Source organism: Adiantum capillus-veneris, chromosome 29, assembly GCF_014529385.1.
Source record: "Adiantum capillus-veneris isolate H3 chromosome 29, ASM1452938v2, whole genome shotgun sequence".
NCBI lineage: Eukaryota > Viridiplantae > Streptophyta > Polypodiopsida > Polypodiales > Pteridaceae > Adiantum > Adiantum capillus-veneris.
In genome coordinates, this window is record NC_140959.1 from 123187350 (window position 1) to 123259438 (window position 72089).

At 42.8% G+C, this 72089-nt stretch overlaps 2 protein-coding genes and 1 pseudogene across 2 annotated transcripts; 2 read left to right on the top strand and 1 right to left on the bottom strand.

Moving 5' to 3' along the window:
• Positions 1-14942: 14942 nt before the first annotated feature.
• LOC147419876 (mitochondrial carrier protein CoAc1-like) lies at positions 14943-18558 on the bottom strand. Its single transcript, XM_086506037.1, has 7 exons — positions 17905-18558; positions 17676-17761; positions 17376-17586; positions 16353-16455; positions 16091-16275; positions 15882-16001; positions 14943-15785 (listed from the first exon to the last, which is right to left on the bottom strand). Exons 1-7 carry the CDS (start codon positions 18100-18102, stop codon positions 15684-15686), a joined length of 1005 nt encoding a protein of 334 aa, XP_086362163.1. The 5' UTR covers positions 18103-18558; the 3' UTR covers positions 14943-15683.
• Positions 18559-23432: 4874 nt separating this feature from the next.
• On the top strand, positions 23433-26519 carry LOC147419877 (uncharacterized; annotated as a pseudogene).
• A 2442-nt stretch (positions 26520-28961) lies between these two features.
• Positions 28962-33278, top strand: LOC147419878 (uncharacterized). The gene has a single exon (XM_086505853.1). The coding sequence runs from the start codon at positions 28962-28964 to the stop codon at positions 33276-33278; it is 4317 nt and encodes a 1438-aa protein (XP_086361979.1).
• Positions 33279-72089: the final 38811 nt, after the last annotated feature.

A 72089-nucleotide genomic window follows, 5' to 3' on the forward strand; every position in this document is an offset into this window, starting at 1 on the left:
TGATGAATTTCCCATCTCCCAAATTCTTCGTGTAGACGCAGTGATCCGAGTTGCATCTTGTGAATCCATGATCCAACATCCATCGATCAAACTTCAAGTACCATTGTCTTGATGCTTGCTTTAAACCATACAAGCTCTTCTTTAATCTGCAAACCATTTTCTCCTTACCTTTTACTTCATACCCCTTTGGTTGAAGCATGTAGATTTCCTCCTCTAAGTCACCGTGAGGGAATGCCGTATTTACATCCATTTGCTCGAGATTTAGATCATGAGCAGCCACAAGGCTTAAGACAAGCCTAATTGAGTTCATTTTTACAACAGGAGAAAATATTTCATTGAAGTCAATACCTTTCTTTTGAGAAAAACCTTTTACCACAAGCCTAGACTTGTACCTTTTCTTCCCACCTTCTTCTTCCTTTATCTTGTACACCCATTTGTTTTGAAGTGCCCGCTTACCTTTAGGCAACTCAACCAACTCCCATGTTTGGTTGTGATGTAGTGAGTCCATCTCCACTTGCATGCTCTTCGTCCATTCTTCTTTGGATTCATGTTGCATAGCCTCTTCATATGATTCCGGCTCTCCAGAATCTGAGATCAAGAGATGGTTGAAGGAAGGAACAAACCTTTCTGGAGGTCTACTTGCTCTTGTAGATCTTCGGGGAATAGGGTGAGGCTCCTCATTTGGTTGACGTTGTTGCACATTGTCACCGTTTGCAGTCCTTGAGTCTTCACCGTCCTCAAGCTCCATGTACTCATCACCTGTTTCTTTTGTTTGTTTTCTTTCCAAGTAATCTTTGTACATATTTTGTTCGTTAAAAATTACATCCCTACTCCTTAAGATTTTACCATCTTCAGGATTCCATAGGCGATACCCAAAGTCTCCTTCTCCATAGCCAATGAAGAAACACTTTTTGGACTTTGCATCTAACTTTGATCTTAGGCTTCTATCTATGTGCATGAAAGCCTCACACCCAAACACTTTGAGAAATGCATAATTCACCGGTTTACCTGTCCATGCCTCTTCTGGAACTCCCCCATCCAATGCCGTTGAGGGTGACCGATTGATTAAGTACACAGACGTACTTACAGCTTCTGCCCAAAGCTCAAGCGGTAGGCCTGCATGTAGCCGCATGCTTCGTGCTCGTTCCATGATTGTTCTGTTCATCCTTTCTGAAATCCCATTTTGTTGAGGTGTCCTTGGGGTTGTCCTTTGCCTCCGAATGCCATTGCTAGCACAAAAGCTTTCAAAAGCTTGGCTGCAATATTCGCCTCCATTGTCGGATCTGAGGCATTTAACCTTGGTACCTGTTTCATTCTCCACAAAGGCTTTCCACCTTTGAAATATGGAAAATACATCGGATTTATTCTTCATGACATAAACCCATGTTTTTCTAGTCGCATCGACTATGAATGTTACATAGTACAATGAGCCACCAAGTGATGGTGTACTTGCAGGACCCCAAACATCCGGCGAAAAAAAAAGTCTCGGGGGCCTCCGCCCCCGAGGACTTTAAAGTTGCCCCTGATTCTTGTCCGTGAAAATTTTGGTTTCCAGTGAGTGATTTTCCTTCACGCACGATGGCTTCTCCTCATAATGGGGGCCTTACAAATGTGCGCTTTTACCACAGAAAATTACAAGGGTAAATCAGGCTCCATACTTAACATATTCTTCCCAGTCTGACTGTTTCTTGCTAACGTATGCTCTTAGCATATCCTCTAGCACTTGGTTAACTCGTTCAGTCTGACCATCTGTTTCTGGATGATCGGCTGTACTGAGGTTTAGTTGTGTACCCAATCGTTTGAACACAACCCTCCAAAAATGACTGTTAAACTTGGGATCACGATCACTGACAATGTTACTTGGCAAACCATACAACTTGTATAGATTGGCTAGTTCTGGAGTTTTAACCATTGATTTGGTTGGAATAAACTTACATAGTTTAGTAAACCGGTCTACTACCACCCATACCGAGTCATGACCTCATACAGTGGTTGGTAAACCCACAATAAAGTCCCTAGAGATACTTTCCCATTTTCCATTGGGAATCTTCAAAGGATGTAAGAGTCCTCTTGCTTTCAGGCGCTCTGCTTTATTAACTTGACATTTTTGGCAATGCAAGACATAAGTTTGAACAAAGACATGTAAACCTGGCCAGTAAAACTGTCGTCGTACGAGAGCATAAGTCTTTCTAATACCTGGGTGCCCTGGACTTGCACTATCATGACATTCATAAAGAATTTGGCGTCGAATGTATGTGTCCGTCGGTACACAAACTCTCCCCTTAAGGAGTAGGTACCCATTGTCGATGGTGAAATGCTTCCATCACTGTAGTTCATCACTCGATAGAGGAGATCTATGTGTGAAGGTTAACGTTACACTACCATCATTGGAGTGAGAAGGATCCCTCATTTGTACATGGCTCCACACTTTGGAATATGCTTCATCATGCTCATATTTGCCCTTTAGAGAATCCAAAAAGTCACTACGAAGTTCCGTGAACAAGAGAGAGTTGATCTCCGGTATACGACTTAGAGCATTAGTCACCACATTGTATCGTCCTTTACGATACCGGAGCTTGGCGTCATATTCTTGAAGAATCTCGGCCCACCTGTCTTTCCGACCCTTCAAATCAGTTTGTTGTGTAAACCATTTAATGCTTTCATGGTCAAACACAATCTCAAACTGAGCACCATACAAATAATGCCGCCATGTTTTTAAGGCAGACATTATTGCATAGAGTTCATGCTCATAAGCAGAGTAGTTCTGCTGAGCTGCATCAAGCTTCTTGCTTTCAAATGCAATTGGCCGTCCGTCTTGTAACAGGACTGCTCCAATAGCACGGTCATTGGCATCCGTTTCCAAAACGAATGGTTTCAAAGGATCTACAATAGCTAGTATGGAAGTTGTAGCTAATGCATCCTTGAGCGTATCGAAACTGTGTTGTTGAGCAGGTCCCACTGAAAAGCTTTGCCTTTGCCTTTCAGTTGATCCGTCTTGGGAACAACAATATTAGCATAGTTTTTAACGAACCTTCGATAAAAACCTGCGAACCCTTAAAAAATCTGTAACTCTTCCAGATTTTTAGGAGAAGGCCACTGCCGGATTGTATCCACTTCGGATTGATCCATATATAGCCCATTAGCTAAAATAACATGCCCAAGATAGTGAATTTCTTCTTTCAGAAAATCACATTTAGATTCCTTGGCATATAATTTATTTGTTCGTAACAATTCGAACACCTGCCTCAGATGTTGTAAGTGTTCTTCTTCAGAAACACTGTAGACTAGAATGTCATCGAGAAAAACGATGACAAATTTGCCCAGGTACGGCTTCAAGACACTATCCATAAATGTCATGAATGTTGCGGGCACATTGGTTAACCCAATGGGCATCACCAAAAACTCGTAGTGTCCAAACCTTGTTCGGAATGCAATTTTGGGTATATCAGCAAGTCGAATACGGACTTGGTGATAACCTGACCGCAAGTCTATTTTTGTAAGAATACGAGCATGAGGTGAGTTTGTTGAACAACTCATCCATGCGTGGTAATGGGTACTTGTTCTTAAGAGTAGCCGCATTTAAGCCACGGTAGTCTACGCACATGCGCATACTGCCGTCTTTTTTCTTCACTAATAGGATAGGAGAAGCCCATGGTGAAGAATTGGGTTGGATAAACCCTCTGCTAAGGTAGTCAGCAAACTGACGTTCCACCTCAGCAGCTTCAGAGTAACTCAAACGGTAGTGCGGTTTACTGACAGGTTTACTGCCTACAACCACATCAATGCTATGTTGCACCGATCGTGTCGGCGGTAATCTTGGTGGCAAATCATTAGGAAAAACATCTTGAAATTCATTTAATAATTTTTGTAACTCACTAGCAACTTTTGCTTGTTTGGAAGTAGCCATTGGTGGAAGAGATGAGAGAGAAGCATGTGGCGTTGAGGAATGTTCAACAGATTCAATGTTAGAGAGAAAATGAGACAATGAGTAACACAATAAAACTTGATCTATTTCATTATCAGAAACGAGCTGCATAAGCTCAGCTGTACATATCAATGGTGAAGAAGGTACATCCTTCTCTCCTAACAACAACACATGTGCGCCATGGGATTCGAACATCAAGCTGTTGTGCTCATAGCTACGCTTCAGTGATGGTCCTCAGCTATGCAACCATTCCCTACCAAGGACCAAGTCTGCCCTCTCCATGTTCATAACTTGAAAATCCAAGGATGTGGAGTAGCCTTGTACTTCCAACCGAACAGCTCGGACTTGAGTATCCCATATTTCGGTATCATGTCCATTCATCATTGCTACCTTGTAGCGGTGGGTACTCGGAGTTTGAGGCAATTTGAGTTTTTTCACCAATCCGTAACTGATAAAATTGTGAGTAGCACCGTCATCTACCAAGATGCACGCCTTGTGCCCTTGCAGAGATCCGTGCATACGTACTAACTCATGTGGTCCGAAGGTCTGTTGCCACATGGAAGCTGTGAGACAACATTCATGCACCACCTCGATGTGTGTTACTCAAGAGGTAGCAGTTGCACCGTGTGCACTGCTTTCTCCTTGCCATGAGCATCAGATTTCCCCTTTGGACAATCCTTTTTGCCATGACCGCTTCCTAAACATTGAAAACATAATTTCTCTTTCTTAGCTTTATCAAAGTCCTCAGAAGAAAGAGAACCTCTGGACCCCTTGGGGTTTTTAGATGCTTCTAAATTGGCTACTATGAAGTTCCTTTTATTGTGTTCATACTGTGTGCGTTTATTACCATGTGTATTAGCAGGCACATGATTATGATGTGATTTCTTTCATCTAGATCATCGTGAATATGTGCTTTCAGTATTTCTTTCTCAAGTGTTTTAGGTCTTGGGTCTTGACGTGCTTCTTAAGCTCTGGTGTTAGACCACGTATAAACCCCCATACTTGCTGAAAGTTATCGAAGCCTTCCAACTTGAGTATAACATCCCAATAGTGAGATATATATTCAAGTAATGATGGGTATTGGCGCATGGAACACGTGTCCCAAGCCGTCCAATTCGGATCTGCCTCATTTGTAGGCAAAAATTCTTTGCGAAACATAGCTTCAAAAGCTGCCCAACTCTGTGGTATGATATTCTTCTCCTTGAGAGACATCCACCATTCGTAGGCCTTGCCTTCTCAACTTGTTTGCAGTGCTCTAACTGCGTCTGGAGTATGCCGTAAGGCGTGAATTCCATCCCACTTGCTGAGAAAGATATTCACTGCATCCTTATTGCGGTCTCGGTCTTCTCCCTTAAAAGTCAGTGGTTTGGTGTTTTTCAACAACTCATCCACCTCTTTGGCAGTGAGAGTGTGCAAAGTATCAGCAGATGGACCTTGTCCCTGATTAGAAGGGCCTTGCCCCTGTGTAGCAATGTGCTTATGCATGTGCGTGTCAGCAGGACCCTTGGACTGCTGTTGCATTAATTGGATCACCAACATGGATAATTTAGTGATTTTTTTATTTAAAGATTTAAAATTTCCTTCCATGACTGATATGCGTGTCTGAAGTGCACAAAATTCTTGAATGTCGAGCAATTCATAAGTGTCGTCACCTGCCGTAGCGTCGCAGGCACTCTCCGTGAGCATCCGACCGCGAGCCATCATGGGCAGGATCAGGTGTATTTTTCTCGAAATCAAAAGTCATATTGATATCTGAATCCATGGAGACACAGTGCAGTGCAAGGAATAGCAAGAAAAATACCTGATGTACCGCAACCTGTAAATACCGATAAAAAATCCCGTTGATACCAGTAATTAGCCTTGCTAATTTCATTCGTGCTCCAATTGCCGCTGAGGATGTAATCTTGCTCCGGGTTCCAAGAAAACAATCCGAGAGTGTAGGTGTGTTTGCCTTGAGCACCCGTACTGTACTGGTCTTTGTATTTTGGATAACTTGAAGACGACTTGAATAAATTTTGAAAAAATTATATGCAATGTACGTAGCTAAACATGAACTTTCCCTTTGTATTTCCCGGCCTTGCCCTTGCTTGGCCTTGTCGGTATGCCTAGCTTCGCCCGAAGCTTCACAAGAGGGAGGGGGGTTACCCTACTATGGGTATCGTCCCTTGGTTGGAAAAAAAATATTGTAGCCACTAACCCCAAAGGATTGGGCGCCCACCGGGTGTGAAAAAAGAACTCAACACAGCGATGGCGAGCTCGCAGGTAGCGTGGGGTGAGAGCTTTTGCTCCCCCCTCCTTGTGTGGTGGTCGAGAGCGCCTGCCACAAGCACGTGAATTGCTCAGAGGGGTTGCGTGATGCCGTTAAGCCCGTGAGGAAGGGATTTGGTGCAAGTCCCGTTTCGGCCCGTCCTCCTCGCGAGCGGGGTTGCCCACCTAGTCCTCCTCCTCGTCCTCTTCACAGGGGGTGAGCTCCACGGTCTTCTTGACCCCGACATGCAAGAAACATGCAAAGCTTTGTGTGGCTCTCCAACACCACGCCTGTCCCTTCCCAAAAATAGGAACCTTGTTCTTGATACCAATGTTAGACAAGGGGAACTAGAACCTAGGAGTCCACCTCCCAACCACCCACTATATAGCATGGCTCCTAACCCTTTGCCCTAGTTGGACTCCCTTTCCACACTGCCTAGCCCGGCCTTGTCGTTGTCCTGACAGAGCATATGATTTTACCAAGCTCATCTCCGTTATGTTCTTTGGTGTTGTTAGTGCAAGAAAAGGATGGTTCATACCAAAGGTGTATGGAGGATCGTGCACTAAACAAAATCACAGTAAAGAATAGAATTTCGGTTCCAAGAATTAAGGATTTTTTTGATAAGCTAAAGGCTCATCCTACTATAGTAAGATTAACCCTTAGAGTGGTTATCACCAATTTTGAATAGTACCAGGAGATATTCATAGAATTGTATTCAGAACCACTTTTGGTCTATATGAATATATAGTGGTGCCTTTTGGACTCATTAATGCACCGGTTACATTTACCGGGATGACAAATATACTATTTCATAAGTAAAGGCCTTACACTAGGGCCTTATACTATATGAATATATAGTGGTGCCTTTTGGACTCATTAATGCACCGGTTACATTTAACGGGATGACAAATATACTATTTCATAAGCAAAGGCCTTACACTAGGGTCTTCTTCTTTGATGAAGTCATTACCTAATCTAAAACCTTTAATGAGCATAAGATTACTTAAGGACAAATTTTCAAGAATGGCATGATAAAAAATTCTACATCAACGGCAAGAAAAATGGATTCTTCTTGTAATGATACAGTGTTTGGGTCATATCATTTCTAAATATGGTATAAGGATGGATCCATAAAAGCTCAAAGTGACTAAGGAGTGACCTACCCCAAAAAATCTCCTTGAGTTGTGAAGTTCTATTAGTATGTTCTCATTATTGAAATTCACTAAAAGGTTTTTTGCAGTAGCTAGCCATTATATGATTTACCCAAGGAGAAGGTTAAAGACCAATGCACAGAGACAGAGAGATGCTTTTGACACTCTTTAAAAAAATCTTACCTCTCATCGCGTGCTAGTACTACCTGATCTCACTAAGCCTTCTGAGGTCCATTGTGATGCATGCATGGATTGTTTAGGACCAGTCATATTACATGAAGGCAATGATATAGCCTATGAGAGCCTCCATCTTCATCAACATAAGTGTATCCTTGGGATATAAAAGGAGAAATTTCTTGTGGCAATGCAAGCTATTTTGGGTACCACATTTATTGTTTGCAAAGTATCAAATACTTCATGGCTCAAACAAACCTATCTAGCAAACAAATGAGGTGGAAAAATTTTCTTTCATAATTTCATTTTCATATTGCTTACATTCCTAATGAAAAGCACAAAGTAGTAGACACACTTTCAATTTTCTTGTAGACCTAAACTTATGCTATATCTATAGCATATTACAATGATTCCACCATTATGGTAGATCAATATGCCACATATCTAGATCAAATTGATGCAATGCCATCATTGACCAATGAAAAGACACAAGATGGCAATTGACTATGTGTCAGATAAGCTCTATGTGAGAAAGTAATGCAAGAGCACATGCTCTTCCTTATGCCATGCATCATATCATTGCAACCACCACCTACGCTATAGACATATTTTATTGTCCATCAATGCAAAAGGACATTCATGAACAGAATGGTTGATATGCCAAAAAATAAATTCAAAATATGATAAGAGGTAAGCAACTAGATTTACTGTTACTGATACCAATACTTGAGGCACAATGGGAGAGTATATCTTTGTTCCATGTTACTGATACCAATACTTGAGGCACAATGGGAGAGTATATCTTTATTCCACTCAAGTCTCTCCATGGCAACAATGCTATTTGGACAATAGAAGACACATTTTAAAAACAAGCACATTTTTAGCCATAAAAAAGACTATCAAACCTCATCATATATGGCTAACAATAAGTGGATCCAATGCAATAAGTAACCTTTTTTACTTCATGCGTTCATATAGTCAAGGATGACTATGATATAAGGGCGAAATAATCTTACCAATTTAATTTTTGGTAGGTTTAAATTACTATGTAGTAAATTGACCACACAAGATTTTTAAAGTGATCAAATATAAATCTAGGCTAAATGAGTAACTTTCTCTCTACGCTATAAAAACATTGTCCATATTTGACTGAAATGGGCTAGAAAGTCAGCGAGAATGGAAAGACTAAATTTTAAGTATTAAGAAAGCCTTGAAATATTCACAAGCCGCTAAGATTTTGTCTGGGGGTTCCAATGGATTGTTGGGGGAACCATCTTTATCGTTCGACTTGTGATAAGTGCACATGACACACACACACACACACACACAAGAAGGGAAGTTTACCTTTTTTTGGAAGCATCTTCACTGTTCGACTTAGGATAAGTGCAAGTGGAGCGCACGCGCACACACACACACACACACACACACGAGAAGGAACAAGCCAAGGGTTCCATATCTATCTTCTTCCCAATGCTCGAAAAAACCTAGGTTTAGTGTAATCCCACCTACAAATTTTGAAATTTAACTCTAAATTTTATATTTGGAGGTGAGAAAACCTACAAAATTTTTAAAAAATTAGTCTAATTTGGTGTACCTTCAAATTTTGCCAATTTACCTTTGTTGTGTTACCATATAAATGTGGTAGTGATGTGTGTGAACACACTAGGACCGCCGGGGCATTTTTTCCCTCTTTAGGAGGTTTTTTCCCCCGTGCATTGTATATACGCCCATCACTCTAGGGCTATCTATCTTTCCATTGCACACTAAGTAACACACTCTCTATTGTGTGCCTTGAGCTTCCTTCGTCTTCTCCAAGTTGTGTGTGTTTCTCTGCAACCCTAATTCCAACAATTGGTATCAGAGCAGGTCACGTCTTCCCGGGCTTAGTTGCCAGCTGCTCCAGCACACGCCTGCTCACTTTCTCCGATTCCAGTGAGCTTTGGCAAGCGTTCGCAGGTCGACAAAAATTTTGGTTTTTGCTCAAAATTTTTGGTTTCTGCACACGCCTGCTCACTTCCTGCTCACTTTCTCCGATTTCGGCCTCCATTTCCACTACAGGCAGTACTGCACAGGCAATTTCGTCATTTTGTGCAAAATTTCTGTCAGTGCCGTTTTCTGCATAACAGGTGCCTTATAGTCTTCTACGGTTTGTGCTATATAGCACAGGTTGTTCCCGCTCCATTTCTCCTATTTTCGGGCAGTTTTCACATCAGGTGCAACATTTACCATGGCTGACAACAACAACACAGATGTGTTCAAGATGTTTGCTGCTGAGGACAGGTTGGATGGGGACAACTACCCTATGTGGGCTTATATGATGCACCATGTTCTTGTGTCAAAGGATGTCTGGAACATTGTGCAGGGCATTGATGTACGTCCTGGTTCTGAGGATGTAGGCGATGTTGAGGATGTTGCAGGTCTTGCTGCAAGGATTGCATCTGTTAAAGTTGTTTTGCCTACGGCTGCAGAACAAGCTCGTTGGGATGTTAAGGATGCACAGGCTCATGCATTGATTGCGTTGTCTATGAGCGCACCATTGTTCCTCACATCCGTTCAGCAAAATCTACAAAACAGGCTTGGGATATTCTAGCAGGTCTTTATGCAAGCCACAATGAGGCTAAAATTGCTTTGCTGCGTAAAGAACTGGAGTCGAAGATTATGCATGAGGAAGATGATATGGACACTTTCCTTGCTAGTGTCAAGGATATCAATGAGCAACTTATTTCTGCAGGTGAAGTCATTTCAGACAGTTCCCTTGTGCAGACTGTTCTTGATGCCTTACCACATTCTTACCAGACTTTTGCTAGTACTTGGAGACTAATGACCCAAGGAAATCCTGAAGTTGTCAAGTTTGATGCATTATGCACATTGCTATTGCAAGAGTCACTTTCTAGAAAAAACAGGACTAGGCAGTGTGCAGTTGAACAGGCTTTTATTGCTTCTCAAAGAAAGGGTGGTAACAGTAATGCAGCCACTTCTTATGGTTCTGCTGCGAGTGGCAAAAATTCTGTTCCTAATGCTTCTGCTGGCAGCACTTCTTCTGGCAATTCTGGTGATAAGGGCAAAAAGAAGATGCGTTGCCATTATTGTAAAGCTAATGATCACTTGATCACGTCGTGTCCTAAGTTGAAGGCCAAAGAGGCTAAGAAGAAAGAGGGTGGTTCCACTGCAAATGCTGGTTCCACTACAAATGCAGCCATTGTTGAGTCTTCTGTGAAAGGAGACTATGTTGTTGATGTTGATGCAGAATGGGCTTTTAGCGCAGAGTGCACTTACAATCCTGATGTCCATGATGCATGCTTGTCAGTTGCTGCAGATTCACATGTGTGGTATTTTGACAGTGGTGCTACAAAGCACATTACCTCACATCATGAATTGTTTACCTCTCTTGAGTCTGTCCCTCATGGGAATTCAGTCACTTATGCCAACAACGCTTCTTATCCAGTTCAAGGAGTTGGAAAGATTGTGCTCACTACTGCTAATGGCAGTTCCTTCACACTTGTTGATGCACTTTATGTACCTGGGATCAAAAAAAATCTCTTGTCTGTATCCGCACTTGCTAGACTTGGACTTGTAGTCAAATTTGTGGATGACAGATGTGCAGTTCATGATCTCAGTTTTGGTGATGAAATTGTTGCATCTGGCCTTTTGTGCCGTGGGCTGTATAAGCTCACTTTGTATGACAAGTGTGGACAAAATTTTGCAAATGCTGTTGTAGATTCAAGGGCTATTTCAGATGCAAAACTTTGGCATGCACGTTTTGGTCATCTGAATTTTGCCAGTTTGTTGCGTTTGCAAAAATCTGATATGGTTGCTTCTTTGCCACCTCTTGAAGCACCTGTCAAACATGTTTGTGAAGGCTGTATTTTGGGTAAGATGCAGCGTTCTAAATTTCCAAAGGATGGTTCATTTCGGGCCACATGCAGGTTGCAACTTGTGCATAGTGATGTTTGTGGGCCCATGCAAACTCCGTCCTTGGGCAATTACCTGTACTTCATGACTTTCATTGATGATTACTCCAAGCATGCATGGGTATTTCCGTTTAAAGCGAAGTCCGAAGTTTTTATGTGCTTCAAACAATTTCTGGCTATGGCTGAAAACGTATCGAAATGTACTATGGGCACCCTCCGTTCCGATCGAGGGGGGGAGTATATGTCTCATGAATTTAATGCATTTCTGGCTAGTCGTGGGATAAAACACCAATGTACAGTGCCTTATACATCTCAGCAAAATGGTGTTGCTGAGAGGAAAAACAGGTCACTGACGGAAATGGCACGATGTATGGTCAAAAGTCAAGCTTTGCCGCATTCTTTTTGGCTTGAGGCCATTATGTGTGCCACTTATGTACTTAACAGGTGTCCTACGAAAGCTTTGCAGTCTATACTCCATATGAAGCATGGCATGATAGAAAACCTTCTATTGAGCACATGCGTGTTTTTGGCTGTTTGGCATATGCTTTGGTGCCACAAGTGCAGCGCAGAAAATTGGATGATAAGGCTGTCAAATGTATTTTTGTTGGTTATAGTGCCGAAAGCAAAGGTTACAGGTTGTATCATCTGCAAAAAAAACGTATTCTGGTTTCTCGGGATGTAGTGTTTGTGGAAGATTCTGTTCAGCCCTTGCTGTCATGTACTAGAGACAGTAATGTAAGCTCACAGGACATTTATGACACTTTGTTGCCTCTTTTAAGTGGTGGAAATACGAATGTAAGTTCCAATGAGGCAAATGTACAGCCTATGGGGGTTTTTGAAAATGTTTTAGATCAGCCTATTACTAATGCAGATGTACATGATGTACTTGATGAGGAAAGGGCTGAAAATGAGCAGGCTAGAGGTATGCCAAAATGGCTGGTGCACACTTTGTGTGACAGTAAATTGGATGCACCTTTGTCTAGTCGTACTCGTTCAGGCTCTCGCCATGCATCTTATGCATCAGATTGTTATGCTTTGGCTGTGTCTAGCTTACATGATGTTGAGGAGCCTCTGACTTTTGATGAAGCACAAAATTCAGAAAATTGGATGGCTGCCATGCAATCAGAATATGATGCACTTATAGAAAATGACACATGGACTTTATGTGATTTGCCTCCTGGCAAAAAGGCCATTGGTACGAAGTGGGTTTACAAGTTGAAACGCAAGCCGGATGGTGAGATCGATCGCCATAAGGCTCGACTTGTTGCAAAGGGTTATGCACAGCAAAAAGGCATAGATTATGAAGAGACTTTTTCTCCCACTTGTCGTATGACTACTGTGCGTTTTCTATGTGCATTGGCAGCTCATTTTGGTTAGGATGTACATCAATCAGACATTGTTACTGCTTTCTTGAATGGTGACATATTTGAGGAAGTTTATGTAACGCAGCCTCGCGGTTTTGTCATAAAAGGACAAGAGGACAAAGTGGGCAAATGTAACAAGGCTTTGTATGGATTGAAGCAATCTCCTCGTGCTTGGTATGAGAAAGCTGACACTCATTTGGTCAAACAAGGCTTTCGTAATAGTCCAACAGAAAGCACATTGTATGTAAAGCGTGAGGGTGATGTACTTCTCATTGTGGTTCTTTATGTTGATGATTTGCTGATCACTGGACCAAATGAGAGACATATTGCTGAATTTAAGGCTGATTTGAATGCTACTTTCAAGATGAAAGATTTGGGGTTGTTGCATCATTACTTGGGTATACAGTTTAAGCAATGTGATGATGGTATTGCTTTGTGTCAGAAAAGTTACATAGAGACATTGCTATGTAAGTTTGGACTTGAGGATTGCAAACCTATTGCCACTCCTATGGAAATAGGTTTGAAGTTGAGTCTACATGATGTTGGTGATCCTGCTGATGTCACTCTTTACCAAACTGTTGTTGGCTGCCTCATTTATGTATGCAACACGAGGCCGGATATTCAGTTTGCAGTCTCACAGGTCAGCAGATTTATGCATAGCCTAGGGTCTAAGCATTGGCAAGCTGTCAAGACGATTTTTCGCTACCTTAGTGGCACTTTACATCTTGGCTTGTTTTATCCCAAGGGGGGATCATTGCCGCCAGACTTACATGCTTTTTCGGACTCAGATTGGGCTGGTTGTTTTGACACGCGAGTGTTCACAAGTGGTTTTTGTTTCATGCTTGGCAGTTCATGTATATCATGGTTGAGCAAGAAGAAACCTACTGTGGCCACTTCGAGGTGTGAGGCTAAGTACAAGGCAGTCTTCACAGCTATTGTTGAGTGTGTATGGCTCAGACTCCTTATGGCTGATTTGGGTGTTGGACAAGACACTGCCAACACTATCGACACTGACAGTCAGAGCGCATTGGCAGTTGCGAGGAACCCAGTTTTTCATGCTCGCACAAAGCACATTGAGGTGCATTACCACTATGTCAGAGAGAGGAACTCAACAGGAGAGATCAGCTTGGCTTATGTGCCAACACAGGACAACCTTGCAAATCTTTTCACAAAGGCATTGTCTCGTGAGAAGCTTGAAGCTTCCCGCAAAACTTTGGGCTTACTCCCCTTTGTGGACTGATCCTGTCCTCAGGGCATGGCACTTCCCTTTACTCATGTGCCAGCTCTTGTTCACCGCATCACTCCAGGGGGGATTTGTTACCATATACATGTGGTAGTGATGTGTGTGAACACACTAGGACCGCCGGGGCATTTTTTTCCTCTTTAGGAGGTTTTTTCCCCCGTTCATTGTATATACACCCATCACTCTAGGGCTATCTATCTTTCCATTGCACACGAAGTAACACTCTCTATTGTGTGCCTTGAGCTTCCTTCGTCTTCTCCAAGCTGTGTGTGTTTCTCTGCAACCCTAATTCCAACATGTTGTTTCACATATGTAGGTTTAGTAAGTTTTTGAAAAAATGTGTTTTTCGAGCAATGCAAGTTCTTCCTCTCTCTCTCTCTCTCTCTCTCTCTCACTCTCTCTCACACACACACACACACACACACACACACACACACAAGGCACAAGGGTATGGTTGCATTTTGATAAGTTTAGTTTGTACTTTATTTTGCTCAAATATTAGGCAGAGGCTTTCTTGTGCCTCACCAGTTTCTTTTTCCTAACCAGCAATATAGAATTTGCAGGCAGCACAGTTTTAATTAAAAGATGTTCATTTTTCCTCTTGGACTATCACTTTTCTCAAATACGTTGCTTTTTTATGCTGCTCTAACAATAAAATACCACCAAACACCTAATGATACAATCCAAGTGTGGGACAGCTTGTTATATTCTTCTCAACTGTTATTGTGTTTCCTATGATTCCGAGGAATATATCAGACAAAGTAAGACAAAGGGTCTAGTGGAGGTGCCGGTGCCACAAGCAATCCCATAATTCAAATTCACATTGTCTGCATAATTGTTTAGAGGAATGACTGACCAACCTCCTCTGAATGACACCACTTTTAAGTAAAGACTTTCAAAGTACTAACAAGGTCCCAAGAAAATCATTTCCCAATAAGAGCTATCAATATAGTTGAATAATCTGCAGCGCGTTATTACAATCATTTTGTTCAATGTATGAAAAAAAATGTGTAATTTTTGTTTGTAGATGGATATGGCATCCGCACGGAGAAAGAATGGATATCCAAGGCACCCAAAAAAATCGTGCAGATTAACAGGGATACCATATTGAAACAGCGCCTTCATCCTTGGTTGAATTAGAGCTTCAGGAAAAAGCATTGAGCCCAATTGCGCACAACAGAAGTGCTACTGCCCGTATAGTTGTAATCGCTTTTTAAAATACATCTGGAAATAGTCTCCTCTGCATGACATACTGTCTCCCACCAGAGGTCAAGGAAAGCCCCATTGCCCATAATTTGTGAACCGCTTTTCTAAACATCCTCCTCTCCTTGGCATACATGGTTAACCAGCACAAGTTGAAAGAAGCTTCCATCCATCAAGAACTCCTGCTCATCACTGCCGTCTTCCGTCTTTCAATTCTTGCTGCAACCAGGCATGTCTTTCAAGCAAAGAGAGCCACTTGTTGTTTGAAGGAGTACTTCAAAAACCGCGATTTGGGGCAGATGGCAAAAATCACAATTTGAGGCGCAATCAGAGTTGCACTGCTGCCTAAACGACGACATATGCATACAGAAGCAAGCCAAACCATGGGCGCAAGGCGCATAGCATAGTCCCCACTTCACTTTTCTTTGTGACAAGTCATTGTATCTCGCCTCATGGAATTATATTTAAGTGTTAAGCTTCTTGCCACCCCGATCCCGAGGTGGAGCTCGCAGCCAGCTCTTCACAGCATCATATGTGGTGAAGCCTATTGCCACAGAGGGCACCAGCTGCATAGATGGAAAAAGCAGTAAGAACTGGCTCTTGGCGTGAGAAAGAACATGATTGTGATTTATGATGAGTTATGTAAGGACAAAGGAGCTTACCTTGATGTAATTTATGCTCAGACCAGCAAACAGCTGCTGTACCCCTTGCTTACGAGCAATTGACACAAGCCCATTGAAAGTGCTCGTATAACCCTCATTAGAAGGCCCTACAGCTTGAACCTGGAAAACAAGAAAACTCTACGTTTATTTCCACAATCCAAGACCAAAGATGATTCTCAATTTTGTGCCTGTAAATAATATCTTCTCACTTGCATTTGCCGCCTAACTACATCCAAAGGATAGGTGACTGTTTGCCCCGTTACTCCTGCAACAGCTCCACATGCTAGCTTTACAAAAACTGAGCTTTGCTGCTCGTCTGGCAATGAGCTCTTCATCCGTTCATACACATAAAATTTGAGCCCAGCATAAGGCAACATGCCATATAGAGTGGGAGCTGAAAGTCCATCAAAATGTCAATTAGTACTGAAAATAGATGTCAAATACTCAATTATGCTGTTTTTTTATGTTCACCTATCCCCCGGTACATTCCTTTGAATCCACTCTCCTTCACCACTTTTGAGAACACATCTCTAAACCCCTTGAAAGGAACACTGCCTGTAACTGCATCTTTTACCTACAGAGCAAGCAATGCATGTGAGCTTTCGCAATAGGACTAAAAAACATCAAACATGAATCAAAGAACGTAGCAAACTATAAAGCATATATGTACACAAAATGAATCCAGGATAAGCCCTGATTCACCTTTAAAGAGAAGTGGCAGGTAAAGCCGCAAGACAATATAACCATCAGCTCCATCATGTATAGGATCCACTAAATACTACCACATCCCACTAACCTCGTCAGTGCCCAGTAATGGGTGTAGAACTAGGTAGCAATATATGCTCACATACAAGAAAGAAGAGAGGGCACTACACACTCATAGAACCACCATAAAATGAATACACAAGAAGGGGAAAAATTACAAGTTTTTAGCCATGAGCAAGTAGCCCCCTTGCTTCCACACACGGTCAAAATTGCTCATCAATACGAAGATCGGCATACTAGTTTCTGTTTTAACTCTAGAGATGAAGCCTAGCACTATAAGAAGCATAAATTAGGAAAATTAGCACAAAAAATAAGGTAAAACAAAAAGAATAAACACAATCTCAAGTGGTGATAACCGGGATGAAACCTTCACAATGTGAAGTCTACACGTCCGCTATACGACGGAAAAATATACCTACATGAATATAAGCTAAGCCCAAATTCACCTTTAAAGGAAAGTGCAAGGTAATGTGATCTAATAGCTTTGTTGCACAAGAAAGGAGGCACATTGCCCCAAGCAGAAATAGCTAGCAGAGCTTGATGGTGGATGGTAAAATCTACAAAAAGGTTTTCAATACTATCAAACATACATGAGGTGCATTGCCCCAAACAAGCACATCATTGGACTCACCTTATAGAGGACAATCACTGAAACAAGTTGGTCCAAAAAAGAGCAAAAGATTACTATCGCAACATATTGCATCGATCAAGCATAGGTATATAGCAAACCTGAAAAGCCAGCATAGTTCGAGCGAAATCTAGAGGGTAAGTGCACAGGACCGCCGTGCCTCCAGCTAGCGCTCCGGCAAGCAAATCCACTGATGCACCTGGAGCATCTCCAATGGGGAAATAATCTATCATCAATCTTCGATATTGTTCGTATGCAGTGAAATGTAGAGCTGCATATGGTACGACTCTAATTACACTTGCTCCATTGCCTCTGCAGAACAATGGATTCATTCAAGCCATAAGAATTATGCCTCTCTATACACAAGGATGTTGCATGCGCATAAAGTGGAGGAAACTCACTTGTAGAAACCAAGAGCTCCCTCTTTTTGATAGATGAAACCAAGAGAATGCAGCAAGCCAAAGGATCCAAATGTTGCATTCTGGGTCTGCATGTGTACGGTCCAAAAAAAGCGCTAATCAATCACCAGGAGTGGCACTCACAGAAAGCATTGATGCACTGACAAAAGTAATCTGCTACACAATTGACACACATGCATGATGAACAAATTAACTAGAGTAGATCAAATACCTGGTAGAGAATCTTGGTGCGCTCAAGGGGGGCAACAACAGTCTTGGCAAAGCCACCAGCTACGCCGCCTGCAATGAGCTCCTTGACATAGGTGGGTATGCGGTCGGTGATGCGGCAGACGGAGGTACGGCTGCTTGTGTCTTCGAAGGAGGGCAAGAGGGAAGGCGGGGTGAACTTCACAATATGTGAGGAACCCATGAGAGCATTTCAAGACTAGGGTAGATTAACGATGCGTTTTTCGAAGACCGAAAACCTGGATTCCGACTCACGAATGAAGGGCCGTCAGCGATTATCAAAGTGAAAACTGCTGCATGCACACCAAAACGAAGGCTCCGCACAGACCGAGGAGAGCGCGCCCTCTTGAGAGAGAGAGAGAGAGAGAGAGAGAGAGCGCGTGCAGAAGAAGCCGTCAAGAAAGCCCCGGCTTCAATTGGGCGCCCTTCTCTCGGTTCAAACCTCCGAATCAGATGTAAATTTGATGCGCGCAGGCAGAGAGAGAGAGAGAGAGAGAGAGAGGGACGCCCTTCTCTCGGTTCAAACCTCCGACCCAGATGCAGATTTGATGGCAGAGAGAGAGAGAGAGAGGGTTGATTTGGCAAGGATTCACCAAGTGGAGAACACACACACGCGTTCTGAATTCAAAAGCTTTCCTCTAGGCCTACGGCAAGCAAAAAAAGGCAATGGCCAATGGGCAGATCCTCCTTCGCAACTTGTCTTCTATTGTTTCTTGGCTCCTGGTCTTATTTCCTTTGACCGAGCAATATTCAAAACCCATCAAGTGGTCAAGGGAATTGTGGCTCTTTCACTATGGTAGGAATAAGAATGAGAATATTGGCGGTAATGGCAGAATAAGAATATTGATCCTATTTTACTTTTGCTCTTGTCCAAAAGGAAATTCTCTCTCTCTCTCTCTCTCTCTCTCTCTCTCTCTCTCCAACGAGGGGTCGTTTCTCTCTCCATCATGGTTCAAGGTTCCGGGCCAATTGATCCTAACAATCAAAACCTGCAACATTAATGAGCGAAATCATGACAACTCAACTGTTGTAATATTGCTAATCATCAACTCAACAATCAATTAACAATTGACAAGTCAACGTGCATAATGCAAATCGTCGGTTCTTAATGAATCCAATGATTACACATCAGTTGCAAGAATATTGCATGCATACATCCCAGTGTTGCCCTCACTATCGCTCGCCCCACTACCCTAGACCATGATAAATACTGAGTTTTGTGTGCACTCCACTCCCCTGGACCATCATGGCCAAAAAAGAACACATAGTATCCTTTCCCATAAAACATGCTCGCCACATGGCTCCTGGGTCTCACCGATCGCCACAATGGCTTGTATCTTTTATTAAAAAGGCACTAAGTGTCATTTCCCTACCCCATAATACATGACATGTAACTTGCTTCGTCCTTCATGTCGTTTTTAAGCTTAGATGTAAATTATATTTGTGTGTCTCCCATGCCTTGCCCTCTCTTATTAGAACTAGTACAACCGGTGGGTTTCGTCCGGCCCTCCCTCTCTCTCTCTCTCTCTCTCTCTCTCTCTCTCCGTCATTGTGCTCCCGGAGCTACAGGTCATACCCGTCACTTGAAGCTGCTACTGACACGTGGCACGGAGGGGGGCCGGAATCCCTCCCCCCATTAGAAGTAGTATAGATTTAGATACTAAGAGAGAGAATCGCTATGACAATCTTGTGAATTGAAAAGTGTGGCAAATGTTCCACTTGTCTGCTCTTGGCTAGCTTCCATTAACCAGAAGGGAAAACAAACATCTTATTGGGACAAGTGGCATTTCGTCTATACAAATAACCATGTGATCGGTTGAAATATGGGTGCCTAATACAAAAGACAGTTTCGATGGGATGTGCTCATAATACTTTTGGCTAGCAAATCACTCAACTTGTTAAAGAAGTTGAAAAATACAAATAACACCCTCATTTCATTGAGACAAGTGGCATTTCGTGTATGCAAATAATCATGTGATCAAATGGAATCGAGCGAGAGAGCGAATTGTGGCTTCTTCATGCTTCCACCTAAGCACAAAGACAATTTCAATCGGCTAGCAAGTCACTCAAAGTTTTTGGCCCGCAGAGGCCATAGGAGAAGGTGTTGCAAAAACGTGCATTTTTTGGGCCGTTGAAGTTCGGACGGCCAGGATGCACGCTCGTTGAGACAGGACCCGACCCATGAGGCGACGCTTTTGCAGGGCAGCGCGCGGAGTTCTTTGCAGCGCATGCGTGACAACAGCGCTCTCTGCAACGCGTGCGTGACAGCACTGACTCAACGTCGAGCGAGCACGAGGCGTCCGTCGCGTGGCCTCACGACGTTGCCTTGAAGCGTGCACATCTCTGCTGCCTTTGACCAGCGTTTCACAGCCTGCCGCGCATCGCTTTCAGCAAGCCTGCTTCGAAGCATTAATTATCGCTTCAGAGCATGTGCTCAAATCGAAGCCTTCGTCACTTGTGCCCCTTGCAATTGCTTGCATGCCAACACCGCCCTCACAGCGGCATTGAATGCTTGATGGGAAGCTGATTTTGTGCAGTCGAACACTCTATTATATTATCAAATTGTACAAAAGCAAGTTCCCACACTATGTTCAATGTGTTGGAACTTAATGTGTTGTCGTTCATGGCTAGAAAATACATTTTTCCTGCACAGTGAAAATAAGAGGGAACTTGAAATTCTCTCGCTTTACAGCTCAAAATTTGAATCCTTTGCAGGCAGTTACACCAAAATTTCTATGAATTTCATGGTTTTCTTAAAGGCAAGCTTAAAATGTAGTCGGGATTTGCCAATTTTAACCGGTTAAACAGAGTACATTCCCGTTTTTTTCTAACACTACTGCCGTTTCTAATCTCAAAAATGTCAATTGAGAACAAGGAGAAAAGCAGAAACTGCACCTCGAAATAGATAAAAATAATGTAAAAAATTGAAAACTAAATCTAATTTTTAACATTGTCTCTAGGCATATTCAAGAAAAGAAGTTTTGTAACTCCATAAAAATATTTCTTCCCGAACACTTTAATCGGGGGAGAGGGAGAGAGAGAGATGCATGTGCGTGCGTCAATTACACTAAAACTTGTGTAAATTTGACAGGTTTCTTAACGGCAAGCTTGAAATCTAGTCGGGATTTTCCAAATTTAACCATTTAAAGCAGACCAGGTTCCGTATTTTTCCTGGCGCTAGTGCCGTTTTCAATCTCAAAAATGTCAGTTGAGAGCAAGCGGAAAAGGAGAAGTTCCACCTCGAAATAGAGGAAAATAATGTAAAAACTTGGAAAATAAATATAATTCTCAACATTTTCTCTAAACATATTCAAGAAAAGAAATTTTGTATGTCTATAAAGATATTTTTTCCCGAATACTTTAGTGGGGGGAGAGAGAGAGAGAGAGAGATGCACGTGCGAGCGCGCACACACTCACTCATTTTCATAATAAAAATGTTCAAATGCATATACTAAGGCTTGAAATGACACCTATGAAAGTTAATGTGAGGGTGACTACTTCAATTTGAGCTTGTGCATCTCAAAAGCTGTGTGGAGGCAAATATTAAAATCATATTATGTTATCAACTTCTATAAGAGGAGCCCTTCTTTTGCCTTTCTGCATCTCACAGAATTTGTAAGCTCATATAGTTATAGATTACCTTTAGCTTTGCTTGCCAATGGCTTTATAAGGGGTATGAGCCTCCCCAAAACGGCCACAGGAGGGGACCCCCCACCTAGACATGCTAGCCTCACTCCACGCACTCGTGCACCGTGGGGGCTCCGCGCAAGGTTCCCCAAGGCACGTTATGACCCTCCTTGAGTGCGGGGGAGCTTGGGGCTACGTGGGGCTAGGGACCCGGAACGCAAGACCCTCGGAACACACCACGACCGCCGACCCACGGAACGCAACTTGACCCGAGCCGGTCTCGACCCGAGCCGGGCTTCTTGAAGGCAAACCCCCACTTGACCCGAGCCGGGCCCTTTGAAGGCAAATCCCCACTTGACCCGAGCCGGTCTCGTCCGAGCCGGGCCCTTTGAAGGCAAACGCGCCCACCACGCACCTCCACATGACGCGCCCAACCCTCGGGCCGTCACACTTGCTATCAGAGCCCCGTTTTCGTGACTCGCCCAAACCCCGGGGCATCACACTTGGTATCAGAGCCACTTTCCCGTGACGCGCCCAACCCCCGGGCCGTCACACTACCCTTTCCCGTGACGCGCCCAACCCCCGAGCCGTCACACTACCCTGTCCCGTGACGCGCCCAACCCCCGGGCCGTCACACTTGGTACCACTACTGCAAACACAAAGGAAAGATGCGAGCCAGACAGGGCTCTTTATATCAAAAACAAAAAGAGAAAAACGCGATGGACTAACTCAACTTAGCTCGTCGCGCCCGGCCACTTTTGTGGCCTATGTTGAACTGACGACCCATTCAAGTCTACAAGAGACCAAAGGGGCACCGAGCTAGCCCTCCAAATGAAGTCCACACAGGGACCAACTGGGATCAGTTTGACGATTGAAGATTCAGCCAAAGCCTTCATGGTGTCATGACGACCAAAGCTACTTCAACCTAAAGACTGCATCTAACCAAGTAACCTTACCCGATTCAAGATTCAGCGATTGGAAACCAAAGCTGGTGTCAGCCTAAGTCTACAACGCGCGTCAACATGACGGTAAGTTTCCTTGCAACTTCGCAAGGGCTGCATTGCGACGGACTGTACCTCCAATTCGACTTTCAAGAAGTCTCCACGTGGGCCAACTCACCAGGTGGCTCCGCGCACACCGGGTTACCTTTTGGGGAATGCTCAAGTATGGGGAATTCTACTTGGGTATTCAAAGCATACCTTTTTTAGCCTTCTGCCAAAACAAACAAAAATACACACACTTTATTCCAAAAATTCCAAAAACAAAGCATGCTATCTACTTGCATTTTCGGGTACAGTTTTCACGCACTTTGCACTATATGCACCCCTTAGACCTTTGGCCCATGCATAGCCAAGCTCTTTTTTTCCCCTTCGTTCGATGAGGACGTCGAACTTTCTTCAACCGGAGGTGTATATAAGGGGTATGAGCCTCCCGAAAACGGCCACGGGAGGGGACCCCCCACCTAGACACGCTAGCCTCACTCCACGCACTCGTGCACCGTGGAGGCTCCGCGCAAGGTTCTCCAGGGCACGCTATGACCCTCCTTGAGTGCGGGGGAGCTTGGGGCTACGTGGGGCTAGGGACCCGGAACGCAAGACCCTCGGAACACACCACGGCCGCCGACCCACGGAACGCAACTTGACCCGAGCCGGTCCCGTCCGAGCCGGGCTTCTTGAAGACAAACCCCCACTTGACCCGAGCCGGTCCCGTCCGGGCCGGCCCTTTGAAGGCAAACGCGCCCACCACGCACCTCCACGTGACGCGCCCAACCCCCGGGCCGTCACAGGCTTTTATGAAATTGTGAAAGAGCAGCGCTTCTTCTGCCTTTGTGCATCTCAGAATTTGTGAGCTCATTTACTTATAAATTACCTTTAGCTTTGCTTGCCAATGGCTTCCAAAGAACATAGTGAGAGTTCTCTTGTTGCCGAAGGACGAGAATGATTTGTAAGCAGTGGAGACTCCGATGGTGGTGACAGCATGGATTTCGAAGGCGGTGAGGCTTATTGACGCCTTTTGTGTTGTGGTTGCTCATTTTGGGTCATCAAACTTTCGAAGAATTTGTATTGTGAAATCTATCTCTAACTAGTGTTGTGAATGTGGTGCTAGTTTTGAATTTGGCGAATATCAATTGGCGAATGTCGTTGTTCGATAATCATTATTTTCATTACTTTTTGCAAATGTAATGTTTGTTTTGGTCATTCTCTTGTTTCTATGTTATACTACGCTTGAATCCTTCCATGGGCTTCGCTTGTCTTGAATCGCTACTCACATTGTCAAAAGATAGTCAAAATGCAGCAGTAGGTCAATAGTAATCTTGCTCTAATCAATTGGTTTACCTCAAGAAGTAGAGGAAGGCTTATATTTTAGGGGTTTTTAGAAAAAGTCAAATGCATTGCTTTTGAAAACAGTGATCTAGGAGATCGCATGTGTAGCGCGTAGGGCGCGCTCCCATACCAATATTTCGAGTGCTTGAGCCTACGAGCACTACCTCTTGAATACACCAATTGATGCACAATGAGATTTTGAAACACTTAGGTTTTATTTTGCATCCTTGCATTGTGCATTGTCTCCAACACAGTAGCTTTGCATGCGTAACATGTGCACACAATATGCTTACATGCTCATTCTCATTAGATAGCCATCGAATCTCTCTCTCTCTCTCTCTCTCTCTCTCTCTCTCTCTCTCTCTCTCTCTCTCTCTCTCTCTCTCTCTGTGTGTGTGTGTGTGTGTGTGTAATACACAGAAGTGTACGTAGACCTTTATCACAAGTACATTCACCGCTCTCTTATGATTGCCCATCTTCCTATAATTGCAAGCACGTCTCTACCTTCTAGTTGCTTTAGTATGCAAGAAGTAACCATACGAAAAGGTTGTCACGCAAGGAAATTTCTATCGCAAATGAGTGCTTCTATTTCTACCTATCGTTGCCGAAGTTTTCCTTATGTGTGAAAGGCATTACGTCCTCATAATTGATCTTCTACAAAGCTTCTATTTCTACCTATCGTTGCCGAAGTTTTCCTTATGTGTGAAAGGCATTACGTCCTCATAATTGATCTTCTACAGAGCTTCGAAGGTTGACAGAAGGTACTCCGAGCTCGAGTCGTAAATGTGTCGACGTGTCCTCAATTGCATGCACATCATCACCGCCTCGCAAAAGATCGAAGGAAGAGCTGCATAAGCCCCACAAGCCTATTGCACACGCATTGTTTCGTTTGATCGACTCCGTGAACTCTAGATGTGAGCCTTTAGTTTTTCGAAAGTGTCTTTCTTTGAGAGTCGTTTCATCGAGTCGTAGAGCTATTTCCTGATTTTACTATCTTTTGGATTATGTAGGCAACCAAGTTGTGGAGGACCCCATTAATGTCAAGAAGGAAGCATATCTTGAAATACCTGTTTCGCCTTTGTCTACTGAGCCTCTTGTGCCACTACAAGGAACAATCGGCCTAAACCAGATTGAGCGCACACCTCTGAACATTGCTAATGATCCAAGTCCAATTGAAGTCAAGCCTTCTATTCAAGATTCTAGGGTATATGCACCAGATGAATCACCTCAACTACATAGCAAGTCTATTGATCTTAGTATTGTTCCATTTGCTCAAAGTCTTCTACCACAATTCTTGATTACTGACATCTCTGATTCTAGCCCGCGATTCTGTATTGAGGGCAAGATATTGAATCTGTATGGCACCTACAAAGTTGGCCTTGACCAATTGAAGTACAACCGCTACTTGAAGGTCGACCTGGTCGATGAAGAATGCACGGATACTATCACGGTGGTGGTGAATGATCCATACATAGAGCTCTACGCCGATAAGCTCCACCTCCGTGACTTTGTTCACATGATAGCCCAATTGTTAGGCGCAAAAATAGAGGAGATGGGGGATCAGCATTGTATTCCTTGTACATTGATGCTACAACTGCCGTAAGCGCAGCAGAACCTTTCCCAATGTCCCTCACCTTCGCCCCTGATTGCAAGATACGTGCATTTCTTGATGACATAGGTGCACAACAATCTTCAACCGGACGTTCTCAGTTAAGCACACTTTCTTTTGTTATTTTACAAAAGCACAACTCACAATCAAGATTTGGTGGACCTGTCGGTGACCTTCTAGTTGCAGATGGTCCTCTCCCATCAAATAGGGCATTTGTAAGAATTGACCTACCTTGCTTATTACTTTCTAGTCTTCTATTATAGATTTTAAATCTTCCATCATACAGCCATGCTCTTTCTGATTTGATTTACATACTCAATATTCTCTTGTAGCTGAGTTTTATGAACTCTCGCAAAGATGATTGCCAATAATTGCTTCAAGAAATGGTTGTTGATGGCCCTGTAATGTGTGTCGCAAGAAACATTGGAGCATTCCTCGGCAAACCAAACACCTTGTCGATACTAGATGTCACAATTCTAGTGCCTGTTCGTAGTGTGCGCCTCAGAGAGGAGCTTGCTGCTGTCTTTCAGACTCAAACCGAAAATTTGGGGTACAATCGTGAGGTGTGCTCATGTAGAATAAAGTGATATATTCCAAGTCCCTCCTCTCAAACTCTGACATAGTTATCTGCTGCAGGTTGTTGGCACGCTTCGATTCGTCAACTTCAATAGCGTATTGTTGGAGAAGCATTGTTCAAATTGTAAATCCACAAAAGTCTACAGACTAAGACAAGCACCTTATTGCGGATCTTGCAATAAGAACACCACAATAATCACAACACCAAAGTTGGAAGCACGTATTGCAACAAAAGACAAAAAGCTTCTCGATGTGCAAGTCATTGGTGCAGCAGTTGATGTAGTCCTTGCATTGGATAGGACCTTCAACGAAATCTACATTGAGTCTGCTTTTGAGGCAAGAGACACCTTGGCAACAACCTCACGCTTTGGCCGCTTCAAGATCAATGCAAGTGGGCATGTGGTGGCGTACCAAACCGAAACTTAGCGTTCCGAATGTCCATCTTTCATTATTAGCTACCCTTAATTTTGCACACTTGTTCTAACTATATGCTTGAATGAAATGAATGCTTCTATCCCCTACTTTTTTGTAAGTGCTTTCACACAATTTTGGCTATGCTTCTAACTATTGTGATTTGATGTAACCAATGCTCCCATCCTCTACTTTTTTGTAGGTGCTTTCGCACAATTTTGGATGTGCTCCTAACTATTGTGGTTGTTGCTGAAAAGATTGTCTATTTCTCTTCTCTCTCTCTCTCTCTCTCTCTCTCTCTCTCTCTCTCTCTCTCTACAAAGAAAGACAAATAGGCACACACAGATACAGAAAACGCTCTCTCTCTCTCTCTCTCGACCTCCCTCATACACACATACATACAAACGCAAACACATAGACAAATAGCCATATCGATATTTGCATACATACGTGTGAAAACATAGAGACACACACCCAGAAACAAACAAACACACGCACATAATTTCCACTAGACATGGAAAATGCTACTGATTTGAGTATTCCAAAAGAGATAGACGTTGACATGATATTCATGCAGACACATCCTTTTAATCAAGAATTGTTTCTAGCACTCCATAGTGTGTTGCAAACAAACTTAAGCTTTGGATCATTTAGGCTTACGATGCAACAATGCTTGTTCGATAACTACTTAACGAATTTTATCACGCACTCTTCAGCTTCATCGTTCTTTGCATCATAGTTGGAGTACTTAGGTGAAAGAGCTACGCAATTGAATGCTTTATATGAAACTTGCAGAACATCAATGACTCTCACAATGGAAGTGATAAATATTTTCTCTCACAAATTCGAAAAAGCACTTGTTGTAATCCTTCACAATGCTACAAGCGGTGACAGCAAGCAAGAAGTAATTGGAAAATCAACCGAACAATTTAGAAAAGGGCTTCTAATTATGGATGCATCTACTATGGGCTTAATCTATTATCCTTTTGTAACTTTGCCATCGCGTCGTAAGCTTGTCCATTGGACAATTGCAGAGTGTGATGAATTAACGCGCTTATGGATAACATGGATAAGCCGTCTACTCAAATCGTAAATCTTTTTCTCGAAAAGGAACCACTTTGTGTCCATACACACTCTGCAATTACAACAAAACTAAAGCGACTACGACATGTAGAGTTGACAGAGACTACCTCATCGAAGCAACATGCTTCCATTCATCCACAACAAAAAACCAAAATTTTGAACAAATTCCTCAAGAGGCTGAATGACACACCTACATATCGATGCGAAAAATGTGGCCGTTTGTTTTTCCGCTCACAAGTCACACAATTCACTCCTCCACCATCCTCACATGCTGGAGGTGCAAAACGAAAAAGATGTTGCTCTCTATTCTATTGCCGCGCATGCAAACGCAAACCAAACAAATCTAGGGTCCCATTTGAGAGCTTGCATACATTGGGCTTCAACGACCCGCTGTTGCCAATCATGCAACTAAACAATGTCGAGGCACGCCTAGTTTCCATTCGTATACCGTTTGCAAAGATTCGAGAGCTAACTTATGATGGCCAATACGGTTTGCAAGGGAGTGTCGTCAACGTTCTTGCGAATATCAAAAAAACACAGCAAGTGCTTCCTCGTTTTATCCACGATGAGGCTTCAGTCTTGATAGGCCTCAAACGCAAGCTCGAGTACACACATTGCTACTTGTCTGGCCTAGTTAGACCTTTACTAACAATGAAGGCCACACACGCTCTTCTTTGTTAGGAAATAAGACGTAGCTAAATAGATAATTGAGTAGATTACTTAATGGAGAGAGACAGATTTACATACACAAGATTATAGAGTAGAGAGAGAGAGAGAGAGAGAGAGAGAGAGAGAGAGAGAGAGTACACACGATATACGTGGTTCACCCAATGTGGGCTACGTCCACGGGAAAGCAGCCACTCAATGGCTTTAGTACTTCAAAACAAGAAGTAGTTTACAAAGGGATTATACCCTTAATGGAACTCCCGCCTTGCTTCACTCTCACCACCTCACACTCACCTTGTTGCATCAATTTCACACTATGAAATGTGTGTAGAAATGGCCTCCTTTTATAGGCCAAAAGGGCTGCCCTCTCTTATGAGAGACAGCCATGTGTAGCCGCCCTTGTGCGAATAAGTCCAAATCGGACCCTCCAATCCGCCCATGTGTGGCCGCCCTTGAAAAGACAAGTCCGCTTTTGAATTCAGCCACCGGCCACCGGCCATTGACTTCCGATCACCGGCCATCGGCCATTGACTACCGGCCACCGGCCACCGGCCAACCGACCGGTTGTTTTCCGACCACTTTCCGGCCGCCGTCCGGCCATAATATTCCGGCGAAAAAAAATCTCGGGGGCCTCCGCCCCCGAGGCTTCTAAAGTTGCCCCTGATTCTTGTTCGTGAAAATTTTGGTTTCCGGTGAGTGATTTTCCTTCACGCACGATGGCTTCTCCTCATAATGGGGGCCTTACAAATGTGCGCTTTTACCACAGAAATTTACAAGGTTAAATCAGGCTCCATACTTAACATTCTTCACACCTCTCTGTATAAAAAGGAAAACATAACCATAAATGATAAATGGCTTGCACACTTTCCAAAAATCTCGCACTCATCACTTCCCCTCCACACAAGCACATATGAGCTAGAGGATGAGGAAAGTATTGACACTGATATACTCTTGCACAGCATCACTACCGCTCAGCAGGTCGTTGATTATAATGATAAAATTTTGCACGTTGCACCATCGGAGGGCAACACACCACTCGGTTTGTTTGCTGATGAGTTTTGTGAGGAGCTTAGTTTTCCTACCATCTTCTTTGGAGAGCCTAGAAAATACCACCAGCACGTATCTGAAAATTACCAAGCAGTCACCAAATGGGAGCTAATGCACAAACATAGACGTTTCGCACTCAACATCGAAAACTTGTTTTTCAAATCAGTGAAGATCATGACACAAAAAATACTATCCTCCATTTGGATACGTCTCCGCAAAGCGAAACTCGAGGGAGCAACGCTGTGTGCCGGACAGGTTAGTCATGACACAAACATAGAGAAGGTAGTCTCGTCTCGACTCGGCTACAGATACTTCGAAGCGCTCCGTACCTCTTCGGATTATAAAGAAAAGTTTAAAAAAAATGTTTTCTCCATGATTCGACAAATAGGGTCCCCAACTTTCTTTGTGACATTTTCCTCTGCTGAGAAACGTTGGAACAAGCTTCTCGATGCCTTGCAACAACTAGTCCCGCTGAAACAAGATAGCAATGAGAGCGATAGCTGCTTCTGTAGACGTTTGGTACGAGCAGATCTAGTAACAACAGCTCGCTTTTACCTTAACCGCTTCACAGCCATGAAAAGAATACTGCTTAACGATACCACATTATGTGGAAAAATCCTTGACTATTTCTTTGTTACAGAGTTCCAAAGTCATGGCAGCCAGCATGACCATGGTCTTCTATGGGTTGAAGAAGCTCCTATATTAGACCATGATACAGATGATACTATTGTGACATTTGTGGACAAGTACATAAGTACAGACTGCTCTAAGCTACCATCAGACCTTCGTGAAATACAAACACATCACCATAGAAAAACTTGTTTCAAGAAAGGCAACTCTTGCCGCTTCGCTTTTCCAAGATTCCCCATGCCATTCACAATCATTCTCAGACCATCCATCAATGACTATGAAAATCGAAAGAGAAGCAAGAAAACTTTGAAACGCATTAAGAACAGCCTTGACACACTTCCGACTGGAACTACCATTTCCTTTGAAGAATGGATACGAAGCCTCCATTTGACATTCAAAGAATATACTTTGGCAATAGCAAACTCACTATCCACAACAACAATCTTCTTGAAACGAGATATAACAGACATTTACACAAACAATTTCAACCCCACGATTTCCACACTATGGGACGCAAACACCGACATTCAATTCTTCTTGAACGCGCATGGTGCAGCAAGTTATTGCACATCATACATGACAAAAATCGACAACACATTGATAGGAGCAATAAAATCTCAACTTGATATTTGTGTCACCAATAACTCAACAACAATTGAGCGACTGCGTAAGCTCGACAACACTATTCTCAACACACAACAAATTAGCGCACAACAAGCATCTTACATAGCGTTATCGTTGCCACTCCATTCCACAACTCGTGACTTTGTATACATAAGTACTAACCCTCCTGATCAACGTGCATTGGTCCTCAAAAGAAAAGCATCTCTACAAAAACTTGACTCATCCGACATAGACATATTCTTCCGATACATTATTGATAAATATGCTGAAAGACCACACAGCCTCCATCATCTATGTTTGGCTGAATATGCATCAAAAATTAAACAAGAGGGTACAACATACAAAGAATTGCGCAAACCTAGGATCATAAGATTCGTCAAATATAACCTTCTTAAAAACCCAGAAGACCACTATAGAGAACAATGCTTGCTATATCTCCCTTGGATCAATAATGAAAACCAACATTTGATAGAATTGTCTACATGGAGTGATGTATATAACCAACATCTACAACTCATAAAATCAAATGAAATCAAGTTCAATAAAGACGCAAGCCCAATAGACAAATTAGAGATGCACTGCACTTCCACCCCAAGCACAACTACTACAACCAACAACGACTCACATGCTTCAGATCACGCAGACATTCTTAATGACTTCCAAATAAGTACGCACTCAAGAAACCCTTTCAACTTACAGCATTTCAAGTACACCTCCATGACAAATGACGACTTCCACGCAGGGATCGAAAAATTAAATGAGCAGCAACGACACATATTTGACGACATCATGTTGAAAAAAAGAATTCAACCCAGCAAACAAATACACCTCTTCCTCACAGGAGGTGCAGGAACAGGGAAAACATTCACATTGCTATTGTTAGTAGAAGGACTACAAAGATTTTACAGCCATAGAAACGCTTCAAATCCAGAATCCCCAATAGCATTGCTCATGGCGTACACAGGAAAGGCATCTTTCAGTATTGGTGGCACAACAATCCACTCGGCACTTCACTTGCCTCCAATTTCTTTTGCACAAACAAGATTGAGTGCCAAAAAGCTAGATGCCCTTTCTCTCCTTTACAAAGACTTGAGAATTGCAGTTTTTGATGAGGTGTCTTTGATAGGCTCAAGCGTGTTTTCCATGGCTGACTCACGCTTGCGAGCAATCAAGTGTGTCCACGATAAACCATTCGGTGGTCTGGATGTCATTCTTTGTGGTGATCTGTGTCAGGCAAGCCCTGTTAAGGATAGATGCATCTTCACACAAAAACATGCACTTTTAGAAGCAGTTTCTCCATCGTATTGGCACACTCACCCACAATGCTACGAGCTTACACTAACAATGCGACAAAACGATCCAACGTTCGTAGACATTCTTAACAGACTTCGCGTTGCACAACATACTTCTGAGGATTTGGAATATCTTAACAGCAATTACTACAGACCCGTTCCAATCAGCCATCAAGTTTCTCATCTGTTTTACTCCAACAAAGAAAAGGACGCTCATAATCTTGCTGTTTTTAATCAAATGGAGGTAACACCCCATACTTTCATCGCTATTGACAAAAGAAATAACTCATGCAACAAAACAATTAACATCCCTACAGATCCCAAATTCACTAGAGGATTGCACTCAACACTAAGCCTAAAAACAGGTATTGTTGTCGAGCTATGCGCAGGAAACTTGGATATTCTTGATGGGATGGTAAATGGAGCAGAAGGCGAGTACAAAACCTTCACACAAGCTAGGGAAAAAACAATAATATGGGTTCACTTCTCTAACCCTGTGATTGGAAATAAAAAACGCTATGAAAATCAAACATTGTATTCACCAACCATTAACAGCCGATGGACCCCAATAGAACGCGTCGTTCGTGAATTCCAGGTCGGCAAAAACTACTTGAACGTAATCTCCAGATACCAGTTCCCGTTGCAAGCAGCTAGTGCTCGAACTATTCATCAATCCCAAGGCCTTACGTTGCAAACACTAGCCTTCAATCCTGGAAACATACGAACACATGGTCTCACATACACAGCATTGTCACGTGTTCGAGACCCAACAAATCTTTACCTGCTCAAAACAATACAACCTTCCCATATCAAAGTTGACCAAATTGTGCTACAAGAATTGAATCGCCTGAAAGTGAAAGCTAAATGGCTCTCCACCCAAAACTCGTTGCAATCTTACTCAAACACACATATCATCATTCAATCTCTCAACATTGTGTCCTTTAATAAACACATAAGAAACATTACAACAAATTCCATTCTGATGACAGCACATGTGCTTTGTTTGCAAGAGACAAGACTAACAAAAACAATACCGCATGCAATACCAGGCTTTCTACATCACCAACTTAATGCAAAAGTGGGTGTCTCGATTCTCCACAAAGAAACACTAACCCACTTTGCCAATGGGAACATCTCTCGTCCAGGAATTGAGATGCTACATACAACGATCAAGTTCACAAACAACAAAATCATCAAGATAGTTTCCCTCTACAACTCACCTTCGACACGATTAGAAAATTTAATAGACGCATTAAAATCATTACTTGAACAACACAATATGGAAATTCCAATCATTATCCTAGGTGACTTCAACATTGACACTAAAGTTCCTAATAGTTCATACAAACACCTCTCCTCTTTCCTGCACGAATATAACATCAGACAATTGATAAAAGATGTTACAACAATATATGGCTCCTCTGTAGACCATATTTGGGCTACCTCGGCAATATCCGAATACGAATCATGATCCAACTACATGTACTGGTCCGATCACTCCGCAACATACATTCTGCTACCAATTGCCGACCTTTGACATTGCCATCCCCCATTCATTTATCACCCTGCAGGCCCCCGTGATCTTTCACCTTTTTTGTTCTTTTTTTTTGGTTGCAAAACTCACAAGTAGGTCTGCCCAATTTTCAATAGTGGGCTTAATAATAAGAAGCTTAGAAGACCTTGCTCTGGTTTCTAGGGGAAAAGGGAAGAGAAAAAGGGAGCAAATCGCACGTGGAGAGAGAGAGAGAGAGAGAGAGAGAGAGAGAGAGAGAGAGAGAGAGAGAGGTGTCGTGCTCAGTGGTGGCCACGATGTGAGCATATTGGATTCAGGGCCAATAGCGCCACGTGCATGCAACCAGATAATTTAGAGGACGGGGAGCTCCCAAATGATGGCGACTTGTACATGGGAGCGCTAGTGTAACCTCTGGTGGTTTCTCAAATTATGGTTTTTGAACAAAAAACAGGGAAGATGGTGTTTTTTCAACACGAGAGGGTGAGGATGGTGGTTTCTCGACAGGAGATGGTGAAGATGGTGCTTTTACATATGGTGGTTAACTGGCTGCTCGAGTTCAGTAGATGTGAAGATGGTGGCTTTGGAGAGGAGTAATGTGGTGATGGGGATGGTACTTGTCGGCATTGAGACAGGCGGATGATAAACTCCATCGAAGGAGCCCACGTCTCTCTTTATCTCTCTCTCTCTCTCTCTCTCTGTAACATTTAATGGCCTAAAAACTTGTGTGGAGCGGAAATTAGCATGAACATAGTGGGCATTTCATTAGAATAGATTCCTAATGAGAATTACAAGAGTGCTTGGGTGGAGAGAGAGCAACAAAAAGCATAACACCTAGTTAGATAGCATGAACAACACTTTCAAAAGAGAGAGAAATTAAGCTATTGACAACAGTTGAGGACCGGATTTGCATGGAGCCGGTCCCCCCTCCAAAAGGCTTTGTATTATGGTTTCTCCCATCAAGAGAGACATTGTACAATACAATTCTTTGTGTTCCTTCAAGACTAGCTAGTGCAATGAAGATGAAAGCTTCATGCACTAAGCAAAACACTTAACAAACACAACATCAATTATCCCCGTTCTCACACCCAAGACCTCACACACCTTCGAAGATGGTGAGAGCTAGCAGAGTATGAGAGTAGATTGAGAGGAAGAAGGAGTATCTTACGAGAAAGATGTACATCTCCTCACATAATCAATCATATTAGCATAGCTTAGCTTAGTAATTAGCATGGTAGAGGAGATGAGCATGCATTGAAGCTTGGCTCTTGGTTGGATTTGCATCCACATGCCAAGGGTATGTCGATGTAGGCTTCTATCTCACAAGCTTGGAGTAGGTGATGAGCTCTCCATTAAAGCTTGGGAAGAGATAGTATTCTTTTCTTCTCACATAGACTGTGTGAGAGTGTGTGTGTGTGTGATAATGCCTTGCAAAAATCAGCCCCCTCTCTCTCTTGGGCGAACCCTCTTGCTATTTGCTCTTGCTCTACCCTCATTGGACCTCCCCAAGTCAAGCCAATGACTATTAAGCAACATAAGTGATAGCCTTTTGACATGTGTCCCCCTTTCCCCTTTTGTGATAGCTTTAGGTAATTTAATAATTCAACTAAACTCTCATTGGACCCATTTGCCTCCTGGCCAATAGGAATCAGGCAAGCCATTGGGCTGTTGAATGCTCATTGGACCCCTTGGGAGACTGTCCAATAGTCATCCAAGAGACTTAATTTTCATTGGTTCTTTTTATTAAGTATTTTTAAATTAATTAAACTAGATTTACTCTAGTCTAATTGTTGGACGGATACGCCGCGACGGACGTCAGCACAACGAGAACTCACCTAACATGTAGTGTCAGCTAAGGACGAAGCTCGACCCGCAGGCGCGTGGAAGCAAGTATAAGGTGTCAACCTACACTCGACTGACTCCTAACTAATTCCTACAGAGGTCTCTACCAATTGTCTAAGTCACAGCCTTCAAGAGTGCAAGAGAGGAAACTTCCTACAATGCTTTCTAGAGCGGAACACCCATCAAACAATCTCGAAACACCATAGAACTTGAAGGAGACCCTACTAATACCAATAGGTCACTCTCCCTAAGGTCTATGAACCAAAATCCCGACCCAAAACACCCGATGCAGAAACACGTAGGATGTCTGGCCGAAATCTGCACCCAAACAACTGATGAAGCTCGTAGAAGGAGCTCGCAAAGCCGGACCGTACACGGGCAATGTTGGTATTGGCGCGTAGCTCTAGTCGGGGGCAACACGCTGCACTTCTCCGCACTCAATTCCGACCACTGGAGCACACGTAGCGTCAAGACGAAGCTCACACACTCTCTCTCATACACAGTACGCTCACTCACAAACTTCAAAACTTCTTTAAAATGACAAAAGGTTTTTCATTAAGGTCAAAAAGTGGTATATATACCTTACAACTTCTCAAACCCTAAAGTTACAAAATCAACCATCTACTCAATCTAACTATCAAAACTGGGATACAATCTAGAAACTTCTGTAAGTCCCAATATTTACAAGGTGAAAAATCGGGTTTTCCTCAATGAATGAATAATTACAAAAATAATAGTCCTCCGAGTAGTTAGATGTCGTGGGGTGTGTCCAGCTTCTAACACCCCCCCCCCCTCCTTGTTCATGTTGTCCCCAACATGGCCTTGATCTGCTGCTTCATCTGATCGTTTCTCGCATCTTTAGCAGTGATTCGTACATGGCATGTAGGTTCAACATTGTTGGGCCAAAGATATCTGTATTCATGGTGAAGAACCCCGTATAGAATGCTTCTTCAAAAGCCTGGAGGTGATAGAATGGTAGAAACATGATTCTTTGATACATCGCATGGATCACCTCCTTGGAAGGCTGACCTGACAGATCATAAGCACATTTGTATGTATCCTGGAAGAAGAATATGCTGTCGGTCACCTGGCCTGGCTTGAAGGTCTCGAACACTGCTAAGATGGTTCTGCAAATCTTCCTCATCATAATGCATGTAAGGTCAGGTGAGCCAGTGAACAACTTTATGGCGCTCGTTAGGGTTTTCACCATGTATTGGACACTCATTCTCTCACCTGCCTTCACTCCTGGCAGCTTTGGGTAATTCAGCCAAGTGGGTTGGCTTCTTTGCAAAATTTGTTGTGCCTTCCATGTCCTAACCCTTGGTAGGGGACAGAAGCTGAGATTGTCTCTGATATCTTTAGGTGCCTCTACAAGGTGGATTAGGTATTGTGGGTACTTGGTGAGCCAAGCCTTCCTCCACTTTGGCTGAGAATCCACTATAAGTTTAACTCCTTCTGGCTTTGAGGTGTCTGCATTGTAGAGAGGTTCCGTTGGCTCTTCTCTGATCCGCTTGTTTATTGTTGCTGCCTCATATTTCAGCAATGGATATGGGACAGAGGGTTGAAGCCACTCGCGCCTGAGATTGGTGGCATCGATCTTCTGAATTGTCATAGATTTGAAGACCCTCTACTCCCATTCCAAGGCTTCCTTTGTGCTTTCTCTTAGCTCTTCCTCTATTGCCTTACGCAATTTTTCCTCCTCTTCTTGTGTTAGATCCTGTGGCTCTTGAGAGGATCCTGCTATGCTTTCCTCTTGCATGTGTGTGTCCACAGGATTGGCCACATTTTCGAGGTCGATGCCCTCATTGGCGGCTGGCCCTGAGCTTTCTGCGTCTCCTCCTTGCTGGCCTTTCAACTCCTCAATTTGCCTGAGGAGTGTTTGCTTTTCCGCTTCAACTTCTCCGCCCATATTCACGAGGAGGTCATTAAGTTCAGCGTTTACTCTTTCTGCCTCCTCGAGCTTTTTCTTTATGCTTTCCACTTCTTCTTGCAGGGCTTTTTGGCCCTCCTCCATTCTTGTTTGCATTACGATAGAACCTTTAGCCATCATTAACCTCTGCTTTTTCTCGAGATTCAGCTCCTTCTGAAGTTCCTGCATTTGCTCTTCATATAGTTGACTCTCGGAAATGATTTGAGTCGAGCTCGTAGCTCTGACTCTAGCAGGTGATGCTCGTAGCCTCTGGATGGTTTGATCTTTGACTTTTAATTGGTCCTTGAGCTCAAGGACTTCATCCAGGCTTGCTTCATGTTCTATCTCTGCTTTTTCCTTGGTATTTCTCATGGCCTCTACTTCTTTTGACTCTTCGGCTAGCTGTAGTGTCAGATTATCTCTTTCTCTTTCGGCATCTCGCAATGACTTGCTGAGCTGCCGACACTCTTCTTCAGCTGCTTGTATTCTTTTTGCTGCTGCCTCGTTTGCTTCTTCCAATGCTTGGCAGTTTTGTAGAGCCGTTGCCAAGCTGGCCTGCAGGTCATCTTCTCTCTCTTTTTGCCTTTGGCTTTGTGTTTGCAGAGAATCTACTTCCTTTTTGATCTGTTCTTCAGTGGCTTTGAGAGTTGTCATTTCTTTCTCTGAAGCCATGGATTGTGCCCTCAATCCGGCTAGCTTTGTCATCACCACGTCCCAGTCATTGGAGGTCGGGTGCAGGTCTACCTTGTCGGTAGCAATTTCTTTTAGCTCCACTAGCCGGATGCCTTGCATCTGTTCTTTATGCCATGTCCTCGCCAAGTCAAATGCAACTGTGGCGGCTTCTTCCTTTGTATAGCCTGCAACTAGCAGGTCCAAAAATGCGTAGTAGGCCTCATCTAATCCTTTTTGCTCAGACTCAGGCTTGGCCTCTTCCTTTGGCTCAGGTTCCTGCCTTTGCTCTTGCTCAGACTCAGGCTTGGCCTCTTCCTTTGGCTCAGGTTCCTGCCTTTGCTCTTGCTCCTCAGCTTGGCTTTCATCTTGTTTGTCCTCAGCCTCCTTATCTTCTGGTGGAGGGCTGCTGGGAGGTGGTGAGGGCGGTGGAGATGGCTGTGGGCTGGGTTTAGGGCTATCTGGTAAAGCTGCCGGTTTGCCCTTTAAGTCCCTATCTGCTTTTGTTTTTCTTTCTCTTTCTTGGCTTTCTTGTTCATCTAGCAGTGTCTGCCTTATCTGCTCCACTTCCTCCTCGGTGAAAGGGACATGGGGAATGTTTTCCGCTACAGCATCAAGAATCTCAAAATTCTTGATATAATCTTCAAAGCGGTCCCTTTGCACTCTTCTGGAAAGATCCGGACATAGACTCGAGAGATGGCTTCGAGAGTTCGTTTAAATCACCCTTGAGGGCTCTTTCTGCTCGGAAACTCTCCATCAGCCTCTCGAGTCTTGCCGCTTTCTGAGACCTAGTTTCTTTGGCCGGCACTTGAGAAAATTCCTTCTTTCCTTTCTTCTGCTCGGGTTGCTCCTCTTCAACTGGCTCCAGCCGTCTCTTCAATCTCGTAGCCACCCTTGGTGCCCTTTGCGGCTCATCTTCCTTGTCTTCTTTGATTCTCAGCCAATCATTCTGAGATGGGGGGTCAGGCCACCTTCCTTTAGCGTGTAGTGCCCCATAAACCACCTTGGTGATCAGTTCTCCTGGCACTATGTATGTTTGATTTTTGTTGCCCATCTTTACTAAGATGTCATGTATGTATGCCGCATAGTTGATTATCTTTGGGGTGTGCTTCGTCATTGCCCAAGTAAATGTTGTGGCAATTGCACCTGGAGGCATCCTGTACTTCTGTGTCCTCTTCATGCACATGTGGAAGAACTGGTTGTACAACTGGCTCATAATTGCCACCTTTGGGTTGGAAATGTCTTCAAAGGTGTAATTTGCCTTTTTCTCCTTGTACACCTTGACTTCATCCCTTCTTTTTGTTACACTGTCCCCCTCATTGGAGAGGTCTAGTGCATGGGATACAACCCGCTCCGTGATTATGATCTCTGTATCTGGTCTGCCTTGTAAATCTGTTACCTTGGCCACTCCATCCTCTTTGATGCTTGTTACAAACTCCCATACTCTTTTGATGTCCACTCCTGCTGGTATTGCTTCGAAGTAGTTGTGGAGGTCAATTTTCTCCACGTAGCCGGCCATTTTGCTTCGTACAAATTCATTGAGTTCTCTTGGCAGCATTGGTAGCTCTATTACATTGCCTTCATTGTCTTTGAACACTCCCTGGTAGATCTTTAGGTCATTTGACTCTAACAAATCTTCTTGTATCCAGGTACTGGTGGGCTTTAGTGTTCCCTCTGGAATGACAAAGGGTTCCACTTCGTCCAGATAATCTTTGATGGTCATTCTTTGCTACTAATGGAAGTCGTGGCTCCCTGCAAAATACATAGAATAACATGCTACAGACCATAAATCAATAGATCTCCATACCTGCACCATCGTGTACGTGTAAACGCCATAGCAAATCTCACATGAGTCAAGAGACAGAGAGCGAGACAGAGTAAGCGAGCACGGCCAGGCGCACCTCCTAGAGTGGAGTGCTACGTCGGCACGGTGAGAGAGAAGAGAAGAGAAGAGAGGAGAGAAGAATACACAGACACTGGGTGCAATCTCCCCCCGTGCAAGAGTGACCATTTCCCTCTTGCACGTATTTGTTATATATATTTCTTGAATGGTCAAATTGGTTACAAATTGGCCGGCCGGTCATAAATGGCCAAAGCTCATAAATAGCACTTCAATAATCAAATATACATAAAATATAATATCCTTCTGCATAATCCATTATCTGCTAATGCTTTTGCCACCTGTCAGCTGTAATAAATGGATAAATATCAATTCCATAACATACCTCTCCGTTGGAAAGCAACTGTCCTCAGTTGCGAAGATAAAAATCTGCAAACAATACTTGACAAAAACAATGATTAGAAATCTATATCAAATAGTTTAAAAAATCCATAAAATTAGACAACATTGCTTATGCCTGCCGTCATCCACATACTACCTATTCTAGTGTCCCATACCACTAGAACAAGCAGTATATGTCATACCCTGATGAATCAGGATATCATTGGTCACACTCATCATCAATCTCATAATGTCAAATCTCATCACATAAATACTACCATAATAATCACCAGATACCAAATCCCAATCAAATTCCAATTCCATAGTATAAGTCCAAATCCAAATCACTTTCATTATGTACCCAGGTAACAAAATCATACCAGTTGCAGTGGTGGCCAGCCACTGCAGCATGATTTTGTGATTGGTGTTGCCTCAACTGGCGAATCTACACCAAGAAGACGTGATGCCTAGATCGGCGAATCTGCACTAATGCTGTCTATATCGGTGGATCTGCACTTACCATCGTGAATAGATCTGTAATTTGTTAGTGTGCTGCCTAAATCGACGGATCGGCACAGATAATTGGTGTTGCCTAAATCGGCGAATCGACACCAAGACGAGCATTTACACACTGCCTAAATCGGTGGATCTGTGTGCATGTGACCAATGGACTAGGCAAGACATAAAGGAGAAAAATATTTACTATGTGTTTGACACCATTGTGCAATATATCAAAGTCCTTACAAAGTGTTGTTGATTATCCCATAGTACCTTAGCCCGCATGAGTAGCTGCATAGCTTATAAAAAAATCATCTCAATAAAAATTCCTTTCGATATAATTAGAAGTGATGACCTTAGCAGTGTTCGAGTATTCAACGTAGAACATAATGCAGAGAAATAAAATATGAAAAGAGGAATGACATATTTGATGTACATACCACGAGGGTATATTGTATTTGAAAATATGTACCATTGTTGGCATATGGGGAGAGGTACAAGTGCTGCAACTAGCAAACTTAGACCAAATTATAGCTAACAGATCCAAAATGTGCTAGTGTGGGGTTAATAATTAGTCATGAACTTGCAATTACAACTACAAAAGGGACTAGTATACATTTGAAACAAATGTGAGACAATTGAGCGGAAAGAAAATTTTTGCAATTCTAATTAAATAGCATAGATCAACTAGTGTCACTAACCAAAAAAGTACAGTGTGAGTTGTTTCTTTAGAGTCCTATTTTTTTTTGGCCGCTCATACGTGCATGCTTCAAATTCATCTACACTAAATGTATGCATCACGACAGCCAGATAGTAGTATATTTTGGGTCTAATTATCCTACTCTATTTATTTATTTATAATTAATATGTTTTATGTCCTTGACAATCTAATTCAAGGATTCCTCCACACCAAAGAACGATGACATAATATACATTGAATTTGGTTCTAATAAAGCTTTTGTTCTGGTCTCGATTAGCCTAGAGGTATCTACTGATATAAGAAGGGGTTTGTATGTGCATTTGTAACTATTGAAATGCTTCAACATGTAATGTTAGAAGAGCTTTATTGCCCGGTGGCATCATCCTATTGTCCTAAATATTTATGTACCATTCAAATTAAGCACTACAAAGATATCAAACAAAGGTGTAGAGAGAAATTTGAACATTGGATTGGTAAAGGGTCTGAGTGGCTGAGAGATTACATTAATTCATTGGTGGCTGAGAAGATTTCCCCCGGTGCCGATGATAGCCCTTGCATCCCCCGTGTTTAGGTCGATGTCAAAGATTTGCGGTGGAATGTCGAGTAGCATGTGGCTTATGCAGACGCCAATGAGATTGACATAGTAAAATAGTGACAAAAATCAGTGTCCTCATGGTCAATGCCCGAGGACACCAGGCAAAGGGTATCGTGTAAGAAAGTATTGCATTGGTTGCCTAAGAGCCTTGTCGATGTCCAATGCTTCCATGACATCGAGCAACGACCAAGGGGGAAGGGAGGAGAAGACGGAAAGAGAGAGAAGAAATGAAATGAAATGTTATATTAACAGATGTCAAAAGGCTAAAAGCGCATATGGGGCCAACCTAATACAATCCGTGTGAATGTGATCCAATGCCTAGGTACAAAGTAAAAATGAGTTAACGTGAAAGATTGGAAAGACTAAAACGTTGTTCGAGAAATTATGGCACGGGTCATTGAAGAGCTTCCTCAATGTTCGCTGCTGTAAGGAGTCATAGTGGGAGAGGGAAGAGCGAGAGCAAAATGAAATGAAATGTTATATCACCCGTCTTGCAAAGGGCTATGGGACCAAAGTGATACATTCCTTATGAATCTAATACAATGTTTGGGTGTAAAATTAAAATGAAGTATAGTGAATCACTAAAAAAAAACTAAAACTAAAACTAAAAAGTCAAAATTGTTAGAGTAAAATCATCATTGTGCCGAGGAATGCCGGCAATGGCTGTTGTCTACAAAATTATTGCAACCATCCCTGAAGTACACTGTCAAATAGATTGCTAAGACCAGAAAGAGGAATTTATTCAAGCATCGCTTAAGAGAGTCATGATATGAAACCTCAAAGCAAGGCATATATATATATATATATATATATATATATATATATATATATATATATATATATATATATATATATATATATATATATATATTTTTTCGAGTAATTATTTCTACTTGCAGATTGGCAATCAAAGTACATAGCCAGCCATACTACTCCAAAAGCTAATCAACTTGACTTCATGGGCATATTAGAAGGCGTAGCAACTGGAAAAGAGGCTGTCATTTTGATTGGTTAGTTCATTACTTGTGGTTATCAACTAGAAGTAAAGATATTTTGCCTATTGAATGTCAAACATCGTGTAACTGAAGCTGAGTTCAAACCTAGCGGCGGTGGCGGCAAAAAAAAGAGAAAAAAAACCCATTAGCATCATGCAGCCACTGCATGGTACTGTACCCTCTCTGGACCGAGTAAACACACCTCCCTTCTGCATGGAGTTGGGCACTACATCTTAAACCTCCACGGCTTGTGCATTCTCATCAAGCTTCTTGTACGCCATTGGCCATGGCCCGTCTCCTCGAGCGCCTCTACAAGTGTTCACGAATGGCACCAGGAGAGGAAGGTGAAGTTGACTCTTTGCCACCTGTCATGGATGGAGGTGCGGCGGTGGACAGGTCCAGAGAATCTGTGTATCTTGTGTCTCCAAGTGTGGAGTGGAGGCCGTAGGGAAAGGTGAGGTTGAGCAGAACCGGACCAGTGGAAGGAGGTGATATTGAGCTGTAGCTAGGAGGCAGTCGTGGAAGAGCTCAAAACTGTGTACGCTTGATCTAGTGTAGGTAGACTTCAAAACTTCTGTAAAGCTTGCTTATCAGGGGTTGGCAACGCATAGCGAGAGAGAGTGAGAGATGGTGGGTGCGTCACATCACTAGAGAGAGAGAGAGCTGACGGGCTGCTGCAGCTGACGAGAGAGAGAGAGAGAGAGAGAGAGAGAGAGAGAGAGAGAGAGAGAGAGAGAGAGAGAGAGAGAGAGAGAGAGAGAGAGAGAGAGAGATGGTTGGCGGTCGGAGGCTCTGAGAGAGAGAAGGTCGTTTGCATGAGGGTGCCAGGCGGACGGCAGCACAACTGAGAGAAAGAGAGAGTGAGACGTTCGACAGCTGTGGCTGGCATCAAAATAATAATAATAATAAGACTGAGAGGGAGACAGTTGTGGTTGGCGCCGATCTGCATGGTTGAAAGTGGCAGAGGAGGAAGCTAATTGTGTGTTGCATGGTGGGCTAGTCAAGTGAGAGAGGGATGACGGTAGCAACCAATGCATGTGCGCATGCTGGGAATCAAGGGAGTGGGCGAGAGTGAGCCGTAACTGCAGAGTAGAAAGACGGACGATTGTGTGTGTGAGAGAGAGGGAATTCTGCATGGCATCCCTGTTGCATAAAGAGATGAGAGAAAAAGACGGTTTTCAGGGTGAGAGAGAGAGTCACTGCGAGTGGTCATGGGACCACAGCCGCAATATGCTGAGTTACTGCATGGAGGTTGGGTGGTGCGCAGCCAGTTGTTGGAATCCGTCAACTGACGAGAGGGAGAGAGAAAATACATGCAGATTAGTGTGGGTGGTTGGGGGAGTGAACAGAGCCGCTCAAAATGACGGCTAGTGCTCCTTGTGTTTCCCCAGAATTGCATGCGCGGACGGGAAAGGAGCTAGGAAAAGTAGCATGCTTTCAATATGCGTGTGGCTGCGACTGTAAGAAATATTTGGTGTTATTATTATATATGTATATATTTTGTTTTTCAAACTGCAGACTAACGACGGACATGTTGCCATCGTGTGTTGATGAGTACAGCCTGGGAATCCTACGGATGCTTTGAGTTGGTTGGTGGGTGTCTTATAGCGAATTGTGTCAGCCACTGTATGCGATGGCCTGCCACACTATGCCTTGATTACTAGTTTATCTAATTGACACACTCAGAGCGCACTGTGTGGATGATTCTCACCCGACTGGTTTGGCAAATTGGCACCTTCATCACCACCACTCGAAGGTGACACACACGCAAAAAGATACCTTGGAACTTTTTCTTGCTAGTGCCCTATCACAGCAATGTCGTTCTTAGACACCAGACCAACATCAGTCCCTTGACACTAGTAAAATTGAACCACAAGACATTCATTGGGTAGTATCCCACAGAAATGAAGCTCTTTCATGATTCGAGGTGAGGGGTAGTTTCCCATGGAGATGAAGCAGCTTTTTTTTAATTATATATATATATATATATATATATATATATATAATGATTTCAAGGTAAAAAATCGCTTCTGACTATTCCTAAAACATGACAATTTTCTCTTCTTTTTCTTTATTAAGCTTTCTCGAGTCTACATAACTTAAGTATGTTTAAAGCAATTATCATTAATTAACACAATTACACATGTAATTATTAGAACAAAAGGATCTAAACAATCAAACCATGCTCGTGCATCTCATATCCAAGTATAAATATCAAGAAAGAAGTTCAAGAAGAAAACAAAAGACTTAGCTCTCGTTGTTGTGATGATTTCTATAGACATCTGAACGTAGCCTAAGCTCTGATACCACTGCTACTAACGGAAGTCGTGGCTCCCTGCAAAATACATAGAATAACATGCTATAGACCATAAATCAATAGATCTCCATACCTGCACCATCGTGTACGCGTAAACACCATAGCAAATCTCACACGAGTCGAGAGACAGAGAGCGAGACAGAGTAAGCGAGCACTGCCAGGCGCACCTCCTAGAGTGGAGTGCTATGCCGGCACGGTGAGAGAGAAGAGAAGAGAAGAGAGGAGAGAAGAATACATAGACACTGGGTGCAATCTCCCCCCGTGCAAGAGTGACCATTTCCCTCTTGCACGTATTTGTTATATATATTTCTTGAATGGTCAAATTGGTTACAAACTGGCCGGCCGGTCATAAATGGCCAAAGCTCATAAATAGCACTTCAATAATCAAATATACATAAAATATAATATCCTTCTGCATAATCCATTATCTGCTAATGCTTTTGTCACCTGTCAGCTGTAATAAATGGATAAATATCAATTCCATAACATTCTTTTCCTCTTTGCCGGTGACTTCGAGGCTGCCATAGATCCTGTTGCACTCAGTAGTCCGAAGTTAGCATTTTTTCCATATTAGCTGCGAAACTGATTTTTACTTATCCAAATGACTTGAAAATTGAAATTAAAGCTTAAAAGGAACTTGTGAAGCTATGCATGTGCTCACAGTGCAAATCTGGTCAAAAATTTCCATCTAGACATCCTACGCGTAGGATGTCTTTTTCATCAGAATTGGTTCATACTTGACATGCAGGTAGTGTAAGGCTCATGGAACATGGCTATAGGCTTGGATTTGAATTTGGATATCAAAAAAGGTAATTTTTTGGGCTGAATCAGGCTTTAGGTCACAATTTGGGTAGAATGTCCATCATAGGTAGCAATTGATGTCCAAATGGGTTAAAAATTGGTATATGGGCTCATTGCACCATGGTATTGGCTCCCATGATGTCATTCATTGCACAGAAGGCTAATTTATGCTTGAGACATCGATGTCTTTTTCATCAAAATGACATGAAACTTGTTCTGTGGGTTGTCCTTGGCCTATGGAACATGGCCATGTTCTTGGATTTGAATTTGGACAAGATTTGATGCTTGTAAGGCTCTGTGAGGTATTTTTGGGCTCAAAAAGTGTATCTTGAAGGTGTTGAGGGTCAAAAGTGATTAGAATGGCTTCAAACTTGACATATGGGCTCTTGATGATGAGGTAATTGGATCTGGAATGATAAAACATCCCTTGCATGTCACAAAGGTCAATTAGACATCCTACGCGTAGGATGTCTATTTCATCATTTTTTCTCCTTGACCACACAGATTGTTTGCTGATGTGTTGGTGAATGTGTTGTGCAAGTTTCATGGGATTTGGACAAGATTTGGTAGGTCTTTGGTCCATTATTGCCTCTATGCCGTAACTTTGCGTTTTTTCCATGCATATGAGGTCAAACTTGGTCCAAATGTGATGAAACTTGGTGTATGGCTTGTAAATGTCATTCAGAACATGTGCATGATAAAAGATGTTGGAGTTTGTGCCAAAAAGTGCCCTTGAGACATCCTATGCGTAGGATGTCTCATAGTGATTTTTTCAATGCTGGTGCTCCCAGTACTTGCCCTTTGCCCCCCTAAGTCCCTTTTGAGCCTAATTTCAACAAAAAAGTCAAATGGATAGAGTATAACTCCCTGTGTGGACTTCAGAGCCTCTGAGCCGTTTTCTAACTTTTGGAGTGCTTTTTGGCGATGAAATTTCTCGATGTTGGTCTCCTCAGCTTCCCGATCCCTTGGGGATCCTTACCGTATGGTTTTCGTCGACTTTGGCTTCACCGGAGCTCCATTTGGCAATTTGTCGCTCTAGAAGCACCCGTGGTTGCGTTTACATACCTTTGATGATTTGTGGTGGTCTACCACCATAGGATTTGGTTGTTGATGGTCTAGGAAAACCGCTCGTGAAGTTTGGTGGCAAACGGACTTGCGGTTTGGCCGCAAGTGCAATTTGATGCTTTGTGTGTCTGATGCCGTTTCTGAAGTTTAGTGCCGCTTCGGGTCACTTTTTGGTCATGCGGGTCATATAGACTTGTCGAGCATGTCGAGATGCTTCTACCCATGAATTTTGGTAGCATTTGGTCGCCGTTTTGCCGATTTCCCCTTTGGTGGCCTGTTGCGGTTTTCTGGGAATTAGGGTTTTTCCTGATGGTTTCCTACTGCCTTTGGCCATACAAGACTGGTCTCCTAGACTAGGGTAAGCTGCCGATGAAGTCTTGTTGCTTTTGGGTTAGCCGTTAGGCCGCCGTCTCTACTTGTAGGTCTCTACCGCTCGCTTTGTGTGTGACCCCTACGCTAGTTTTCGCGACATAATGACAAACACGCGTGAAAAGCTCAAGGTGGTGAGCCTACTTCTCATGTCTGGAGCTCGTCGGGTAGTCGTGCGCGTCGTAGAAGTTGCTTGAAGGTCGATCCGGTCTAGGTGGCAGAAGCTCTCTCCACAGTCAATAGTGAGAATGAGCTAAAAATGGGGTGAAAATTTCTTATAATGGAGGTCCCCGAACCACTTTTCATGAAATTTGACATGTGCTCCTATCTTCTTGTGTGATGCGGTTTAGGCTCACAAATTTCTTGATTTGGACTCCATTTGCTCTGTTTACCAGAAATTTGGCATTTCGGTCAAAACCTGGCCAAAACACGCTTTCCGCTCCAGTCTCATAATTGCACCCCCACTGTACCATAGGTTGTCCTATATTCACTGATCATCACCATATTTTTTTTTTCATTACGACTGTTTTTCACTTGCTTTTTGTATTTTTGAAGTTTTTCTATCGAAAATTAGCAAAATTAAAAGAAAAATAGCAAATCACACCCAAAAAATCCCCAAAAATCATAATAAATCACAAACATCACCGCAACACATTATATATACTCACATGCAATTTTTATGGCCGGATTTCTTTGTTTTACCAATATTTTGTATGAAAAATGGCTATTTCTACTTATATACACACACCTAGGGGCTTGATTTGGCGTTTGGCCCCATATACCTGTAGATTCATGCTGTATAAGGGCATATGTACTTGGGTTACTCCAGAAAATTTCGCAATCAAACAACAACCCTTAAAATAGTCAAAAATCATGCCCTTTTTTGCTGTTTCTGTCATTGGTTCCGCATTTGAGAGTGCCTCTAGAATGCCTCCCCCCCTCCTAGCCGGAGTCCTCCCGGATGACAAGGTTTCTCCTTGGAGTATGTGCCATGCATAGGTTAAAAAAATTGTGCTAATGCCTGGCCGATTAATGTTGCCCTACTTTATGCATACTCTGTCAATGCATGGAAAAATTAATGTTGTGCAAGAGAAGGGAATAAGCAAGATGCTTATTGGCATTCGCCGTCGAGGTTTCCTGCTTTCTTTGCAAGTAATCAATTGCTTTGCCGACACCGTTGATGGAGTCGTAGCTGTTTCTAAGGATAGAATTGGCTGGGATGTAATAGATATGGGCCTTATGACCTTGTCTTTCCATTGGTATTTTGTTGCTGCTGATTTTTGTAGATGGTTTGGCACTTTCTTGTTTGCCTCTGGTTTGTCTTTCATCGGCATCCACATATGTCGGTTTTCCTTTTTGAAATTCAGTTGTCTGCTTTTCATTGTTGATTGTATTGAAGATAGTTTCGTTTGCTTTTGCTTTGGTATCCAAATGTGAGTGGCATTTGGGTTATTGCTAAGCATTTTCTTTGGGATCCACATCTGTTTTATGCCCTTGGCTTGTGGTGGAACCATCTGCTTCGTTGGAATTTTGTGGTTGCATTGTTGTTTGTCCACCGTGTCATTTCTATCCTTCCGCATCCATACTTGTTTCCCGGGTTTTGGTAGCCTAGATCTTTGCATTGCGGCCGGTGACTTCATATGTTTGTAATTAGCATGGTTGGCTTTTACTTGATTGTTTCTCGCGGGTATCCTGTTCTTTAATGGCATTTATGCTTTGGGCGTTGTTTCCAATGATTGCATGGCTTGCAGTTGATCATGCTTATATTGCTGAGCAAAAGCTATCGCCTGTTGTTCATGTTCATGTTGAATTTTGACCGCCTTTGCTTTCCAATCTATCTGCACATTGTATGCTTTTTGCCAAGGTTGCCCCAGCATCATTTGGTGTTGTGTGCTTTCATTTGTCACCACATAGAATTTGTGTGGATAAATATATTGATGTATCTGTACATGCAATATGGTCCATCCCAGTGTTTTGAACGAATGTGATGTGGTACTTTCCAGTACTTGAGGAGTAGGATGAAGTTGATCTGTGACTTTGAGCTGTTGGTATAATCCGTAAGAGATTAAATTTGCTTGAGCACCTGAATCAAGCAATGTTGTTGATTCAACTTGATTGCTGCCCACTTTCACTGTAATTATTGGCTCCACTGTTTCCTCCTCCAACTTCGTCAGTCGAATGGCATTTATTCGCAATGGTGGTCCACTTTGTTGTTGTTGTCGCAGAAGCCGTCTTTTTGCAATGCGTTCTTGTGCTTCGGCTTGAGATTCCTCCCGTACTCACTGTTTTTCCTTCATTCTTTGTTTTCCTTGATGAATTTGTTGGAGCATCTTCTGTGTGAGTGGTAGATGATACCTCCTCAGTCGACATCCACTAATCCAGTTTGGCATTTCTTCACCTGCTAATGTAGCAAGCTTGACAGCTCCACTTTGTGATAGATCACTAATCACAAATGGTCCCATCCCTCGCTTTTTAAGTTTCTTAGCATGTTGCTTCAAGGTATAAACAAGTACGTAATCACCTGTTTTGAACTCTTTGGTACGCACATGTTTGTCAAAAAATTCTTTTTGTCTTCTCTTTTTAGCATAGATTGAAGCGACAGCTCGTAAGCGGAGTTCATCTAGCTTTTCAAGATCATCAATCCTCGAAGAGAGCTCATGCCCTGTCCATTCCAAGCTTTTTGCTACTCATAGAGTTGGGATTAAAAACTCTATGGGTAGTATAGCATTTAGGCCAAATACCATGTTGTATGGTGTTGTTCCTGTTGATGTTTTGTAAGCTACCCTGTATGCCCATAGTGTTGAGTGTAGCTGATGATCCCAATCTGTTCTTGATTTTGACACTATTTTAGTGAGAACCATGCATAGTGTTTTATTTGTGGCCTCAGCTTGCCCATTGGCCTGTGGATGGTATGGTGCAGATTTCCTATGTATGACCATGAATTCCTCTAGTAGATATTCAATGACTTCATTGAGAAAATGTGTTCCACGGTCACTGACAATTTCTATTGGTAAACCGTAACGTACAAAAACATTCTCATACAAAAATTGTGCCGTGGTGCGTGCATCAGCTTTTTGTGTTGCTTTGGCTTCGATCCATTTTGTGAGATAGTCCGTAGCCACAATGATATATTGTGTATGGGTGCGATATGCAGGGGGTGATATAGGTCCCACAAAATCAATGCCTCATTTTTCAAATGCTCTTGCTCCCATCATTGGCCGTAATGGCATCTCATCTCTTTTTATTGGCATCTTGGTGCGTTGACATGCATCACAACGCTTTACAAGCTCTTCAGCATCCATGTGCAATGTAGGCCATCAAATTCCTGCGATGGTTAAGACAATTTGTGCCGTCTTATCGCCCGAAAAATGTCCTCCACTTATTCGCTATGTGCATGTTCTAGAATCAGCAGGTATTCGCTTTCACTTGCACAGATTCTAAGTTGATTGTCCTTTCCCCGCTTATAGAGTTGGTTCTCAATTAACTAAAAGTCGCGAGCTTCTAGCTCTATAGATTTTTCCCGTGCTCTTGTGATGTTCTCAGGGAATTTCCTGGTGGTTAAGAAGTCAATGATATATTGACTCCATGCAGGTGTTATGTTTACCTGAAACAAAGTTGCATGATCCACTGGTCGTTTGGCACTACATATCGTACAATTGGTAACATAAGAATGTGTATCCGCATACATAGTTGGTCAGTAAACCCCTAACTGTTTCAGTCTCTGGTGTGTCTTCACTGTTGAACAATGAAATGCACAACCCTGGACATGTGCCTCTTCAAGGTAGCACTCAAATTCTTCCGGATTTATACATAATCGTAGGATTAGGTCAGATCCAAGATGATACAGTCGTCCTGCTATCAATTGGAAGTTTTTTGTTTGTCGAATTGTTTATTGTTTGGATCTGCATTCCGTATTATCAAACTCACTTCCGAAGGAGAGAATGCTAACAATTTCTTGAGACCATTTGGGTACCATTTCAATGTTGAAAAGATAAGCATCTGGTATGTCATCATCTACTCCTTCAGGAGCTTCCCCGTTGTGTATCCTTGAAAGATGATCTGCTCGTAGATGGGTTTTACCCTTTTTGACCACCACTGTGAAGTCAAATTCTAGCAATATAATAAACCAGCATACGATTCTCCCTGTATTGCAAGGTTTATTTACTAGGTACAAAAGAGCTTGATGATCTGTGAAGAACACAAATTTGTTTGCAAGCAAATAATGCCGAAATTTCTTTACATCATAAATCATTCCTAACCCTTCCCTCTCGGTGGTTGTGTAGTTCTTTTTTGCACTGTTTAACTGTCGGCTCGCATAGCAAACCAGAAAATCCATTGTTCCGTCTCCAGCTTGAGCTAGAATACTTCCAATGGCATATGCTGAAGCATCAATGTGCACATGGAATATCTTTTCCCAATCTGGTGCCTTTAGTACAGGTGCTGATATAAGGTTTTCCTTCAGCTTTTGGAATGAAGTTTCACACTCCTCGGTCCACTCGAAATTGACTAGCAAACGATACAGAGGTTGTGCGATAACCGCATACATGTATATGAATCTTCGATAATATTCGCAGTGTCCCATGAAGGATTGCACTTGTCGCATTAGTAGGCCTGGACAAGTCTACAATGACTTTGACTTTGTCTAGGTCTGTGGTTATGCCATTTTTTGAGACAATGTGTCCTAAGATTCGTCCTTGCTTAACCATAAATACACACTTTTCCGGGTTAAGACAGATTCGATATGTCCTACACTTTTCAAAGACCTTTTGCAAATGGTCCATATGTTCCTCTCGCAGAAGAGAGTGTACACACAGGTCATCCATGTAAATTTCTAAGAATATTCTTAGGTATTCCTTGAATGTGTGAGTCATTAACCTCTGGAAAGTGGCTGGTGCATTAGTTAAGCCAAATGGCATAACTCGATAAGCATAAATCCCCCATTCTGTGGTAAATGCTGTTTTGTGTTGATCCTCCCTTGATATTGCCAGTTGGTTGTATCCTGAAAACCCATCCAGAAAGGAATAAGCCCGTTTCCCGGCCACTTGCTCAAGTACATGTTCTGTAATTGGCAAGGGATAACTATCCCTAATGGTTGCTGCATTCACCTTCTTGAGGTTTACACACACGCGCAGTTTTCATTCTTTTTGGGAACTACCACAATGGGTGAAACCCATCTGTATGTTCAATCTCATAGATGAATTCTGCTTCCATCAGTTTATCAATCTCTTCTTTGATTCGTTTAGCAAATGTGTCATTATATGTATAAGGACGTTGTTTGCTAGGTTTTGCATCCGATTTCAAAGGAATTGTATGTTGGCATATCAATGGATCAACTCCTTTGAGATCTTTATAGGACCAAGCGAACACATCTTTATACTTCTTGAGAAGTTGTGTTAGTTGTGCTTCCTCCTCAGGCTCTAAATCGTTAGTTATATAGACCGGCTGAGGCTTTTCACTTGGTTCCGCGAGGTCTATCTTTTTTGCATTTTCAGGCCCATCGTAAGATTCTTGGTTTGTTCTTTTCCTGACTGGTGGTGTCATGATGATTTTTCTGTCCTGTATAGTAAACTTCCGATAGTGTGATGGTACATTCATGTTCCCCTTTTCTGACTCCCCTTTACCATCACTATCTTCTTCCGTAGTTCATATCTCTCTCAAAGACCGTTTCCGTTCTTGGTATTTCTATTTACGCTCCAGTTTGGTCCACTCTTGGTCCTTTGTTATTTCTTTTTTTGAATTTTCAAATTTTTGTGATTTTGTTTCGATTTTAGCTTTTCGTACCTGTTTTATTTCCTCTCGCGTTCGTTCTATTTGATTTTTTGAGAATTTTCATGATATTTGATCTTTTACACAATCCTCTGCTTTTACAAGCAGAGGATATTTGATGCTTTTACAAGCATCAAATAGTGAGTTTTACCTTTTATCCTGGGCATCAGGTTCTCTCTCGCTTTGTTTCCTGCTCGTTTCCTCCTATAGTGTTCTTGGCGTCTAGGGTGTTGGTTAGCAAAATAAAACTTGATATTCTCGGCTTCCCTTCCACGCTCACTTGAGGTGTCTGAACACTCATTATTTGCATCATCATTTACTTCCAAATGTTCAGAGGAGTTGTAAAACTCTTCTTGTTCTGGTGGTTCTACCGTCTCCTTTTCTGGTACAACGCTTACCATGTAATAGGGTAACACATCATAGCCATCCTTATCACAAAATTTTGTTGTTGGACTGTCGGTAATGGTATAGACATCCAATGTTGCTAGTATGTGTTCCCATTCTAGATGTTCCAAGGCATCTTCAGGGAAAGGTTCCGGAATATACTCCTTGTCCTCAATTGCTCTTTCTAAGACGCATTCCTCTTTTCTTAAGCTTCCACAATGTGAAGCTCCGCACATCCATAGCTCTTTTGGTTGCCCTAACCATGCTGGTAGTTCTGATCGTGCTACTGTAGCTGAATCAAACTCTTCCACAGGTGTTTGGTTCACATCTTTGTAACTATGGTCTTTCAGGTGTATTTTAGTTGTTGTCTCACCATGTCTGAGGTATATGTGGTCATAACCCCAATCTTGGACCATCTTCAGTTGTCGCATGAATGGTTGTCCCAAGATGATCTCATAATTGTTCTTTTTGTCGAAATCGACTATTGAAAATGTATGCTCATACTCAATTCCGCACGAAGTGACAATCACTTTTTCTAAGAGTCCTAATGGATTCTCCATGAACCCATCTGCCAATTGCAGTTTCATTCTGGTAGCCCTCAAAGCTAGTTTTCTCCATTTTTTCCAGATTTCCTTGGTGGCGATTGCAACCCCCGCTCCACTGTCAAGAATAGCCTTGGAAACTACTCCTTAGAATTCTACCGGTAGCGTGGTGTTTCCGTCTTCTCCCTCGCAATATTCTCCAACTTTATTGAATGGTACTGGCCTAGTGTTTAGTTGAGGCCTGTATAACTCTCTGATCCCTTCTTGTAGCTTCAAGGTGGGGTCTTTCACTCCAAATTTTTCTAGGCATTTTCCTACTATGGTCCACATGTTTGGCCTTAACCTTAGGAGTTCTGCTAACGTGATTGTGCATGCCACCGGAGTGGATAACAAGTCAATCAATCCTTGCGAATCCATCACCTTGTTAGAAGAAAGTCTTTGAGATGGGATTTCTCTCACTTCCGACTTAGCTTCGTACTCTCCTAGGTAAGAGGGTAAAGTTCTCAAAGAGTCTGGTTGGCTGTGCCCCGAACTAATGGATCCTTGGTCTCCCCCTTGTGAATGTATCTCAAAGTTCATCTGAGATCTTGCCTCAAATTCTTCAATAGGAGGTAAGATCACATTCTTTTCTTTTCTCGTGCTATTCATGTGGTTGCTCATCCTATTAGCCTCGTTGGCGTCACGGATTTGCTTCCACAGATCATCTAGACCGTTACACTCCTTACCCATTTCTGCCAATATTTTAGGCTGGAACCCGTCACTTGCCCCATCGGTGGTATTTGGCACTATGATAGGTTCTCCTCTGAACTCATAGTCATTAGCGAGTCTTTCCTTTGTTTCCTCAGGTTTCTCTGGCGTTGGTTGGATAGGGGTTGGAGCTGGTGCCTCATGCCAATTTGCACGTTTACCTAGCGGTTCTTCCATCAATGATTGAGCCGTCTCGATCATCTTTCTACACATATCCAACCTCTGTTTTTGTATTTCTGCATATGGGTAAGTCATCCACCTTTGCTCCTGGGTTTGGTTCTTTTTAAGTCGATCTTCATAAGCTTTTAGAAGCGCATCCAACTGCTCGTTTACCTTGTCTTCCAGTACAGATCCTCCTGATCCTGCACTTTTGGGTTCTGCTATTTCCTTGGGTGCTATTACTGCTGTGGTGTGTGAGCTTAAGCTAGCTAGATCCTCTAACCACTCCAATCTGTCCTTGGTATGTTTCAACTCCTCAGATAGGGCTGTTTGCTCTCGTTCTTTCCTGGATTTCCTACACGCCTTTCTAGCTTTCCAAGTGCTTCTGGGTTTGGTTCTTTTTAAGTCGATCTTCATAAGCTTTTAGAAGCGCATCCAACTGCTCCTTTACCTTGTCTGCCAGTACAGATCCTCCTGATCCTGCACTTTTGGGTTCTGCTATTTCCTTGGGTGCTATTACTGCTGTGGTGTGTGAGCTTAAGCTAGCTAGATCCTCTAACCACTCCAATCTGTCCTTGGTATGTTTCAACTCCTCAGATAGGGCTGTTTGCTCTCGTTCTTTCCTGGATTTCCTACACGCCTTTCTAGCTTTCCAAGTGCTTCTCTGATTTTTCGTTTCTGAACTTTGGGCATCGGTTTTTGGTTCTTCAACTATGGGTTCAGTCGTCCTTCTTTGGGCTTTGGGCCAGTGTTACTGCCTGAATAGGTATGATTGTTTCATTTTCTGATCCTCCACTGGAAGGTACTGTTTCTAACATGTTCAAGGTGGTTTTTGCTCCCTTGTTCGGGTTTTAAGGGCAATCGGGAATCAAATGAGTAATTCCATATTCTGGGTAATACGCATTGACTCTAATGATTTCATCATGAGGACAGTCTCTCAGCCAATGGTCTCCTCCACACTTGTAGCAGGGTCCCTTGGGTTGTTGAGGTGCTCCTTGAGCTCCTCTTTGTTGGTAAGCATGCCTCTATCCGCCCATGCCTCCATTGGCTATGAACATCAGTGTTCGTTCATCTAAGCTATATCTTCGTTCTCCTGCGGCCTGTGTAGCAGTTGGTGGTCCTTGATTCCCTATCATGCTCCATGGTTCTGGTGTCGAGGGTTCTTCCGGTGGATAATAGACAGGGTTTGCCGCATATCCATTGGGATCTTCATAATATGCATGCATAGGCACCGAAGCCTTTTCTTCTGATTCAGTTACTGTTGGTGTGTATCTTATACCAATTGGTCGTAATCCTGGTAGGGGTGGTTGTTGCCCCAACACCGGTTGTGGTCTTTCTACACCTACAGGTCTTGGTAAGTTGCCTGCTTGATATCTAGGCATCGGAGGAACTTGAGGGGAAGCTAATGGAGCTTGGGGAGCATAAGGTCTCTCTCTCACATATCCCTTGATATAATAACATTCCTCGCTCCCATGGTTTGTCAATTTTTGTTCAATAGCACACCACTTGGGCTGTTTAGCCTGGGGTTTGGTGTACAAGTTGATCTTTTTTAGCACTTCATCTACGAGCTGCTCCTGGTTTACCGCTACTTCTCCTTTTGGTACTGTCTTAGAAGACTTGCTTCCACTTTGTTGTGAAGATGAATCGTCATCAAGGTCCTTGAACTCCCCTTCTTTGTAGACCGCACAATTGTCCACAAGGTAAAGAGCCTCCTTGGTCAACTCATTCAATGTCGTGCTCCTCTTCATATGTAAGTCTTTCTGGAGATCTGCATTCCTTAGTCCTTGGATGAATATCAACATAAGTCTGGACTGAGTTGGCAGTTCTTTAACAGGACAGAACTTAACATATCTTTTTAGTCTTAGGGCTACCTTTCGTACAGATTCTCCATCTTTCTGTTTGAATTTATGGATTTGTGAGACGGTATTATGAGCTATTCCCCTTTGAGATAATTCCTCAATAAACTCGTCAAACACTTCCTCCATCGACTCAAAGTCTCTACACTCTACAGAGTCAAACCAGGTGGCAGCATCTTCCTCTAGGGTTAGTCCAAACCCTGCAAATTGGGTGGGAAAATCTAACACCTCTTCGATTCTAATTACACGCACAAAGGCTGCTACATGATCTCTTGGGTCTCTGCTTCCTGTGTATTTCTTGTTTACCCATTTTTGCACTTGAGAGGGTCTAATTCTTTGATGGTCTACAAACCTCATCATTGGATCATCCCGTCCCAGTCGATACACCTCCTCAGGCCTTCTGTAATAGGCTGGTTCCTCTCCCAATGGTGCTCCTAAGCCATAATTTCTAACGGTTCTCGCTGGAGGTGGTTCTTCTCTTCGAACTCGTTCCGTGGGTGGTTCTCCAGGCTCTGTTAACCCTTGAGTCTTTGGCTTACTCTCTGCCTGATACCTTGAATAGAGTGGTGGTTCTTGCAAATCCCTGAGCCCTCGTGCGGCCTGATAACCATCTTGGTTTTGGTCTGGTTCCATTGTTGCACTCTGTCGAAGCCATGCCTGCAATGATGGCTGGTTTGCTGGTTGGTCTTGGTTGTTGAATGCTTGCGGTCGGGTGGAATGTGAGGTAGTGTCATACTCATCTGAAAAAGGATTCGTTGACTTGCTTGGGGTGTGGGTGGCTCTTGGAACTTCCTTAGGGGCATATGCTGATGCTCCTGGGCCTATTGCTCTCTCTACTTCCTCTGGGAGAATACGTTGGTATTCTCACCCGTATCTATCAACAAAAACTATGCCCTTCCCCGTAGCAGTTTCATAAGAGAATAAGTAAAGAACCTTGTCTTTGCTTAGTTCGTTTACGTATGGTTCTTTGCTGCCAAAGTAAGAGACTATACCCTCGCTCTCATGTTTGTAGATTCCCACATTCTCATTGTAAGTTGGAACCCTGGTTGTTTTCTTATCATACATAAATATAGCTCCGGTCCGATCAATGTTTGGTGGCGGTTCTTGAGTTTTTGAAACCATTTTCCCTTTCGCCACGTTATCTCCATATCTGTTGTAATCTTCAGGGTTACTAACTATTAAATAGTGGTTCCCCTTTTCATTTTGGAACCTATCTCCATCATCATACACTCGGATTATCTCCAATCTTTGAGCTGGCCTCTCTTCGATACAAATGCACTTGCGGCCTCGATAGTCAGAATAGACTAGGGCTCCTCTCGAGTTTGTTCCCTCCAAGAAGATCACCGTGAGCCTGGAATCATTCAAAGGATTTTGGGAAGTGCTTCCTCTTCGCATAGGTCCATCATAGGTGAAACCTCCTGGCTGTTGACTACCCATCATGAAGAAAGATTTTTCTGACGAAGTGTTAGTATCACTACCTTCCTCAATAATCGGTGCTAGCGGATCTAGCCTTGCCTGAGTTACACGGACACTAAGCTACCTTGGTCACCTGCCACTTTCTGGTCTCTAACAATGTATCTTCCTTATCTTAAATTCATCAAACTTATCAATGCAATTTATCACAAATTCAACCACTCACCTGGCAATGGGTTAGTTTTTGCACAACTTCTTGCTTTGTTGCTGAATATACCTGTACACAAGCATTTTAATTTCGGCAATTGAATCAATGCATTTAGCTGCTCGTGGTTATCTTAGTAATGATTGGTATAACTGGAGAGTTAATCTCAACCACTACTGTATTTTATACACTACTGATGTTCTGGATTAGGTTTGCTAATCTGAAACAGTACTTCCCTCTGATGTTGGTCAATTTACGCGAAAAAATTTGAATTCAGTCTTTGCTTCGTCAAATGAGCAAACAAGGTCCAAATTCACTTCTGAAAGAAGTTCTGGAACCCTTAAGCCAAATGGAATCTCACTATCTATGGCAGGTCAAATTTTCTTTGCAGCATGCCCTAATAGACATCCTACGTGTAGGATGTCTCCTGCTGTGTTTTGCCTAGATTTTTGCACTGTTGTTTCCTCTTATTGTGCCGAGCTTACAATTGCTTTTACTTTTTGATTTGGACACCTATTAGCTGGTTAATGAGTCAGAAATCTGTTTCGACGGCCTGTTGATGGTATTGATCAGTCTAATCAACTCCAAATTGGACCAAAATTGACTAGGAGGCTTGCCTTAGGCTATATAACACCTTACTATGCTCAAAGTCAAAGTCTGGCTTCAATTTCTTGCATTAGACATCCTACGCGTAGGATGTCTTTTTCTTCAGAATGGCTTCAAACTCAAAGCCCAGGCTCCCCTTGAGTTGCTGATCACTTTGGTATACTCAGAATTCAGTTTGGAGTCCCAAATCACTCAAAAGACATCCTACGCGTAGGATGTCTTTTTGGCATGTTTGACCCCAGATTTGTTCCACAGCTTCCCTTTGATGTCAGTAACCCACTGGTATGCTTAGAGTTTGTTTTGGATGTCAAAAGTCCCAAATTTAAGCTGTTTTTGCTTTTTCAATCAAAAGTGCTAAAGTCCGCTTTGAATCCAATTTTCTTACCCAAATGAGGTGAAACCCCTTTCAGTCACTCAATATATCATGCAAGACATGCTCATGCAGCCATCTTATGGTTTTGGTCTCAAAATAATGCTTTGGCACTATTTGGGTAGGATGTCTGACAATTTTAGTCTACCTGGCCTTCTCCTATCAAGATATGGCCAAATTGCCACTTTCCAGTTGAAATTAGGGTAAACCCTACCTTTTGAACACACTAGTCAACTCAAAATCCCAAAATTCCTCCCAGATTAGCCTGTAGACATCCTACGCGTAGGATGTCTCTTGCTTAAAATTAAAGTTTTTTTTTTCTGACAGGAATGCTTTTGATGCTCTATAGATCTATCAGAAACACTCACAGTAACTTTTGGACTTCAATTAGGCTTTCAAACACACTTTTACGTCTGTTTGCGTCTTTGACAAACTTGTAATGATTTTACCAAGCAAGTGTACATGCATGAAATGCTCTAGATCCTGAATCATGATGTCCTACTTACTCTACTCCTAGCTATCATGTGAAATGGTGATAATGGTGTTTTTGGTTGCTTTTTGCCCTCTCCGGACTCTCAATCTCTCCTCTCACCGCTTCTACCACCCCAAGCCCTACTCTAGGAATTGACTCCTACCTAAAACTACCTAAGTCAACCTCGTCTACCTAAGTCGAAGGATCTAGGCCTAGACACACGCTTCCTAGACTCCCTCTAAGACCTAAAGAGTCCTCCACCCTCTGATCCTATCTAAATGTAAAGCGAGACTCTTGGCAAGCCAAAAATCCCAATCCTCAAGGATTAGTCTCGGTCACCTACCTAAGGTTTTCTTCCCCAGCAGCGGCGCCAATGTTGGACGGATATGCCGCGACGGACGTCAGCACAGCGAGAACTCACCTAACATGTAGTGTCAGCTAAGGACGAAGCTCGACCCGCAGGCGCGTGGAAGCAAGTATAAGGTGTCAACCTACACTCGACCGACTCCTAACTAATTCCTACAGAGGTCTCTACCAATTGTCTAAGTCACAGCCTTCAAGAGTGCAAGAGAGGAAACTTCCTACAATGCTTTCTAGAGCCGAACACCCATCAAACAATCTCGAAACACCATAGAACTTGAAGGAGACCCTACTAATACCAATAGGTCACTCTCCCTAAGGTCTATGAACCAAAATCCCGACCCAAAACACACGGTGCAGAAACACGTAGGATGTCTGGCCGAAATCTGCAGGTCTTCGTTTCCGAAATCTAAAGTGCCTAATGTGTACTTCTACTCAATGTGAACGCGTGGATATGTTGCAATGCCAAAACGGACAACGTATGCTCACCCAAACAACCGATGAAGCTCGTAGAAGGAGCTCGCAAAGCCGGACCGTACACGCACAATGTTGGTATTGGCGTGTAGCTCTAGTCGGGGGCAACACGCTGCACTTCTCCGCACTCGATTCCGACTATTGGAGCACACGTAGCGTCAAGACGAAGCTCACACACTCTCTCTCTCTCTCGTACACAGTACGCTCACTCACAGACTTCAAAACTTCTTTAAAATGACAAAATGTTTTTCATTAAGGTCAAAAAGTGGTATATATACCTTACAACTTCTCAAACCTAAAGTTACAAAATCAACCATCTACTCAATCTAACTATCAAAACTGGGATACAATCTGGAAACTTCTGTAAGTCCCAATATTTACAAGGTGAAAATCGGGTTTTCCTCAATGAATGAATAATTAAAAAAATAATAGTCCTTCGAGTAGTTAGATGCCGTGGGGTGTGTCCAGCTTCTAACACTAATTCTCATTGGTCCAATTCCAAGGCCATCCAATAGAAATTGGGTACAGCTTGTGGGCATCTGGCCTAGGGAGCTGACATGTGTCCCTCATTCCCTTTGTGTAAAGGGAGCTTGTGTGTGTGTGTGTGTGGCTTTCTCTCTCATCCCCTACATGCAAGGCTCGCCCCCTCCCAAGTAGGGATTGCAAAGACTTTTTTGTACTCACACAAAGCATCCAATTCCCTTAAGGTTGACCTTTGGACACAACCTTTGAATTTTGGAACCTTAGCATTTTGGAACCTTAGCATTTTGGAAGTCTTAATGGGCTGAACCTTAGGGTCTTTTTAGCCCATTGTTGCACATGGCTCTTTTGCAGATGGCCCCCCCTTTGGATCCCTATTTTCCCTCCTTTGGATCCCTACTGTGGCCGGTCTGCTAGCTTAACCAATATTCAAGCTTTTTCTCCCCTGGCACTTCCCCATATTAAATGATCAGTTTAACATGAGAAAATATTTTAGGAGAATTAGATATTGATTATTATGACATTACCTCTCTCTTGAAATCATAGTCGTCCTCGACTATGGTGTAGAGAAGATAAAGCATATTCATGAGTCATTTTCTTAGCGGGTAGAGGATCCCCATGTTACCCTACGACATCATTCCACAATGGATGACTAATCCATTTGGTGCTTGAGAGCCTGAGGCTGCCACAAGCATGTCTGCACAGTAGTCCTATCAATCTTCCATAGTAGAGTGACAAGCTCTACTTGGTGTTTGGGAGACGTCGTCTCCGCAAACTTGATCTAAGCATGCATACTACTTCATTTTTGTGCACAATAAAGAAAAAGAGAGTCTTATAAGACAAAAACTTTGTTCATTTTTAACATTTTGTACATTTTCTTATTCTTGGGAAGCATTGTAAGCAGTGACAAGGTTTAGGTTATCCTTTAATTGTATGCCTTGCATCCATCTAGCATCTTCAAAAGGATAATTCTTAAACTTAATAAGATATCGTCGGATAGTCTTACCGCCTCTTAATACCTTGTCTTCATGTCGGAGAATGGACTCGGGCTGCAACACCTCCTCTTGGTCCTCGATCTCCGGTGGGTCTTCAATAGTTGGTTCTTGAGGTGGCTCTCCTTTGTAAGGCTTTAATAGGCTCACATGGAAAGCATTGTGTATGAGCCAATGATTGGGCAACTTGAGTTGATAGGCCATCTCATTGATTGGCCTAAGAATCTGGAAGGGACCATAGTACCTTTTTGCTAATTTAGCATTGTACTTTTGGTTTCCTGTAGGATTCTTGCCCGTCGTGTGCCTTAATCGAGCCTTGGGAAACTTTAATAAGACCCAATCATTTTCTTTAAAGGCTTGGGCTCTTCTGAGCTTGTCAGCAGTAGCCTTTTTCCTTTGCTGTGAGATAGAGATAACATTCTTAATCTTTTGAAAAGATTCTTGTAGGTCTCGGCTATACTCATCTGTAGCAAAGATCTTCCCATGTACCTTAAGTAGCAAGGGACTTTTTGATCTCCCCTCAATTACCTCGAAAGGTGCTTTTCCCGTGGAAGTATGTACAATGTTATTGTAAGCATACTCCACTAAGAGTAAGTACTTCTCCCATTGGGATCTTTGATCTACTTCCGTTACATAGGCTTTTAGTAGATCGAGAATGGTTAGGTTAGCTATTTCACTTTGGCCATCCGTTTGTGGATGATAGGCCGAAGAGAAGTTTAGCCTTGTCCCTAAATTCTCAAAGAGACCCTTCCAGAAATTACTGGTCATTCTAGGATCTCTATCCGACACTATGGACATTGGCAAGCCATGGTACTTGAAAATTTGTGAAATGAAGAGGGTTGCCATTTGATGGGCTTTGATAGTCTTTTTGACAGGTATAAAATGAGCTTGTTTACTGAACCTGTCTACTATCGTCCATATTCCCGTATTCCCATGGATAGACTTAGGCAATCCAAAGATAAAATCCATGGATATGCTCTCCCATGGTGAATTAGGGATTGGCAAGGGTTGAAGGAATCCAAGTTGCTTCCCTCTATCAAATTTTGTCTTTTGGCATACCACACATTTAGAAACATACTCTTGTATATTCACTTTCATGGTAGGCCAATAGAAATATGTTTCAATTCCCTTTAAGGTAGACTGAATCTCTCTATGCCCCGCATAAGGTGGAGCATGAGATTCATACATTACTTTCTCACGTAGTGAGTTAGTAACACATATTCTATTGCCATAGAGAAGATAACCATCTTGTAAAGTAAATGGTTCTTCATTCTTCCCTAATGCAAGGGTTGAAATTACATCTCTAAAATCGGGATCGATAGCATACTCATCTATCATTGAAGATATATCATTGTGAATTGCTATGGAAACCGCATTCACTCTCGGCCGTCTTGAGAGTGCATCAGCTACTTGATTATGCTTGCCAGCAATGTGAGCAATATGAAAACGAAATTGCGAAAGGAAATTTGCCCACCTCATTTGTTTGCCAGAGAGCTTGGTCTGCGTCATGAAGTACTTAAGACTTTGGTGATCCGTTCGCAGAATGAAAGGAGTCCCCAATAAATAATGCTTCCATGAGTCTAAGGCATGTAGAACTGCAAGGAGTTCCTTTTCATATATGCCTAAAGCTTGCTCAACAGGGTCGAGCCTTCGACTCTCATAGCCTATGGCGTGCCCTTCTTGGAGCAAAACAGCTCCAAGGCAATCACCACAAGCACCACATTGGACCTCAAATGGTTTTGAGAGATCCGGTAGTGCAAGCACAGGTTGAGAGATAATTTTTTCAAAAGCATTGTTCTCCTTAGTAGACCATGTATACCTAATGCTTTTCTTTGTTAGGTCATGTAATGGTCCCGCAATTTGTGAGAACTTTTCTATGAAGCGTCTATAGTATGCACACATACCTATAAAGCTTCTTAGTTCATGAAGATTCCTTGGTTTAGGCCATACTTTTATTACCTCTAACTTTGATGGATCCATTTGGATGCCATCTTGAGAGATAATGTGACCTAAATACTGAATCTCTTGCAAGAAATATTCACTTTTCTTTCGATTAACATAAAGTTTATTCTCTCTTAAAACTTGAAATATTACTTGGAGGTGTTGCTTGTGTTTGTCTAATGAATTAGAGTAGATGATAATATGATCAAAGAACACTCCAGTGAAGGTTCGATGAGGCCTGAATAGCTTCTCCATCAAGCAGTTGAATGTGGCTGGTGCATTGGTCAAGCCAAAAGGCATGACAATGTATTCGTAAAGACCAAATGTGGTGCGAAATGCGGTCTTTACAATGTCTTGATCAACTATCCTTATTTGATGATAGCCACTTTTTAGGTCAATCCTACTGAAGTAGGTCAATCCTTGTAGCTTATCAAATAGGTCTTCTACCCGTGGAACGGGAAACCTATTCTTGATAGTGATCCTATTTAGTGCTCTATAGTCAACACACATACGATATGTGCCGTCTTTCTTTTGCACTAATAGCACAGGTGAGCAAAATGGAGATGAGCTAGGCCTAACCATACCCTTCTGAACTAACTCATGCACTTGCCGCATAATCTCCTCTTGTTGAGCTTGAGAAACTCTATAAGGAGGTTTGTTAGGCGGTGAACTTCCTGGAAGAAGTTCAATTGCATGGTCATCATTACCTCGTTTAGGAGGTAGCTCACAAGGGATGTCGTCAATAAAAACATCTTGAAACCCCTTGAGAAAATTGGATAACTCTAATTCCTTTTGGTTGCTTTTATTTTCTTTTGCTAAAGCATTAGGTTCATTTTGAGAATCTTTAACAAAAATCATGTACACGGAAATAGAGCTCTTTATTGACTTGTTGAAAGCTGGTGTATGTACAATGGGGATAGTGTTACCCATTTCCTTAGCATCTATATACATGTCTTTTTCCCTGAACTTAAAGGAGATTCTCCTTTCAAGAAATTTAACATTGGCAGCCAGGCGGTCAAACCATGGTGCCCCTAGGATTACATCCTCATGCTTGAGAGGAGAGATAAAGAAGTCCTCTTTGTCCACATAGCTTTGGACATGAAGCCTCAATTTCCCGATTAAGGGAGTGACTGAAGCTTCTTGCCCCTTGAAAGCACTGTCTACGGGTAGGACATATCCCATCTCGTAAGCTTGTATGCCTAGCTTGGTGGCCAACTCTATAGATATAAAATTGTGAGTAGAACCAAGGTCAAAGAGAATAAAATCATCATGTTCTCTTACCTTTCCCCAAGCATGGCATAGAGGAGATCCTTTGTGGTGAGTTTCGTGAGCGTCCTCCTCTTGGATTTCAACCAAGGAAGCTCTAGATCTTGGCGGTTGTTCTTTTGGGGACAAGCGCGGTACGCATGTCCTTGTTCGCCGCACTTGAAACACCTGTTATCTTTGCGATAATGCTCAAGATCTTCAGGAGAGAGTTTATTTTCACCTTTGTAAACTCCCTTCTCTTTAGTTTTGTTGGAGTTGCCCTTAGGAGACTTTTGGACATTGTCCTTCCCCTTAGGATCGTTGGAACCCTTGTTTTCCATGGGCTTATTATTTCTTTTAGCCCCCGTTTGGAAATTGATTCGAGAGGCCACCATAGTACGGTGTATTACAGCTGATATGGTATGTGGCCTTTGGGAGTTGACATACTCCGCCATTTCTTCGTTTAAGCCCGCACAAAATTGTTGCTTTTGCTCTCCAAAATCAAACTTTTTGAAGACAGTGGCTTTGAGTTGTAGGTCCCAAAACTTGTCTACATATTTGTGGATGGATTCATAGGGAGAGAGCTTTAAGCTTCGCCATTCGGTGAGTACTTTGTCTTTGACATCGGTGGCCAAAAACTGCTTCATAATGGAAGCTCTTAAAGCTTTCCATGTTTGTGGAGCTTCAACGTTGGCTCGTAGGCTAGACCACCATTGCTTGGCGGACTTTTGAAAGTGCATAGCTACATGGCGTAGCTTAGAGGACTCCGTGAAGCCCTCATCTCCAAACGCCGCATCAAACTGTTGGATAAAGGCCAAAACTTTGTCCGTAGCACCACAGGTGCCATCATAGGTAAGGAAAGAGATACTCTTCCCTCCCTCTTTGAACTTCTTCAGTTTGGATGACCTCTTCCATGCGGCGTAGGATTTCCTATGGCCTCTTCTTTTTGATGGTTCAAAGGTTGCACCATCACTTTCTTCAGAAGGTGAAGAATTTGAAGAAGGTGGAGAAGAGGGTGACCTCTTTCTCGCCTTTTTCTTGTCTTGATCTTCGTCATCTTCACCATCACTTTCATAAGAGGAAGAGGATGAAGAAGATGGAGATGAGGGTGTCCTCTTTCTCACCTTTTTCTTCTCTTGCTTTTTATCATCCCTCTTTGAATTATGGTGTGGAGAAGAGTGTGATGGTCTTCTCCGCTTTGGTGGTGATGGAGAGCGTTTAGCCCACCGTCTTCGGGGAGCCATCTCTGCCGAGGTGGCGGGAGACTCACTTATTTTGCGTTCCTTCGGTGGAGGCTCTTGAGTTCTCCTTTGGGAAGGAGATGCATCATCAAGAAGTAAATTCTTGAGCCCTTCGTATGGATTCTCTTCTTCTTCTTGAATCGGAGAGAGACGTCTTTTGGGAGTCTCACAAGGAGGCTTCCTAGGTGTTCTCTCGTCATGGTGATGAGCTTGGAGAATCCAGTGAGCACGGAGCTGCCGTTTCACTTCACTTTGGAGAGATGGATTGCCCATGGCTTGTTGAAGCCTAGAAACAAGATAGCTAACAAGCATCGGAGCATCATTAGTAGCTTGCTCATTAGCAAAATCAAAGTTATCAACATTAATTTCACTCTCTTTACTATTGTCAGCCATTCTAACAAATTTTAGGTGTACTTTGGCACTTCAAGCCCTAGTTGCTACTCCTCTTTACCCCTTTAGAAAAAGCACTCAAGCTACTGTACCCGTGGCTCGAATACCATTAATTGCAAGGAATAGAAGAGAGGGTCTTTCAACACCAAAATAGCACCGGCTCCTGTCAAGCTTCTAATAGCTCAATAGTGGTTAAGCCATAGGCAAAGCCCCGTAGGACTCCACTATTAAGACCATAGCTCTCGACGGTGATGCCCCGTTAACGTCACGAAGGCAAGCGCACTGCAAGGCTGAAAAATCCCTATTCTACTTACTTACAGGCAGTTAATAATACCAACCATTTATAGCTAGCTTGAGGACCTCCCTTCTTGAGCAAGAAAAGAGAAACCTTGTGCTCTGATACCAATGTAACATTTAATGGCCTAAAAACTTGTGTGTAGCGGAAATTAGCATGAACATAGTGGGCATTTCATTAAAATAGATTCCTAATGAGAATTACAAGAGTGATTGGGTGGAGAGAGAGCAACAAAAAGCATAACACCTAGTTAGATACCATGAACAACACTTTCAAAAGAGAGAGAAATTAAGCTGTTGACAACAGTTGAGGATCGGATTTTCATGGAGCCGGTCCCCCCTCCAAAAGGCTTTGTATTATGGTTTCTCCCATCAAGAGAGACATTGTACAATACAATTCTTTGTGTTCCTTCAAGACTAGCTAGTGCAATGAAGATGAAAGCTTCATGCACTAAGCAAAACACTTCACAAACACAACTTGAATTATCCCTGTTCTCAGACCCAAGACCTCACACACCTTCGAAGATGGTGAGAGCTAGTAGGGTATGAGAGTAGATTGAGAGGAAGAAGGAGTATCTTACGAGAAAGATGTACATATCCTCACATAATCACTCATATTAGCATAGATTAGCTTAGTAATTAGCATGGTAGAGGAGATGAGCATGCATTGAAGTTTGGCTCTTGGTTGGATTTGCATCCACATGCCAAGAGTATGTCGATGTAGGCTTCTATCTCACAAGCTTGGAGTAGGTGATGAGCTCTCCATTAAAGCTTGGGAAGAGATAGTCTTGTTTTCTTCTCACATAGACTGTGTGAGAGTGTGTGTGTGATAATGCCTTGCAAAAATCAGCCCCCTCTCTCTCTTGGGCGAGCCCTCTTGCTATTTGCTCTTGCTCTACCCTCATTGGACCTCCCCAAGTCAAGCCAATGACTATTAAGCAGCATAAGTGATAGCCTTTTGACATGTGTCCCTTTTATGAGAGCTTTAGGTAATTTAATAATTCAACTAAACTCTCATTGGACCCCTTTGCCTCCTGGCCAATAGGAATCGGGCAAGCCATTGGGCTGCTGAATGCTCATTGGACCCCTTGGGAGACTGTCCAATAGTCATCCAGGAGACTTAATTTTCATTGGTTCTTTTTATTAAGTGTTTTAAAATTAATTAAACTAGATTTACTCTAGTCTAATTCTCATTGGTCCACCTCCAAGGCCATCCAATAGAAATTGGGTACAGCTTGTGGGCATCTGGGCTAGGGAGCTGACATGTGTCCCTCATTCCCTTTGTGTAAAGGGAGCTTGTGTGTGTGTGTGTGTGTGTGTGTGTGTGTGTGTGTGTGTGTGTGTGTGTGTGTGTGTGGATTTCTCTCTCATCCCCTACATGCAAGGCTCGCCCCCTTCCAAGTAGGGATTGCAAAGACTTTTTTTGTACACACACAAAGCATCCAATTCCCTTAAGGTTGACCTTTGGACACAACCTTTGAATTTTGGAACCTTAGCATTTTGGAAGTCTTAATGGGCTGAACCTTAGGGTCTTTTTAGCCCATTGTTGCACATGGCTCTTTTGCAGATGGCCCCCCCTTTGGATCCCTATTTTCCCTCCTTTTGATCCCTACTGTGGTCGGTCTGCTAGCTTAACCAATATTCAAGCTTTTTCTCCCCTGGCACTTCCCCATATTAAATGATCAGTTTAACATGAGAAAATATTTTAGGAGAATTAGATATTGATTATTATGACTCTCTCTCTCTCTCTCTCTCTCTCTCTCTCTCTCAGCGTGGGTATATCTCTATTTGTGTCTCTCTCGGTGGTGCAGGTATGCAGGCACCAAGGAGAGGCACTATCCCTTGTTCTTACGTTGTTAGTCGTAGCTGATTGCTTGAGCACAGAGGAGCAGCGAAAGGGTTGATGGATCCAGGCGAAGGAAAAGAATCGAGCAAAGTAGGGATCTGCCTGGAAAGGAGTGGATGTTGAAGGGAAGAGCAAAGAGGTTCTTTTTTGTTTGAATCTTTGCAAGTAGGTGCCAGTGAAGAGAAGGGAATGTGCATGCATAGGACAGAGATAGAGAAGTGAAGCGGAGCGCATGGCTAGGCAGTGGGAAGAAGAAAGGGTCAGCTATGGCGAGGAGGGGGCGGGGATGGAACATATTGGATGATGGCGAGGAGGGGCAGGAACTCAATAGAGTAGGTGTTTGCCTTTAGATTTGGAGATTCGGAGAGAATCTCCTAGACAAATTGATGGGTTTACATGATGTAGACCGAATAGGTTGGAAAACATAAAATGCCTTTCAAAAGATCTTTTTTTTTGGCAAATCTTACATGATGTGAGAAGTTATATTAAGAAAAATAAAGACTACAAAATAAACCCAATGTAGAAGCCTATCATAGGGGACCACCATCACCGACAAGTTCATCTCCTAAACTCACCCTTCATTTTTTATACACTTACTAGTATGTGACCCGCGCGCTGCAGCGGCCAAGAAAAGCATGGTTATTGGGTCTCTCTCTCTCTCTCTCACACACACACACACACACACACACACACACACACACACACACACACACACACACACACACACACACACACACACACACACACACACACACACACAATCATATATAGGTAGGTAGGTGTGTGTGTGTATTTGCGTGTCCACATGTGAGGAGAATGAAACTGTATTCCTTGGAATCACTCTAGGAAGATAACAATGCCTTCTCTCTCTCTCTCTCTCTCTCACACACACACACACACACACACACACACACACACACACACACACACACACCAATGTCCCTTTTTGGATTATTCCCTTGTTTTAATATTATGTTCTCTCTCTCTCTCTCTCTCACACACACACACACACACACACACACACACACACACACACACACACACACACACACACACACACACACACACACACACACACACACACACACACACACACACACACACACACACTATCTACTGGGATTTAAAACCTATTACCTGCCATTGCGTGGCCCACTACTCTAACCCACTACACACTACCTCTAACTACACACTACTTATGGGACCCCTTGACAAAAGGCCTTTAATTCAGCACAATGTGAACTGGGACCTAAGGGTAGGTGAGTATATGGCCATTTTCCCTAAATCAGGCACTGTCTTGGCTTTTACTACTGGCGTTCTGGTTCGGCTGCATACTCTGCCTCTCTCACTCGCTCTCTCTCTCGTGTGCGCGCGCGCTCTCTTTGTGCCTCTCCTTCTGTATGGGACGGCGCCGAATACCCTTTACTCTGCAGGGCCCGCCATGACATCCACAAGCCATCCGGGTGCTGCTGCTCTCCTGTGTATATAAATAGATGAGCTACTCTATAGCTCGCTTAGTATTTGTACTTGTCCTTCTCTGTGGTGAGTTTTGCAATTCAAGAGAGGGGGATATGGCTAAAGGCAAAGAGAAACTAACCATAGTGGAGTTGGCTGCTCCAATGCAAGCTCAAGTAATCTTTTCTTTACATGCACAAGTCTTGGGCCGGCAGGCGCTTATGATTACTTGATGTTGGGCCACTTTACCACTCTGACTTCTTAGCTAATTGATTTGAGTAAAGGGCATTTGATTGCTCTAATAAATGGTTATAAAGTATACACGGTTCTGTCTGATTATCTTAAGAAATACATTGTTCTGTTTCACATTCACATATTGGAAGGATTGTTGCTAGTGGGCACCTTGACCCGCACCATTAAAGGTTTTTAAAAAAAAACTCTGAGTTGATTCCTGCAAGTTTACATACTGCTTTTTAATTTTTCTAATCTAAATGGCAAATGACTCCTGGCTTTTCTGACTTCTTTGATTACTTGGATAAAAGTATCTGGCTACTGCAATGATAAGGTGGTAAATAGTACAAGGTTCCATCTGAGTATTGGAAGTAATACATTGAATTTCTGGCTTGCATTCACATGTACAGGCTGGGAATATGATAAGTTTCTGATGGTAATGAGGCACCTCGGCTTGGATGTCTGAGTTTTCTTACTAACACTACTGCTAGTTAAATTTTCTCATCCGACATACCATGACAAACTGACAAGGCAACTAACTCCTGGCCTTTTTGACTTCTTGGCTACTTGGATTGAATAAGGGTATCTGACTACTGCCATGACAGGGTGGTAAACCATACATGATTCGGTCTGAGTATCGGAAGTAATTTACTGTTTTTCTGGCATGTAGTCACTTGTACATGCTGGGAATGTGTTTAGTTTCTGATGGTAATGAGGCATCTCGGCCTTGACCTTTGAGTTTTCTAACTAACATTCACTGCTTCAAAAGCATTCTTATGCTTGGCTAGGCACTGTATGCACTAGGTCCATAATGAGTGTTGGGTGTTTAGTATTTTGGTTTGGATACTAAACCTAACTTCATGATGCATATAGAACTTGGTTAATTAACTGTGGTATGCCTGCATCAGAACTGAGATTCATTACTGTTCAGTTTTACATGGTTTCATGGCAACTCTTCTCCATTTTGTTAAGGCAAAGCAAGGCTGAGAACTTGGTTCATATAAATAAATTTTTTTTTGGCATCTTATTGCAACATTCTGACATGCATACTATGGCCTGTTGTTTTGGTAATACATGGCTTGCTGGAGCATCTTTGGCTTGATTGATACGACCTATGGTTTGGTTTGAGCTGGACCTGGTGGAACTCTGTGCGCTCCTTGCCGCACTGTCGAAGCAAGGGACTTGCCAATACACCGTATGAGAGCCACAAACGGCTCCAAGCACACAACAAGCCTAAACTAGCAAGCTCAAGAGAGCAAAGGGTGTGTCACTCACCGCTCTACGCTCGCCTTCGTGGTGGATTCCTCGCCGCGATGAAGAAG

Coding starts and splice junctions, on each gene's coding strand:
- LOC147419876 (XM_086506037.1), bottom strand. CDS start 18,102: ATGGGTTCCTCACATATTGTGAAGTTCACCCCGCCTTCCCTCTTGCCC. Junction 17,762..17,904: donor GCACCAAGATTCTCTACCAG/GTATTTGATCTA, acceptor GTACACATGCAG/ACCCAGAATGCAACATTTGG. Junction 16,002..16,090: donor TAGTTAGGCGGCAAATGCAA/GTGAGAAGATAT, acceptor CTTGTTTTCCAG/GTTCAAGCTGTAGGGCCTTC.
- LOC147419878 (XM_086505853.1), top strand. CDS start 28,962: ATGTGCGCTTTTACCACAGAAATTTACAAGGTTAAATCAGGCTCCATA.